The 71828-nt window shown below is 34.2% G+C and overlaps 5 protein-coding genes, 2 long non-coding RNA genes and 1 other non-coding gene across 14 annotated transcripts; 3 read left to right on the forward strand and 5 right to left on the reverse strand.

Annotated features, from left to right (window-relative positions):
• Nucleotides 1–2015: 2015 nt before the first annotated feature.
• On the reverse strand, nt 2016–2099 carry TRNAY-GUA (transfer RNA tyrosine (anticodon GUA)). Its single transcript is given in 2 exon segments — nt 2016–2051; nt 2063–2099. It is a non-coding gene; the product is annotated as a tRNA-Tyr (tRNA).
• A 2533-nt stretch (nt 2100–4632) lies between these two features.
• Nucleotides 4633–7792, reverse strand: LOC112724012 (uncharacterized). Its single transcript, XR_003163270.3, has 5 exons — nt 7133–7792; nt 6942–7001; nt 5489–5677; nt 5315–5384; nt 4633–5132 (listed from the first exon to the last, which is right to left on the reverse strand). It is a non-coding gene; the product is annotated as an uncharacterized lncRNA (long non-coding RNA).
• On the forward strand, nt 7751–12061 carry LOC112722382 (uncharacterized). 5 transcript variants are annotated; one of them, XM_025773383.3, is made up of 12 exons: nt 7751–8009; nt 8375–8458; nt 8602–8659; nt 8856–8899; nt 9068–9131; nt 9363–9474; nt 9568–9635; nt 9717–9822; nt 10117–10251; nt 10787–10856; nt 11073–11291; nt 11754–12061. In XM_025773383.3, exons 1-9 carry the CDS (start codon nt 7900–7902, stop codon nt 10134–10136), a joined length of 666 nt encoding a protein of 221 aa, XP_025629168.1. In that variant the 5' UTR covers nt 7751–7899; the 3' UTR covers nt 10137–10251; nt 10787–10856; nt 11073–11291; nt 11754–12061. The 5 variants fall into 5 exon arrangements, with proteins under 5 accessions (XP_025629168.1, XP_072063189.1, XP_025629167.1 ...); XM_072207088.1 differs by having other exon boundaries at nt 9363–9431; XM_025773382.3 differs by lacking the exon at nt 10787–10856.
• Nucleotides 12062–13921: 1860 nt separating this feature from the next.
• On the reverse strand, nt 13922–24371 carry LOC112721640 (fe(2+) transport protein 2). The gene is made up of 11 exons (XM_072207090.1): nt 24095–24371; nt 23871–23963; nt 22829–22894; nt 22240–22748; nt 22010–22098; nt 21375–21448; nt 21233–21283; nt 21029–21105; nt 16744–17324; nt 16261–16410; nt 13922–14517 (listed from the first exon to the last, which is right to left on the reverse strand). Exons 4-11 carry the CDS (start codon nt 22283–22285, stop codon nt 14212–14214), a joined length of 1374 nt encoding a protein of 457 aa, XP_072063191.1. The 5' UTR covers nt 22286–22748; nt 22829–22894; nt 23871–23963; nt 24095–24371; the 3' UTR covers nt 13922–14211.
• A 62-nt stretch (nt 24372–24433) lies between these two features.
• Nucleotides 24434–28233, forward strand: LOC112721641 (protein FAR1-RELATED SEQUENCE 5). 3 transcript variants are annotated; one of them, XM_029290233.2, is made up of 4 exons: nt 24434–24873; nt 25343–25472; nt 25601–27807; nt 27899–28233. In XM_029290233.2, the coding sequence occupies exons 3-4, from the start codon at nt 25723–25725 to the stop codon at nt 27947–27949; spliced, it is 2136 nt and encodes a 711-aa protein (XP_029146066.1). In that variant the 5' UTR covers nt 24434–24873; nt 25343–25472; nt 25601–25722; the 3' UTR covers nt 27950–28233. The 3 variants fall into 3 exon arrangements, with proteins under 3 accessions (XP_029146066.1, XP_029146068.1, XP_029146069.1); XM_029290235.2 differs by having other exon boundaries at nt 24574–24873; nt 25354–25472; XM_029290236.2 differs by having other exon boundaries at nt 24574–24868.
• A 1461-nt stretch (nt 28234–29694) lies between these two features.
• On the reverse strand, nt 29695–34127 carry LOC112721642 (uncharacterized). The gene is made up of 10 exons (XM_072206061.1): nt 33873–34127; nt 33324–33605; nt 33111–33221; nt 31552–31697; nt 31371–31455; nt 31081–31254; nt 30861–30998; nt 30566–30690; nt 30329–30403; nt 29695–30228 (listed from the first exon to the last, which is right to left on the reverse strand). Exons 1-10 carry the CDS (start codon nt 34125–34127, stop codon nt 30204–30206), a joined length of 1416 nt encoding a protein of 471 aa, XP_072062162.1. The 3' UTR covers nt 29695–30203.
• A 7719-nt stretch (nt 34128–41846) lies between these two features.
• On the reverse strand, nt 41847–44770 carry LOC112722385 (uncharacterized). Its single transcript, XR_003162648.3, has 2 exons — nt 44239–44770; nt 41847–43298 (listed from the first exon to the last, which is right to left on the reverse strand). It is a non-coding gene; the product is annotated as an uncharacterized lncRNA (long non-coding RNA).
• Nucleotides 42186–43378, forward strand: LOC140176378 (uncharacterized). Its single transcript, XM_072207091.1, has 2 exons — nt 42186–42585; nt 42676–43378. The coding sequence occupies exons 1-2, from the start codon at nt 42414–42416 to the stop codon at nt 43170–43172; spliced, it is 669 nt and encodes a 222-aa protein (XP_072063192.1). The 5' UTR covers nt 42186–42413; the 3' UTR covers nt 43173–43378.
• Nucleotides 44771–71828: the final 27058 nt, after the last annotated feature.

Here is a 71828-nt window from a genome sequence, read left to right on the forward strand (position 1 = left end):
AAGGATTTGTATATTATTGAGTTGTCTATTCAAGTTGTCTAAAATAATACAATATAAAAGGGTAATTATAAGTACTAAGGGAATTGTAATAATAAAGACGTAATCTCTTACAATAAATATTCAGATATACTAAATAATACTAATTGATCCTAATTGATCTTAATTATATTCTAACAGAGTTTGAATGGGATGTGTTCCTGAATCTAATCCTAATTTCTAAAAATTTTAGTTGGTTGCACATGTGTAATTAAACCGCTATACTTTTTCTTGTTTAAATGTCAAGTTATCATAAAAAATAGTGTATATGCAGTAGGTTTTATGACCAGCTTCTTATTCACTAAAATATGAATTGAGAAAAGGATAAATAGATCCCTAATCTTTTGTCTCACGGATATTTTCGTTCCTGATCATTGAAAAATATTTTTAAGTTCTTAATTTTCACAAAACTTGGACGGATCCGTCCCTAAAGGATGCATTTGGATGGATCAGTCCCTGACAGAGGCATATGGACGGAGGGACTGATTCGTCCAAGTTTTGTGAAGGTCAGGGACTTAAAAGTAATTTTCAATGGTCAGGGACGAAAATGTCCACGGAACAAAAGGTCAGGGACCTATTTGTCCTTTTCTCATATGAATTTTGATATAGTAATGGACTAGTTATTAATTTTCGGTCCCTGAATAATATGTAATGAGAAAGTATGAGGAGTTAATGGAATATTTATACAATGTGTACAATGGAGGTTTAGGGAGTATTAGAGATATAATCATTAGTGTTACCTTTTTCTATCAGCTAAAACTTTTGGGATGAGTGGTATTATGACATGGTATTAGAACGTTAGATTCGAAAGGTCAAGAGTTCGATCTTTGGTGAACCCCAAAATCAGTTTAAGCTTTTGGGCAGATGTTTATTATCGCTAGTACTCGGATGATTATTCTAGATAGTATGAGGGATGTTCATTTTGTAACTCAATAGCCCATTCTCTCCCTAGCGAGATCCGTATGTAATTTATTTTGAGTTAAAATTTTAAAATATAGGTGTATAAACTTATAAAATATAAAACAATTAGTATATTAGATCAAAGTATCTAAACCTTAAGAATTGCAAATTGTTTTACTCCATCAGATTTAATTGTATTATCTATTTTGCCGCCATAGCACATTTTTTTTTACAATAGTACTATAATACCAAATTAAAGATGCACATACACATGCGATATTCTTTTTAAAAATCAAAATCTATTCAAAAAGTTTAGATTTAGATCGAGAAAAAGCTCGTCTTAATCTATTTCAGACCAAAGCTTTTGAATAATGTAATAAAATGAGTAAATACATAGTAGTATATATTAAATATTTATCTCTCATGAATTGAAGATCGGTAAAGTGAACCAACTATGGAAAATTGGTTATCAACTTATGATGTATTCTTTTCATTAAAATTTTAACACATAATTAATTTTGTTAATAGAAAAAGTAGAAATTTTGAGACAGATAAAGATAATTAATAGAGTAGTATGAGAAAAGAAATAAATGGAAAAAAGCATGTATCAATATTTTGGTCCCTTTATATCATTTCTTAGGATAACAGCCAGCAACAGCTAATAATAACCAAAAGAATATCATGACAGCCTTCAAAGCTGACTAAAGGGTCATACATAGAGTATATATTTGTATTTGTATACATGTACCACTAATAAAGTATTCAAATTGTATCATCATCCCATTAATGTTTAATGATTCATCATATGAAAGCCTCCTTGATTGTCCGTGGCAAAATAAAAAGAGAGTATGTAATCTTGTTTCCTGTATGTTAGACACGTCTGCATGCATTGGTCCTCTAACTCTAAGCAACACATAAATGGCTAAACATGATTATGTAGAGAGATGAAAATTGACTTCAAAACAGTTCGAATTGGAGGAATAACTTTTCAAAACTGTGGGTGGCTGGGTGATCATGACATAACAGAATAATTATTGATTATTAGTGGTTAGAGAATGTAGAACAAAAAGGAAATCATTTCCGACCTGCCGGATTCGAACCAGCGACCTAAGGATTGCTACACCAACTACAGTCCTCCGCTCTACCAACTGAGCTAAGGTCGGATGTTGAGATTAATGTAATGTTGGATATATAATTTAGTTTTTATCCAATAGTCTTCATATGAAGGTAAAAGTTAAAAGTCGTTATGTTAATAAATTTGTTAAACATGTTAAATTATTGAGTATTTACCCATTTTGGTTCTCAAAAAATTTCAGACTAGACACTTTAATTTCCAACTAAAATTAATTATTCGATTGGTTTCTAACAATTAACTCCATCAGTCATTTAGGTCCTTTGCTCCGTCAACTCTAACGGAGGACAAAATAGTCCCTGACAATTCTAACAGGAGACAAAATGGTCCCTGACCTCCTTTGTTCGAAAACGTCTCCTAATTCCATCATATCTCACATAACACTAACAGTCTAACACTGTAACTTCAAGTTATACAATGCACACTCCGCAACTTCAATGTTCACAAGAAAAAAAATCCTCAATTTGTTCTCAACCAATTCATACTCAGAAAACTAATGACTATGTCTCTCAAGTACTAGTCGTCTTCAATGGATCCCATGAATCTAGACAGCAAGTCTGATTTGTTAAGACTCGTCGTCGTCGTCGCCATCTCCCTCCTCCTATGCCCTATGATCTCCATGACTACATTGTCTACCACTCCGATTGCTTTCTTCAGCTTCTTCTCCAAACCAATATTCAGTAATCGCTTCAGTTTCCATATGAGCAGCAACGACGACGTTGCTCATTGTACTGATAGTTTGGATACGATGTTAAAGTAGTTTGTCAACTTGGACTCTGGAAAAGAAGGAATGAAGCACTCGAAGTTCATTTTAAATGAGAATTTGCATACAATGTCGTAGAAGAATATCTTCTTATGATGTCCTAATATACAATAATCTATATTACTTGTCGGATAGTAGAGAAAGGCGTGCCCTTGGTGCAGTTATGGATCTTAGTCTTGAGGATGTGGTAGACGTTGTCAGGGTTGGAGGTGATGCTGTTATCGAGGATCTGGAAGTGGATGCTTCTGGTGGGTGAGGTACGGAAGAGGTGGGTGTACCAGTCACAGAAATTTAGGAAGTGTGTGATCCATGACATGTTGAGGTAGGTGCGACACGCGTGGCAGTTATACAATGGCTTGATCTTGAAGCTGAAGAGAAGGAAGGAAAAGATGGAAAAGAAGACTATGAAGGTGAAGAAGGAAAAGTATGAATGTTAAGGTTATACGAGATATGATGGAAATTGGAGAAGAACAATGTCATTTTTGAACAAAGGGGTTAGGGATCATTTTGTCCCATGTTAGAATTGTTAGTGATCATTTTGTCCACTGTTAGAGTTGTCAGGGACCATTTTGTCTTCCGTTAGAGTTGACGGAGCCAAGGACCTAAGTGACTGACAGAATTAATTATTAGGGACCAATCGAGTAATTAATTTTAGTTAAGGATTAAAGTGTCTTATTCAAAATTCTTTGAGGACCAAAATAGATAAATATTTTAAATTATTTATTTTTTTAACAAACAATTTCATCTAAAAACAACTGAATATGAAAAATTGCATATTTTACAAAAATTCTAAAAATCGAATCGATAATCGAACTATTTTAATTACTAGTTTACTGGTTTATTGGTCCAACCAATTTAATCGGAGTTCAATAAAAAAAGCTATTTTATAATAAAATAATAAATAAACACAAAAGAATACAAATACAAATAATCAAGTTATATTCTTATTGTATTAATTAGCATGTTAAATTATAATTTTGACTATAAATTTTATATTAGTATTGTGTTATAATTATAACCATTTGAGTAAAATTTATTAGCAGTTTTTAATTTTTAAATTTAATCTAAATTTATTAAGAATTTTAAAATTTTAGTCATTTTAAAGATATTTTTTTCTTTTAAACATAATTTATCTTGTACATATATTTATTTTAGATTATATTATAATTAATCTACATTAGTATTTAAATATATGTGTAACTTATCATAAGAATAAAAAATTAATTATTTTTGGTATGAAAATTTTAAATTAAATAGATGTTGTAGAAATAAAATGTTAATAAAAAGATAACAAAAATTAATGGATCCAAATGAATCACTACAAGATTTTTGTTTATCTGTGTCAGTTTTTTCTCTTATTTGTGGCAATTTCAAACTCCCACAAAAAAAAGTTGTGGTAGTTTCAAAAACTCTAAAATTGGAGGTGCCACGAACTTTTTTATGCAGTTTTTCACAACTTCCACAATATCATTTAGTAGAGGTTTTCTATCCCTTACATATTGCCATTTTGTGGCAATTCTTGGTTATTATTTGTGGCCAAAACCCCCACAAAAGAAATTTTCAATTTTAAAAAGAATTGCTATTCTACAGAAGTTTCAAATTTCTCCAAATCTGTCAATATTATTTTTAAAAGTTAATTTATATTATTAAACTACTGATTATTTATTATTTAAAAGAAATATTTAAGCAAGACATTAAAAATTTAGAAAAAAATTAAAATAAAAGAAATACTTTAAAACAAAATAATATAGTACACTACCATTATTTTCCAATCACATTAATTACAACAAAAGATTAAAAATAAACATAATAAAATGTAGACTTATGTCCAAAATTCTGAACAATAAATATACTTAGATAAATGTATTTGCAAACAATGTAACTAGATCTTGACTTCTAGCCATACTATTATCATCCAAAAAAAATGATAAACTAACAATGTAGTTAACAAGTCCTATTGTCCTCAGAGAAGAGAATGAAAATTATATTATATGGGAGATTAAAATTTAGGATTTAGGAAAAGTATATGGAACCAAAAGGTGATCAGCCAAAAAGTAAACAAAACCGTTTAATTAGAATCACTTTTTGAATAATATGTTTGAAAACTGCTCCTGGGATCACGGAGCACAAACCAAAACCCGATTTTTTATGGAGCCCAAACACATTTTGGCTGGTTTTTGGCTGATATGCTTTTGGTTCCTGGTTGTTGTCTAAAATTTATAGTTCAATAACTCTGCTTACTTTTAATTCAAATTCCCCAACTGAACTTGAATCACATATTGTGTTGAGCAAGAACTCCACCTACAAACATATTGAATTACAGGTCGAATTAGAAGATGGAAAACTGAATATAGACTTAAAATCAGTGGCCACATAATCATGCAAGATGCAGAAGATAAATCCAACAAAGTAGCTAAATCACCATATAAGGTCAAAAGACGAGGACCAAATAAAAAGAAGATGATTATACACAAAGTACTGACCTCATGAAACTTAGTGACAAGCTCACTCGTCACACCAGAAGAATGAATATCTTCAGAAGAATCTTCTAACCTTGTAATAGATGTTATGTATTGTCATCAATAAAAGCATGTCATGGAAGCCAAGATAAAAGTTTTTGCAAGAAGTATTTAGAAGAAACAAATGAAACAACTTACATTGGATCTCTATTGATTGAGCAGTAGATGCAGTTAAAGATTTAACTGACTGTTGCTGCATAACCAAAGTAGTGTGCTGCACTGGCTTCCTACTGATCCAACTTTTTGTACCAAATCCTTGCAAGAATCCAACTCTTCTTCCATCAAATTGCAAGTTCAATAACTTATTATTTGCGGCCCCTAAGCTACCTGTATATAAATAAATGACACAAATTATATGTGTATATTTAAATTCTAACTAGGACATTCAGTAAGACACACAGGACAAGCTTCTAGATTGCAAACCCAACATTGACGAATTGGAGACAATGTTCTTTCTCAAACGAAGATGGAAAGATACTAATGTCTAGTGGCAATTCAACAATAACCTGGTTCCTTTATAAATGAAGTTAGTAATCTGGATAGAAAGTGTTTTGAACCAAAGGCTGCTTACCCTAAAAATTAATTAAAAGACGATAATTTAAATTTTAAAGCTGAATCCAAATAAATTAGATTCTAATTATGATTGCTTCATTAGAATAACTTTCTGATTGGTCATGTTGTTTTACTAAGAAAATAAGAATGCAAACTCAATTGTGACTCCCAAAAAAATAAATTTAATATTGAGTAACGAGAAACCAATGAGCATATATAAGAAGTCAAATCAAAACCCATTTTTGTATTTGGGTTAAGGCACCCAAAGAACACATTATGCATGGATTCCTAATCCTAATCCAAATGAAGTAGTTGGGGCATGCATGCATCAAATTTCAAGACTTTAATGGGCAGCCAAGCTCCACAATCTGTGAGAGTTTAAAGAAGAACAGCAAAAGGAGCAGGCATGAAAAGTAAAGCAGAGAAGTGAAAAATAAAGTGAGGAGAAGAAAGCAGGAAGAGGACTCACATGAAGCCATTGGAAGGAATTAAGAAGAGAAAATTGATCGGAGTTAAGGATTGATTTGAAGGAAAGAAGTTACTTCTGGAAGAGGAAGTAATGTACATATATCAAAAGGACCTTGCTCTAAAAGTAATTTATGTTAAAAAAATAAAGAGACAACCTGAGTATGAATGAAATCTTTGATGGCTGAGGTTTATTATATGATGCCAAAGACCAACCATTCATGCTCAGGCAAGTCCGAAGATGCTTCTATAAGTGACTAAAAACAAAGGCCTGAAGCCGGAATATCAATTGCAAAATTAATAAATCTAATTAGCATTGAACCAACAAACTAATGTCTTAGGGATTAGACTAAACACATTCACAGGGATGAACATGTTACAACTCAGTCAATTAAACTTATTTACTTGTTAAAAAGATAACGTAAAATGGAACAAAATAAGAAAGTTCAAAATATCTACTAATGACATAAAATTAAAGATGATTAATTCACTAGTGCAGTGCTGCGCACTAACTAATTAAAAGAGCATCTTAATCGAACAAGTGACTAGTGCAACAAAAGCTTCAGTTTCTTACGTCAAACCTGCTACCAAACGTAAAGCAAACTACACCATGAATCACCATTATCTTCAGAAACTGCAATAACAAGGTTAGTTAGACAGTGCATTAACCTTGACATAAGCAAAGATGTTGTAATCAACTTATACAATAAAATAGAGAAAACAAGAGTTGGAAAAATAAAATTGAAAATGGTTCTACTTACTAACCTGAGGGTCATTGTTGTGTTTATCAAATATCAACAGCCTTTGTTTTATTCCAATGGTCTCTAATCTGTGCAACTGTGTCGCTGATGAGGGTGAGAGAGGCGACGATTGAATCACCTTAAAAGGTTTATCTTCAATATAAATTGGATAATATTTTTTCTATGTCCTGCCAAAATCTATTGTAAACTATTACCTTGTAACAATCTATATAAATCAACTAGATAGAATTTTGACTCTAATATTTAAACTAATTTTTATCATGACTACAAGTAATCAATAATCTGAATCCAAATTGAGTTTTGATTTTTCTTGGCATGATACTACAATAAAAATATTTATTTAATCACACTTTTTTAAGCTATATTTAAAAAATATAATCTATTTACGTTTTTTCGTATTATTATTTTATAAAAAAGTAAAAAATATAATTATACCATTACTTAAAAAATATCTCTTTAAATATTATAAATATAAATATTACTTATAAAGCGTAGTCTTATTTAAAATTCTTAATATCTAATTATCTATAGTTGCACTTTTTTTACCAAAGAGTACATTTTAAAGAATAACCTTTTCCTTATGTTTTGGGTGCTCTTTAAAAATGTTGCCTAATATAAAAGCACCAAATAAGACAATAAATCAGAAAGCGGAAGCACGGCAAGAAGAAGAGAGGAGAGGGGAAGGAAGGAAAGAAAGGACGACGCCGGCTAGGGCTTCGCTGTCGTCGTCGAGCGCCAGTGACAGAGAGCTCGAGGAAGAGAGAAAACGCGATGGAAGAGAGAAGAAGGGGGTGCTCCGTCGCCGCTGAAGCTCCACCGCCACTGCTAGGGGTTGCTGTGCCGCCGCGAAGGAGCTCGAAGGGAGTACTCTCTGTCACCAGGTAACCATTCTCTGTTCTGTATCCTCTCTTTCTCGCTCATTCTCTAAGTCGCTCCCACTTTTCAGTTCGAAGGTGTGTATGGTTTTGATAGTGATGATGAACTGCAATGGCTAATTGAGATAGAGAAGGTATATATTAATTTTCAATTGGTTCTGTGAATTTTTGGGAGTTTTGGGTTCTAATTTTAGGTTTTCTAATTTTCTAATTAGTTGTTGTTCTTATATTGTTCCATGTTTTTACTATCGTAATTTTGGCGTCAAGCAAAGGATAGATTAAATGGACTTTTCATCTTATTTCCCCAAATAATAAAGGGGTCTACTCTGCTCTCTAATTGATCTCATTGTAGTTGATTGGTGTCATTTCAGGCCACAAGCAGAACTAGATCGCTATTTGGAAGCTTCACAAATTAGGGAGAGAGCAGTTGACAGGATTAATAATGTTATTGGAACGTATGAATCAATTGTTTGTACCTTATATTTCTTCAGGGTTTTATTGTTAGATCATTTCTCTTGGTATATAGCTTCAATCTATTGTGCTTTATTGATTATAATCCTTTTTCTCTTTTAATTTGTGTAGTTCCCATTTCTTCCAGATACAACGATTTGAGGCTCAGAATATTTTCTAAACACCCAGATTTGTTCCCTGAAGAGGTGAGTATCATTCACTGGAAGAGATCAGACTTTTAAAGAAAGTACTGATGTTTCAGAGGAAGTGGTATTCTCTTTCTCCTTACCACTGAATCAAAATTCTTATTTCTTAATTAATTGGTGGATTCCTTATTGCGTGCAATGATGGTATTAGGGGTAGTGCTAATTTTACTACCTCCTTCTTCAAATGTCAATGCAGTTTGAGCATTTTGATGATTTCACTGTAGCTTCTTCATGGGAAAGGTTTGTTTATCTTTCGAGCCCTCTTCGTTCAAATTTGCATGAAATCTCAATTACAAGAACACTTTATAGCATTACTGTAAGAGAAATGGTTCTTTGTGTTGAAATGATGCTACTCTACTGTCATGATAACATTATTCTTTTATGTTACTTAATAAATTTATTTTGTAGGTTCATTTCTAAAATTGAGGCAATTTGTCGTCTCTGGATGGCTGATGGTCCTAATAATTTATTGGTATGCTTAGTTAATTTCATGTTTCAGGATTTGAATTTAAGAAATAACTTTCTTTTTAAATAAATTATGTTTGATTTGGATTATCTTGTGGTAAATACAGTTTGTTTAGTTGCTGCTAGTATGAATATTGAAATCTCGTGGTAAGATATTATCAGTTTAGTATACCAAGTGTGTTTTCCTATTCTTTACTGTTTTCTATTAATGGAATTTTGCTGTTTTCTTTGATTCTAGGAAAAAGGTGCAATTCCCTTGGAGAATTTCAAAAACTCATACAAGATCAAATCTGAACTGCAATATGAGGTGAAAAGTTATTGCATGGAGTACTATTTTGAAATAAAAACTGGTGCTAATTTTGACTATCTTTTTTGTTTGCAAATGTTTGGTTGGTTTTGAGGACTTGTTTTTGTTTATTTGTTTTGCCTTCTGGGTGATGCAGGCAAATCGTTTGACTGGAATTTTACTTTTCATGATCTGCAGTTATGTTTTGGTGTAAAGGAATTTTTGGTATGGTTTAACACTCTAATTTTTCATTGGAAGATTAATGTTTTCACTGAGTAACTGCTTGCTTGTCTTGTATATCGCTAGCTCATTGCTCCTCAAAGTGCAAGTGGTGTAGTTCTTGATGCACCAGAGGCTAGCAGGCTGTTGAGTGCTGTTGCAATTGCTTTGTCAAATAGTTCAAGAGACTATGGTGGGTTTCTTTTCCCTCTAATTGCTCAAGATCTCTTCACTTGTCTATCTTAAATGAAGTGATCTGACTTTTTAACTTGCTTCTAACTTTATACCCATGTCAAATGGGAAGCAGCCCAGTATTTCTTTCTACACTCCATGTGATGGAATATATCTTTCTAGCTAGAACGAGTTCTTATGGATTTTGTGCTGGAGTTGTAGATTTTCTGTTCTTGGTATTAGATTTCTTTGTTTTCTCTTTTCAAATAGGATATCATGCAAAGCTTATTTTTGTGTTTATAATGTAACTGTTTAGGATGCTGGTTTCAATCGTAATCATTCCAGTGAAGTTTCTTCTCCAGTTGCTGGGCACCTTCCAGGTTATATGGACTATCAAGTAGGAATGAGACCACAGATCTCTGTTGAGAGAAAATGGGCCCTCGGGCTTCAGGTGCAGTGTTTTACTTGGCTATTTAGTAGCATTTACACAACTGGATTTAGTGATATGCAGTTTCTATTTTGCTTGTTTTATTCAATTGATGCCATCAATAAATAATAAATTAATGATGATTTCTTGCTGTTAGAGGAAATAATAGTTTTATCAATGTCTGTGATTGTCTAACTGGTTCCAGATCTCTGGTTAGTTTAGGGAATTAGAATTGTTGATTAAACGTGTTCCTTATACAATTCATTGCTTGTTGTCTTTATCGTGTTTAGTTATGCAATGTTATCAGTTTTAAAGGTATATAAAGACAATACAAAATTTGTTTATGGTGATGATCAATCACTTTAATTCTATATATGCTCACATGACTTTAATTCAGAAAACAACTCCAATAGAGGTTGCACTGCAATTGGATATCAATGTCCCTTGTCTTGATAGAATTGCTTTTTTCGATGATATTTTTCTCTTTTTAGTATCGTTAGCTTCTCTGGGTATGATTTTTTTAATGCAAATTCTGAATCTCTTAATGCACATTGCTTAGGTTTTTCAATGCGTATATAATTTGGTTTTGCTAGATTCAGAAAGTTTTCTCGTGACATTCTAAATTATTGGTAATGTCCTAACCTACTTCAGCATTTAAGTCTTGACTATTAATTGTAGTACTACACTGAGTTATTAACCTTAATTCTATTACACTCTTCAATGTTGTTGCCGTAACTGTGCCTTTCTTTCTTTGATTTTCACATATGAATAGTATGTTAATATTGTTTAGCTTTGAAGATTGAAACTCTGAGCGATTCCTAATTTTGTTTGTATCACTGCTGCAGGCCATGCAATTGCTGCAGCTGCAATTGTCTTCCCTCCATCAATCAAAATGGAGGAGGAGGAGGAGGAGGAGCTGTTTCAGATCAGAGTGCTGTAAATGGAGGAGGAGCTGTTTCAGTTGCTCTTGTCCTCAATCAAAATGCTGCCAAGGTAGAGACGACTTCGGAAACTGCTGCGTTCTCCCAAAATCCTGCACTTGTTCTTGCCCCAGTTCTCCCAAGGTATGCCCTTGTTACCGTTGTACAAAGTTCTTTTGGAGAAGTGCTTTCTGCAGTTTCTGTTGTTAGTATTTCAAATTATATTATATTACTTGCTCAATTTGCAATTCTGATATAGTTAGAATATAAATAATTATGTTTGCTAAAATTTAGTGCTCATTTATTTTAACGCCTTTGTCAAGTTTGTCAATGTTGCTGATTAGTATCTGTCTTTTGCTTCACTCCTTATCATGCTTTCAAATTAAGGAATTAAGTTGCATAGGCTTCTATTTTATTTTCTCTATTTTCAGTTTCTATTTGGCGCAAAAGTGCATGGTGTTGCTCTGTATTTGTACAACATTTGTTTTCTGCAATTGATTTTACACTGCCTAAGTTCCAGAATTCATGACTTTGATTTAAGAACCCTTGTGTTTTGGTACAAAATGACACACTTCTTTATGCTTAGTGTCCTCTTATTGTTTTCAGATAAATAGCAATGAGTATATTTGGTCGAAGGCTAATCCTAAAGAGACAAAGGAAGAACTAATTGATAGAGGGTCTAAGTTCTTGGACTAGTATATTTCTGTTCAAGAAAACCTTTGTTGCTAATTCTTTACATTATATAAAGAGCAGTGTATTATAGATGTGCTAAGGAGTAACTCTATTTATTTTGTAAAAGCTAATTTAATTTTACTTATCTTTTTTTTTTATTTTAATGTGAGATGTATAAATATTCAAAATTATGATCATCCCAATACTTTTAGTTCATTATAAATATATTTGTTTAAGGATAATTTTTATTATTTGAAGAATATTATATAGTATTATTGTGTACTTTATTTTTATTTTATAATATTTGACTAATTTAATTAAAAATGCAAGATTATATATATAATTATATTACTAAATATTAGGTTATAGAAAAAATTATTAGAATATATATATATATATATATATATATATATATATATATATATATATATTGGGAAAAAAAAACGAGGGACCGAAGGTTACACTTATATAGAGTAGTTATGGTATACAATGTGGTTACGCTTTACAGGTGATGCAGTAGTAAGGATAAGTGTAGCTTATTCTGGTAAGCATGGAAGTTGAAAAGCGTAGTCTTTGGTACTTGAAAAGTGCATTCTATTCCCAAACACCAAAAGTGTAGCATTCTATTCCCAAACACCAAAAGTGTAGCGTTAGGTATAGAAAAGCATAGCCTTTGAGAATAGACAATGGTCGAATAGGCATCTCTCACTAAAACGTCTCCATACCTGACAAGCGTAACCTTTGTTTAAGGCATCGTTTTTTTTTTTTTTTCACTTTTAGCTACAATTTCTAAGTGTACCTGAATAGGTATTTTTCTAGTAGAATTAAAATAGTGAGCAGTAAAATCTAAGAAAGAATTTTAAATGATTTCATATAAGGTTTCTATCAAATATAAAATTATATATTATATCAAGCTAACAACAGATCTTCATATTTAGGAAGTCTGTCTCACTAGCTTGCATTACATGACATAATATCTCATAAGAACAGAGATAATTAACTATAGTGCAAACAAAATATCAAGAATTTTAAGGATAGCCCTAGTAAGTAATCTGAATTCTCATTCAAAATTGGTGAGCAAGTATTACATACTCGCATCATAATTGTATGATAGTCATGGCAGTATACCTACATTCACTGAGGCAAATTCACAAACATGTTCTACTCATGGTTCACTATATCTCAGACAAATTATACCGAATTCAAAGACTAATCCTTTTTTTTCTCACTTGACCAAAATTAACCACATAAAATTGCATACTAAATTTTTCACTCCGTGTATTATATGCCAATTTCTCTTCAAATAAGATTCAATACTTTATTGAACAAAAATTATAATTTTACTCTTAGGAACAACATAACCATGTCCTCCATATACATAAATGAATAAATTAATAAAAAGGTTTCCCTAATGAGAAGCTGCCAAATTAGCTTAAGCACCAAGATATTACCTATCACTACTAGTTAATGCATGTCATACATAGAATCAAACATAGTATAGAGATTCAATTTTTCAAGTTTGACTACTAGACGAAAATAAACAACAATAAAATGAAATAACGAAAATAGTAAAAAATAAAAATATATACTTGTCAACTTCACCAGAGGACTGTTGTTGTTTATGTCGTAGAAGAAGTTACCAAAAGAGGCGATTGTGAGAAAAGAACAACATAATGACAAGCAACGGCGGATCTGGACATTGATGCGATTTGTGATAAATGAATAGAAGAGGTGGCAAGACCAGAGGAGGCAACAGTGAACTAGACGGCGATGTGATGAATGACAACAATGGCAAGCTTACTCTACCTCTGATCTCAAACACTACACTACAATGGTTCTAGAGTTTCAGATCTCACTTTTTCTTCAATTCTAAATTTGTTTGGACAAGTTTTTGTTTAAATTAAAATTTATTTGGATTTAATTATAATAATTTAGGGTATAAACATTTGTTTGGAAGATTGGACTTGAGACTTTTAAATTTTAAGTAATAATAATTAATGGAGTTTTATATTATGCCATAAATAAAAAATGTTGGAAAAATTTTAAAAAATTTCTAAAAAAAAAATTCTATAAATAAATAGAAATATTGTAGTGATGGCATGTGAAAAAAAAAGGTAAAAAACAATCCCATTTTAAAAATTCTACTTTTTTTTTTGGTCAGTAGATTGGACAACCCCCAATCCTAAGTACCCCAATAGATTGGACAACCCCCAACCTTAGGTACATAACACACCCACACACTCCTCACACATTTACCACCTTTTTCCTCAATTGTAATCTCTAAGATTTAAACCCTAGACCTTTGAGGTGGGAAAGGGGAGATATGACATGTGAGCTAAGGCTCATTGGCTAAAAATTCTACTTTATTCTTTCTTTCGTCATTTCTTTTTGTCTATGCCCATATTGCCATGACTGACATGCCTCCTGCTCCGAGCATAACGAAAACATAAGAACAAATTTGAAGTTTCACTCTACTTTGAAGCTTTGGGCCCATAAAATCAGTGGCCAATAATTCTACTAATGCCATGTAATTGAGAAGCCCTGCAGACACAGCATTCAAAACACCTTCCACTATGAGTGAGGCTGGACTTGTCTCAGTGTATACCTTTGACAAAGCTATCCCCAATGCAATTCCAAATGGAGTTGTCACGGAAAAGAAGAATATCATAATAGACTTTATCTTCATCCCATACTCTGCCTGTTACCAAAAAAGATAATGGAAAAGAATTAGATGGATATCTATTTATATATTAAATTATTCTTAGTTACATTTTTTTTCACGTAAAGCTGAATATCACTTGTGAGTAAATCATAATTTGATCTCAAATAATTTAATATTTGACAAAATAATCTTTAAAAGAAAGAAATAAAATTGAGCTTGGAAAAATTGTCTCAATTTGATAAACTACAGTATTTTTTTATAATGGGCAAACAATTTATACATTTGAATTTTTTTTGTTATAACATGTAGAAATTGTTACAAAAAAACTTACCTAACATTCAATATATAGAGTATTTTCTTAGTATTTATGTTTTTACCAAAATGATTTCAAAAAGAATTTACTTAAAATAAAATTATTAAATTTAAAACCTAGAAGATCTATTTTCTAAGCATACATTTCGACCTCTAGAGTTTTTTTTAGTATGCTTTTTTATTCTGAGTATATTTTGCAAATTAAGATTATTTTTGGAGAATCAAAATGTTATTTCATTCGTTTAAAAGTCATTTTGTTAAAAAATAAAAATTTTCAGAATCCAAAATGGTAGTTCACTCTTATCATAATTATTATCTCAATAAATGTTACACTTTTAGATATTTTTCCTTTATTATTCTTTATTCTTTGAATACCATAAAAACTGACAACAGTATAACCCGACTGTTAAATGACTAGGATTAAGTGCATGTTTAGGCGCCATTATTTTGTTAAAAAAAGATATTTTTTCAATAAAAAAAGATCTTTTTTTATTTTTTAACGTGTTTGGCAAATTTCTAGTAGTAAAAGTAAAAGCACTAGTAAAATCAAAAAAAGATCTTTTTTGAGAAGCTGTAATTTACATCTTTTTTTAAAAAATCTTTTTTCCTTAAAAAAAGATATTTTTCATGTAATAAATAAACAAAAAAGTACTTTTATATTGTTATACCCAAACATAATTGATTGATAAAAAGACCTTTTTACATGAGATATCCAAACATAAAATTACTTTTACTTCTCCATAAGATCTTTTAAAAAAAGATAACTCGAAAAAAGATCTTTTTTAAAAAGCTCACCCAAACAAGCCCTAAGCCATTCAAATATAAGCATCAATATATTTTACCACTTTTAACATATTAATTAAATCATTTTTAGTGTTTTATATTTACTTTTAGAGAACTGTAAAAAATAAAATATGTAACAATAAAAAAATTTTGTTTTCATTATTCTCAATTTTTCACTTTTAAAATTGTAAAACTAGAAAATACAATAAATGAAAATAGAGAGACAAAAAAAGATATCATTCTTACAAAATAAACAAACATTGGTGGCAATATTTAATATCTTTTTTTTTAATTATACATTTACACAAAGACATGATTGAACTAAGTTATTAAGAAAAGAAATATTGGTAAATATTAAAATTAATGGAATACGTGAAAAAATATTAATATAATTTTGTTAAATATGTTCAATTTTTTGTAACCTTAAAATTCTCTAATTATTTTCTTAGTTTATGTATAAATTTAAAAAATAGAAAATTATTTTAGAAAAAAAATGAGTTATTATTATTATTATTATTATTATTATTATTATTATTATTATTATTATTATTATTATTGTCGTCGTTAGGAGAATGACTAGGAACTAACTTTTCTAACTATTTCATTAGTTCATTATTAGTAGTAAGAAAATAATTTTTTTAACATAAGAAAATATAATATATATCGGTGATCAGCAAATTAAACCTGAAGTATGCAGCCTCCTAAACCCATTCCCTCAAAGAATTGATGGAAGCAAAGTGCTATAATGAGAGGCCTAATTGTGCATGGATTATCTGAAGCTCCCATCCCTAAACCAATCACCACTGAGTGCACCACAATCCCTAGCTCCAACACCTGCATACATTTTATATACACACAATTACATCTCACAATTCATACACCAAACAATAAATAATAAACATAACCCACAAGCTCGAAATTCACCACCAACAACAATAATAAAACGAAGATTAGTAGTGCTACATGCATATAACAAAAACATGATAATATAACAAAAAATATTACTTGTCACTTATAAACAAAATATGATGTTGTTTTATTATTGTTATCACGTTTATAATATTTTTGAAAATTTATTTATCATTCATATTTATCGGGGTTCTTTTTTTGTTAATGGTATAAGCTTTCTACTACTATTTTGGTAGTTTACCAACTAAGATAACTAACCTGAGCGATAACACGATAGCGTAGCAACTGTTCTGCACTGACAACTTTCATGTTTCCATTTCCGTGTTCAATCACATCACCGTGAGTGTGACTGTGACTAAGCAATTCCAATTCTTTATTCACTTTATTGCAGCAACCACCATCAACTTCAATGTTCTTCTCGGGAAGATCACTAGTAGTAGTAGAAGAAGCAGCAGGGATTCTCTTCTTAAAGAAACTGTTGGAGAAAGAGTCCACCATGAGGGTGAAAACAGCGGAAAACATAGCGATAAATGTAGTGAATGGGAACTTGTGCCACGGATTTTCCGGCAAGCAGTCCGACATGAGGTCATTGAATGAGTCCGGCAATACGTGCATGTAACCGGTGGCGAGGATGACACCGGAGGAAAATGACTTCACTAACGCAAAAAGGTCACGGTCTGGGTGAATCGCCGGCACAACGCGTGAGAGCATCGGCAGCGTTACGCCGATCATGCTCATCGCTAGAATTGCAAGTATTGCTATTATCTTATACTTGAGCGCCTCACTCCGGTTGTGACATGCTCCTTGGTGGTTCGAGGAGCATTTCTCCGCCGAGGCAACTGGGCAAGTTGTGATTGCAAGGAAGGAAATAATAATAATAATCTTGTAGAGGAGGTTTGAATTCATTGGTGTAGTAGCCATGATTGTAAGTGAGAGAATGAGGGTTAGAAATTATGAGTTGTTATGCCTGTTAATATAGTGCTTTGGTTTGGCGAAACTTTAGATTGACCAATTTGTGAATCTAGGTTTAAAAAATGGGAATTACTCTAATATAGTGTATCTGTTGTCGTCTGTTTGAGACTTTGAGGGGGTATTTTGACCAAATTTTTAGGAGTGAGGTTGATGAACTGCGGCGTGTGAATAATAATCCCGTTACTTTCTTCACCTTTTTTTGAAGGGAAAAAGCAGTTAGCTTCTTTAGAGCTTCAATCTTTTGTTCAACTAATTTTCTTCTCTACAATCGCGCAGAATTGATTTTGTTCATAAAACCACGTTTACAATAAGCAATAATTTCTAGCTTCTCCGTTGGACTAACGTGCTTTTAGCCACTACCTTTAACATTTATTTTTCTTTTACCAACTTTATCCTTTATACATGTTATTGCATTATTTATAAAATTCTTATTATTTCTCTCTATATGAATTCTTTTTTTATTATTTATTATTTATATTTTTTATTAATTTTTTTATTTGACATTATATATTTTTATAGTTATAATTTTTGTGTATTATATTTATTATTATCTTTTTATAATAGAATTTATTGATCCCATTAGGTAAAATAAATTAAACAAAAAAATTAACTATAAATAATAATAATAGTTAAAAATTATAACGTACTAAAAAAGAGTATTAAAAATATACTATATAAAAAACATAAGAAAAAAGTATAAAAAAGAAAATTAAACATGTATAAAAAAAATATTATAATTTAATGTCATGTCCTTTTAAGTAATTATCTATCTAAAAGTGATTTTAACTAATATTATCCAAATAATATTTATTTTATCAAAATTAATTTTAGTAAAGAATTTGCCAAACACAAATCATGTTGACACAAACTTACTTCTACCCAAAATCAATTCTATAAAATCATTTTTATTCAAACTCTAATTTGACAAACTACAATCCAAACACATACGGGGTAGTGACGTGGCAATCCACTTGAAACAATATTAGTAATAGAAAATGCTAATTGTACAACAAAATTCAATCTTTGGTAAGCCTTTAATGTTATTTAATTATTTTTTAATTAAAATATATTCCCATTTTTTAAATACACATTAATAATTAAAATCAATTTAAATTTTAAAAACTAAAATTTCTCTAACTTCTTACTCACTTCAGAGTTAGTTATTGTTTCCTTCTTCTACGTTCCTATTATCACCAACAACAAGATACCCAAAACTAACATTACTCACTTCAGAGTCCGTTATTATTTCCTTCTTTTACGTTCCTATTATCACCAACAACCAGATACCCAAAACTAACATTCATCACGCCACCCTTAGCCAGTCCAGTTAGCCTAAAACTCGTAATCCACTTTTCGGAGCTCTTCTCCTCCTCAAGCTTCTCCGGCATAAAAGGAAGCAGCCTCGTGAGGTCGACGCGGTGAAAGTCTCTTCAAGTCCATTCAAAGACAAAGTTGCTCCATTTCTCCCAGTAAATATACTACTTTAAATTTATATTTTATTATTATTATTATTCTTTATCCCATTGTTTATGTGATTATCTATTTTATATTTTTCTTTAATTATTTTATCCGTATGTTAAGAAATATCATGATCAACATCTTTAATTATGTTTAAAAATAAACATAATAATCTATTTTATTTAATTGGAACTAGATTGATCTTATTTGATTTTAATAATAGACTTGGTATAAATAAAATAATTCATACTTAATTAGTTTGATTAAAAATGCACAAAAAATTAAAAGTTTAAGTAAGAAGATGTAGATTGTATGTTCATAAAAATTTGTTTTTTTTTTCAAATGAAAACACATCTAAACGTACGATGTTATATATAAATTATTTTTGAAACACATCCAAAATCATAAATTCTAACATTTAAATATAAACGCTAAAAATACAATTAATCTTTTGATATTTGATTTGATAAAATGCATCTAATATTTATTATTTTATTATTAGTTGAATTTTTTCTACTTATTTGAACATTAACGTTTTAAAAATTATTAAAATCAATAATTAAGTCAAATTTTTAGATGTTATGAATAAAAATATATCTAACATGTATTATCGTAGTATTAGTTGAAATTTTTATTATTTATTTGAGCATTAGTATTTATTCATTTTAATTTTTTAATATATTTATAATTAAATATATTAAATTTGAAACAGAAATTTAAGATTTAAATTTTAAATGTCAGTTTTATTTAGTTTGTATTTTAAATGTGTATTTAATTTTAAAAAGACATTAAATCTATTCATAATTTTTAGATGTGTTTGTTTTATTTTTTTTATAAATTATTGTAATAAAAGACTGAATATTGTACCATTTTTAAATGATACCTAGTTGAATTAAATTAATATCTCTTGTACGGAGAATTGGATTGTGAAATATAAGGTAGTGTTGGTGGGTATGTGTATGTGCTCTTTTTTTTTTTTTTGGCTATCTTGATTTATTTTTAATAGTTTTTAAGGAAAGTAGAATAGGGTGTGCAAAATATCAAAGGTATATACAAAAACTGATTGCGACGTGATGATAATAATAATTTTTAGGTAAATTATAAAAAATGTATTCAGAATAATTTTGTTTTTGATAAAAATGTATTCGAATTTTATTATCTACAAAAATATTTTTAAATTCTAAAATATATATTTAAAAGTTAATTAAAATATCTATTTTGAATTGTTATTGTCTCGTCACAAAATTATAATAGAAACAAAAATTAATAATTTAAAAAAATAAAAAAGACATAATACCTCTTTATAGTTAAGTTTAAAAAAAAAGTAAAATATATTCTAATTATTTTAAAAGGATAGAAATATTTTTTTAGGATTAGAGTGGTTTGATTTTTAAAAAATAAAAAATTCATATTTAAATTTGAAAAAGATAAAATTATCCCTTGAAGATTTAGTTTAAAATTTTAAAATATCCATTTAAAATTTATTACTAAAATCATTTACTGTTTGAGTACATTAAATTAAATTCTTAATTTATTTATAATTATAATGTTATTTGTATAAGGGTGACATAGTCTCGTGTTAATGTGAAATTACTAATTACTCTATAGTACTTACCATAGATATGAGAACCATATCATACAATAGGATATGCCGGTTGTCGCGTATATCCAATCTAAGAAATTTTCAATTTCCAGATTTCTTTCTCAATTCCGCCGTATTTTGTCCTCTTTCATAGTCTCTCGGCTCTCACCCTCAACACTCATCCCAGAAAACTCTTATTAGCTTACAAATAGAGAGTTTCTAAGGTGGAAAATGTTTATTCAGGAGCTCTAAGTTCTATAGTATATTTTTATTAAAAATGCTGGTTGTCTAAAGTCTTTTAATAATTAAATTTAATCAAGTTGTTTAAAAATAAAAATTCGTGTTACTTTCTCTTTTTCTTAACGATCGCCCATTTCTTCTTCTTCTTCTTGATGTTATTGTTAATGTTGTCCTTAAGAAAAGGATTAAGTGATAACATAAGATCAGCATATAGTATATGAAACTCAGCAATTTGAATAATCATCTTCGTTAACACAGGAACACAATGGAAAATGAAGGTGAAATACTTACCGAATGTTCCCAAGTAAAGATCTTTGTTTCCGGCAACTCGACCAATTCTTGCTTGCCACCTCCCTTGTTGGTGATGCCTGCAGGATTAATCGGAAACAAGCATAAGATATAAGACCAAAGTACACGAGAAAAGATGAGTACATGTATTATTCTCTACAATGATATCGAATGAAAGATGATGTTGAGTCATTTGAAATTCCATACCTTGTCACACCTCTGTATATGGAAGCTCCCCTGGAAAAGCCACTACTTTTCCTGCAAAAAAGATAGTCACGTATTTCAGTACCCACATATAAGTATAGTTATAATATAGTGTTTCAAATTTAACAGGCCAATGCAGAAAAACCTTCTCAGTGATGCAATGAATTCTTGCTTTGTTACGTGTTTCATCTCCTCCAGTCCCTTTGGGTAATTGGAAACCTATGGAATAAGAGGTAGAAATAATTAATAAGCAAATGTTGCAACTTGCCAGTTCAAGTTACCAAGTAAACCCCGAATTATTATTTATTGAAGATATATTATTTGCACTCATGCATAGAACTGACGTACATAAAATAGTTGCATAAAATATTTCTATATATTTTTGTATATATAATTAGTCCCTTGGCCAAGCCGCCTCTTCTTTCTTTTTATTTTAATTACTTTTGTTGTTTTACATTCACAAATTGACCAGAAAATCCTAAATGCACTTTTCATGGCACCTTAGCCTACCAATGCAAGTAAAGCATATTCCTTTGACAACAGCCAATTACCTAGATCCACTTTAGCAAAAAGATTGAGCATGCGATGCATATGTATATGCTCATACGTACTCAGATAAATGAATATGAATTAAACATTATAAATTTAATAGAATAGCTAAATCTTTAGTCCCATCTCAACAAGCAAGGTTCCTTTCAGCTATAAACGTAGGATCATTTCATGCACACAAAGCAACTAAGAAAGGATGAAAAGCATAATACACACGGAAGTGACCCTTACCGGGAAGTTGGCGGTAGCAGTGGGACCCCAATACTTTAAAGCTGCCAAATCATAAGCTCTCGCAGCCTTTTCTTCTTTGTCATATTCACCTGATGATAACCATGACAATAATTTATTAATAAGTTTCAGAAAAAGACTACCATATCTTAAAACAATGTATATAGTATATAACTGTGCAAAAGCTTAATATAAGTTGAACGAGTAGAATTTTGAGAGGAAGCTTTTCATACCCAAATACTGTAGTGGCAGCCAAAGATGCACCAAGTCACGTTTCATATGCAAGGAAATAAGCCAAGAATATCAAAATATTAGATTATGTCATAGTCAAAATTATCTGCAAAAATCTCGAGTTCAAACGCTTGAAACGCTTTCTTGGCTTAATAAATTTTCTATTTTTATAACACAAAAATACTTTGTATACACAAGTGAAACTCAACTATTCTAAATGTTCCACTAATTAATATTAATGGTTTATCACAAAAATGATAAGAGCAAAAGCAACAACCTTGGTTAACAACACATCTGGATTTGCATATGGAGATGGATAAGAAACTCCACATAGGAGTAAAAGAAGTCTAGAGGGCACAAGAGAAAACGGAGTCCAAGATCTTCAAGGCCTCCTGACTGTTCATATATATCAAGGTCACAACACCATAAAAGGGGAGCAAATAGATGCCTCAATCCCTCTATGCACTGCAACATGACATCTCTCCAAGTTGTAAATCAAAATACTCCATAACTGTTCCAAAAAGAAATCAATTAGATATTTAATTTAGTTCTTTCCTAATGAAATCATTGGTGGGTGTAGGACCAGCTAACCTTTTAACCATTTCCAACTTCAGCTAATCAATCCAAACGCCAAGATATCTTAATTTGGAGGAACCACTGGGAACAATATATTCCAATTTCAGAATTACAAGAAAAAAAACCTATAGAGAAAATAATTAAAGACAAAACACCCAAAAAAAAAGATCTGTGCTCTAACTTGGATTAAAACATAATTTCAAATTGTAGTTACATCACTCTCAAGGATTGAAAATTACGTATTACTTTCTTCCAACCACATGCAATCAATCACATTTTGCACTGCAAGGGGAGTTTTCTCAAATCCACACTTGTACATACATACATACATACATATTAAAGTCAGGAATTACAGCACAAAACAGATGAAAACTTAAGTTTAGCACTAATACTATAGTGAAGAGAAAAGAAAGAAGACCAGCAACATGTGTAGAATAATAAATAACTTTCAAACCCTACAATAGAACTCATGCATGCAACTAAATAAAGCTTTAGGTTAGATTGTCAGATACCAAAAGCCTGCAAAAATTAAGCTAGTTTTCAATAGAAAATCCAAAACTAAAGTAGAACCATTCATCTTCTAAACCTGCACCAGCCTCAAACTCCTTAAAACCTTCCAAACGTTTGTAGAAGGCCCCTAGATTCCACTTAGTGAATCCTAATTGCAATCAAAACTCATAACTAACACTTACTACAACAAACAGAGAACCTGAAACTTGAGGCCTGAAAGAAACTTAATCCTTGGACTAAAGTAGCTCAACCAATAAATTAAGTACTATTAATATCTAACACAAATTCACAAAGCCACAAACCAAAAAAGCACTCTCATCCAGCCAAGCGCCACTGATCTATGAAATTGACTTTTCCAATGAGTTACTATGTGATTCGGATACATCTACTGTTACGGTGCAGTGAAGATAAGAACGAAACACTAAACCAAATAAAACCCAAAAACTGGAAACTCTGAACAATTAAATCAAACCATCAATACCAATCAACAAAAATTAAACAAAATCAAAACCCTAATCATGAAAGCTTAAAATATGAAAAAATTAACCTGCTGATAGTTGATGTAGAAAAACTAGCAGAACAGAACAGGCAAAGCACTAGCAGTTCACCACCACCTAGCAGCAGCTGAGCACTACCACAGCTGCACCAGAACAGAACCAAATATCAGAATAGAACAAAAAACAGTTTAGAAAAATCAGAAAAAATGAAGAACCAAGAAAATCAAATTTTACAAATAATCAGATCAAGAAAAAATTTGATCAAATAATTTACCACAGCGCTGCGAACGCTGAACGTGGCTGACAGTTGGCGCTGACGGGTGGCAAGGAGGAGGGTTGAGAGAGGGAAACGGAGGTGCGACGAGTGAGGGAGAGGGAGACGGCGGCGCGACGACTTCAGAGAGGGAGACGGCAACCCGACGGGTGTTGAACCATGGAGGGACACGGAAGTAGTGCCGACGCAGGGAGCACCGATTTAGGTGCAACTTTGTCCTTGCTGTTAGTGTTTTGTTCTGATTTTGATTAGGTGTAACTTTATTCTTTTTTTTTTTTAATAAGAAAATGAGTAATTATATATATATATATATATAGGAAAATTATCAGGTATGCCATTGTCCTTTTTGGAATAGCGATGTTCCTAGCGCAGTATCGCTAACGGGTAAGAGTGTTTTTTTTGTCGTTATGTAAACACTGAAATTACAATAACATCCTCGTTTTTTATTTAGGAAATTACGTGCAGGGTCAGCTGAATTCGAATGAGAAAAGAGCAATAGCCAAGTTAGTAACAGACTCAGCTGGATTAGGATGAGGAGAGAGTAATAACCAAGTTGGTGTTGGGATCGAATGCGCTAATTCGCAAAATTGGGGCTTCCGGTGGTGTCAGAAATGGAAGACGGTGAAGGGTTAAGGGTCGGTAGCAATGCCAACGGAGGGTGTGACGAGCAGCGTTAGGGGATGTTGGATACGGTGGACCATCAATTTAAGAAGGAAATTTCACTTGGATGCAGCGAGACCAAAGTGGGCAAAGTTAGACGGAGAAATACTACAAGTAAGGTTAGTAATAAAGATACATTAGATGTAGATGATATTTATGATGAAGTATATACATGTTTAATAGTTTGCTTGCAATTGAGAATGGTGTATTGTGAGGCATTGATGGTGGTTTATTGAGTATTGGATTGTAGGGGAGGTGGGTAATGCTGCTAATGCATTCAAAAGTATGAATGAGCGAACTGCAGTAATGTTGGGAGTGTACTCACAACATGGTCATTAAGAATTGAAATTTGGGAAGGGTTTGAGTATGAGATTATAAGTGAGACAGCAATATGGTTATTTGTTGCATGTTAAGAGTATGTTGAGTTAATGTGAACGAACGTGAAATTAAAATTACTGGTTTAATGATAGTGTTTGAGGTGTATGGTTGTGAATTGTTCTTATTTCAGTCATGTTGAAATTGGAATTGATGAGATATCTCTGAAAACAATAATTTCAAGACCTGCTTGGTTTGACCCATTGAGATTAGGTGGTGTGCAGGGCAGACAAAGTGATTCGCAATGAAAGAGGTTCTTAGGTCCTGTATGGAAGGCGCATTTGCGGATGAGGCGGTATTGGATGGAGTGAGTGAAAGGGTGGGGGACGCTGCCTTTGAAGAGGTATGTGGTAGCGAGTTTTGGTTAAAAGATGTACTTTACAATGCTGCAACCCAATGTGAATATGCAAATAGCTTCATTCATTAAGTTTGGCAATGTGGACTCAATACATGAATTAATTGTGTTTTCAGGAAATAGTACAAGACATGGGAATGGAAGATGAAGAGGTTGAGGTAGGTGGAGGACAGCAAAGTGTTGAGAATGGAATGAACGCGGCTGAAGTTGTGACAGTAACGGCTGATATTTTTTGCAAATGGAGTTCAACAATCCTAAGGAAGCTGCTCGTATATATGAAGAGTACAGCCGGGTGAAGGGTTTTGCTGTTCGACAAGGTAAGAAGATAAAAAACAAGAGAGGAGAATTTGTGTGGATTACGTATTTGTGCAATAGAGAAGGTTTTCGGAACAAGAAATGGTTAGAAAAGCAGGATCGCAAAAGAGAGCACAAGGTTGTCACCCGTTGTGGGTGTCCTGCCAAGATGCGGATAAAGCCAAGAATTGGCACGGGAAAGTGGTTTGTGGCACGTTTTGTGAATGACCATAACCATGATCTCTTGCCTCAAAAGTTTGTGGAGTACTTGCCTGCGCATAGGAGGATTTCGGATGTTGACATAGCGCACATGGATAGCCTGCGGCAAGTGGGAATTTCAATCCCGAAAATATACGAGTCAATAGCAGCACAAGCTGGGGGTTTCAACCGTTTATCATTCACCAAGCGAGACATGTACAACGAGGTTAGGCGACAACGGTCCTTGCAGAATGGTGATGTCAATGCAGCACTAAGGTTCTTGGAGGTGGCTTCTAGGAGAGATGAGAAGATGTATTGGAGGTACGAGGTAGGGGTTGGTCAACACATGTGTGACTTATTCTGGAGTGACGGTCGTAGTCAGGAGGATTTCAAATTATTCGGTGATGTTCTTGCCTTTGATGCTACCTACGGACGAAACAAATACAATCTTCCAGTCGTTGTTTTCTCTGGGGTTAACAATCACAACCAGACATGTGTTTTTGCAACCGCAATGGTATCAAGTGAAACACAATCTTCGTATGTATGGGTTCTAAGAAAATTTCTTGAATGTATGGATGGCAGAGCTCCGAAGGCCATAATAACTGACGGGGATAGATCAATGCGACTAGCTATCCATGAGGTCTTTCCCGATGCTCATCATAGGCTTTGCGCATGGCACCTATTGAAAAATGCTATTTCCAATGTATGTATGCCGAGGTTCACATCCTTGTTTAGGCACTGCATGCTAGCAGACATAGAGGTGGAGGAGTTTGAGTTGCAGTGGGAAGCGATGGTGAGTGAGTGTGGCGTGAAGGATCATAAGTGGGTGAAGGATTTATACTCGAAGAAATTGTTGTGGGCCACAGCTTACATACGTGGAAGGTTCTTTGCTGGCATTAGGACGACTTCCCGATGCGAATCATTGCATGCGAAGCTTGGGCGGTTTGTGGAGAGCAGGTACGGGATTCTTGAATTCATAACAAATTTCCAGCAGTGTGTGGAATTCCTCAGAGACAACGAAGATGAGCTAGAGTTTCGATCATCATATGGGACCCCTGTAATCCAAACAGAGTTTCCCGAGCTGGAAAAATCAGGTGCAATGAATTTCACACGTGAGATTTTTGCAAGATACCGGGAGTCGTTGAAGAGGTGTGTGCGTGTTACAGTGTTAGGGTGCATAGAATCGGAAGGCACATGTACATACGTGACTCAGAAATATAGGAGGCCAGAGAAGAGGTGGAGCGTGACTCACCATGGAATGTCCGACACTTTTGTATGCACTTGCTTAAGGATGGAATCTTTCAGACTTCCTTGCGTCCACATACTTGCAGTGCTTGTCCGATTAGACATTGGGTCCCTCCCGAAGAGCCTGGTGCTGCAACGATGGTCGAAGGCAGCCAAGGTTGAAATGTCTGGGGTTAATCAAGTCGACAACACGGAGGCGTTTTATCGTAGCCGTGTTGGTGCGTTCTTGCAACATTGCAAAAGGTTCGCTCGGGTTGCTTGTCAGAGTGAAGAGAACTTCAAGGTGTACACAGAGAAAGTGGTAAAGGACACACTGAGGCTAGAAATGATAAATGGGGACGCTGGTGCTGGTGCAGGGAGTCCTCATGCGGCGCAGGGGGTTAGAGACCCAATTGGCGTTCGCACAAAGGGGACCGGGCGTGCTAATGAGCTGGTTGGTTCAAGGGCTGTCAAGCGGAGGAAGTGCAGCACATGCGGTTGCCTAGGTCATAGACGTACTCGATGTCCCAACGGGCCACGAGTAACAACTTCATATACAGAGCAGAACACCATGCCAAGTCAGCGTATGCCTAATAGAGACCTAACGGTGATGATGGCATAAGCATAAAATTCTTTAAGCATGTCAGTTCGTTTAGAGGGGACGGTCGATGTTAAGCCATGATTTTAATCTGTTGCAGGTGTCATATGCTGGCAATGAAAGCAACACTTGTCGAAGGAGGGTAGGCTAAATTTGGACACAAAAGAAGGATTTATGGTAAAGAAGAGATGGTGTGAAGGAATTGGGAGGTGTGTGTTGGCAACAGGTAAAGAAGTTTCCAAACTGAATTGAATATGTTAAATGTTTCTAAAGAGATGATACCCGCAGTGGCAATTAATTTTATGTGAAGACTTTTCTTGTTAATCTAAATGAGGTTATTAAAAACGATATGAGGTGACCATGGTAATTACCATCACCTTTACCCATAGAACAGGGTGTTTCATTTGCAAGTATGTTTAACAAGATTATACCAAATCAACTTGTGTTATGTAACAATAAACAGTTTTGATTATGAAAGCAATCCACCTGGATCTGAGAGCAACCCCCAAGGGTGATTTTAGAGTCAAGTCATCGCATGAGTACAGCAAGCACATGAGAGTACCCATTAATAAATCTCAGAAAGATTTCTCCATGAGAGTACGCATTAGAATAATTGGGTCACTGTATTTCTCAATTACTATAACCTGAAATTTACCTTATCCAAATGTATCTTAATTGACACTTAGCAGGAGTATATACAAGATACCCCATGCAGCTTAGGTTGAGTTACGCAACTGGTGCAAACAATTAATAAGCATCAGTTTTAAAATCTTCTTTATAAAAAGTGTATAAAATTTACACTTCAAAATTTTGAGGCTGAATTTTAGAATTTTAATTCTCAATTTTGAATCTTAAATTAAAAATTTAAAATTGAAAATTTTCATTCCACTTTCGCCACTTTGGATGACTAACAAAATTCAATTTAAAAATAATTTTTAGAAACCACTTTTGATGTTTTATAAACGAAAACAAATAGGTTTTTTATATACCTACATCTTTATCATTTTAACGCGTTCAAATATGTAATTCATGATTTGAATCTACTAATAATAAAAAGTAAGAAATACTAAGATTTAAAGGCTTTTTAATGGAATAAGATATTAGCATAATATTTTTTGTTTTTTATGTTTAATTTTAAATTTTAAATTTGAGATTTTTGGTGTGTTTAAAAAATATTTTGCGTTAAGTTGTTAGGGTTTTACGACAATAATAAAATTCGAGAAGCAGTCTATGGGAATGAGAGAATGATGAAGTAACTATTTGGTGTGTAGCTAGGAAATGAGAAAACTTTTAGTAATTAATAGTTACGTTAAAGTTTGTTACCAACATGTCTATCTCCGACAAAGGAACGTGGTTTAACTAAGACTTAATTAAATAATTGTATCAGATTTAAAAGGACGATAGAAGACTTAATGTTCATACATTACTACCATTTCTCTTTTCATTATACAAATCTGTGTTGCGTTGTTTTTTTTCATTGCCCATCCAAGTACCTGAACCTTTGCTTTTAACTCAACTCTCATTCTCCTAAAACTCCTTTATGTTGGATATCACTTGTTCAATTATCTACATTAATCATCTTTCCGACCATTCTAATTAGAATTGGAATAAATGAATATTGTTTGAATGTAAAATAAGTTAGACATGTACGTTAACCGCCTCATTCCGTATTCGATAAATGCGGCAACGCACAAATATAATCGGCAGGATAGTTGGGAGATTCAATTCTCCTCCGTAGCTCAAGTCGAGTGACAGAATTACACCTAAAACCAATAAGCAAGAAATTAATTTATGAGGTCACGAGGTGATTTTGAGAGGATGATATCTCCAACTCAGTTGAAAATCTTCATATTGTTAGTAACTATTTAAGTTGCCTATGCAAATAAGAAAATAAGATACGACGCAACATTTCATTACTTATTCACATAATTAGACCGTTCACAGGGATTCAGGGTCACACAACTAAAAAAAGGCCAATCACCCTAGATGAGACTGGACTTGTTTTAGTTGCTACTCGAGTAGCTGATCCCCTAGATTCAACTTAACAAAGTTTATAAGTCAGACAGTTGATGTCCAGTACACTATTGACATAAACACAGGATATAGGTTCTAGCATGTCCTAAACCTTGCCCAAAACACATAATAAGGTGGTGCAAAAGGGCCTTGAATGCACAGCCAAAAGGAGCAACAACTTAGTGTCATCATCTTCTGCTCAAACGACCTAAATAGACTTACTGCCATAAATACTTAACAGGACTTCTTCCGAGAAAAGCATAACTGACAACAAACAGATATCTGGTCTGATTAGTTGAAGGAAATGACGTCCAACCAATTGATTTGCGAGCGCACATCTATAGATCCTCCTTCCTCGTTCCCAACGGACTGAATTATCTTGATTGCTGCCTTCATCCTAACAGTATCGGCATCAACCTGCATGGAGTCCAAACATAAACCTTGTTACGTTCCTAACAACAATAACTCCTTTCTGGTACAACAGAAGGCAACAATCTGCAAAGTATGACCATCATACCAAAGGATTGAATATCCTCGGACTGAATCCGCCTTCGTGCAGGAGCCAATAAAGACACCAAACTGCAATGTCCACCTTGCAACCAGAATACCAACCGGAGACAACTGAATAATTCATTGGCAACAACTCGGGTATACATAAAATTTAGCCAGAAAACACACATGTGGAAGCAAAGTGTAGGCATCCAACATCAGTAATGTCTGGGTGAGTTGGTGTTTAATTGGATAAGTTACATACCTGTCAACATCGGTCGGAAGACCTGCTGGGTAGTGGAAGTTGCCCCAATTTGCAGGATTTGGGTTCCCATGCCTAAAGTTGACCAGGTTCCGATTCAACATGAACAACTTCCCCAACATGCGACACTGCATTCACGATTTTTTTTAAATTGGGTCATCAAGCATGTTGTCCATGTCAATGTTTGCACCGTTCAACAAGAACGCAAATAAATGTGAATCACAATAGATTAAAATCAGATCCAACCTGCGTGTATATATATATATATATCATAGTTTACGGTTACAACTATACTCACAATGCGAGTCATGTTGGCCTCTCTTCTAATAATGCTGTCGGGGGTTTTGTTGACGTCAAATGCATACACCCTTGATTCCTTAACATCAAGCATTATCAGGTACCACACATCTGCTGGCTCCCAGATGGGCACAAAAACCTACAATGCAGACAACATTAGGAGTCTACAGATCTCAACACTAGACCTCAGTGCTTAATTATTACAAAGACACATAACTCACATAGTGGAGATTATTTGTTTCTGGCATCCAAGGCAGTGTATACGCAGCCTGTAGCCGATCCATAGTAGCACCGCTGAGGACCTCGTCTGCTAAGTTAGACGGAAAGTACCATATATGGGGTGCCATCAGCTTTGAAGCAACCATGGACCCAATCATTGAGGCAGTGTTGATAAGCTGAATGTGGAAACATGTAATTGATTAGCCGTGCATAATTTCTACTATATGAAAATTTTTGTAACCTGTTAACCTATCGGAGTCACAAGACAAAGTCAAATCAAGGATTCACTTACATTAGTGTGAGGTGTCCATGGAGGCACCAACGACATGAAAACACCCCGGGGAATGCTGAACCCTCCATACCGGAACAGAACCTCCCTGTAAATCATGCAACACAGCGTTAGTGACATTTCGTTCATAGAAATGCAATTCGTGATATTGAAATCAAACTACGGCGACAAATTGCATCCCCACTTATTTAGGGTTCGCCTTCGCCCACATAGGCACCGTAAATGATGGGTGATAACTGGACATGAATATTGAATCCCTGGCCTGATGTTCACGTTGAAGGAGTTGAAGCTTCTGATGTTGTAACGTGTTGGACCTTTTTGGGTGATAATCTTATTTTTATAACATTTAAGATTTAACTGACTTTGGGCCCACACAAACTTGGCTTTGACTTGCATTTTGGCATTTCTGGGCCTTGTATCATTATTGTTTGGACAGCAAACAAATGTCTATTCGTTCAACATGTGTGTTATTTTGGGTCCTATTTGGTGTGCTTTTCCTAATCAACACTTGAATGGGCATGTGCATAAACTAATATGTATGTGGAAAAAAAATAAGATGAACTTTTTTTAACTACCGTGACCGAAGAATCATAAGTTATTCTAACCATTGACACAAACGTGGTATATACAGCTTTCATGGTGTAGCAGCGAACAATTTATATTAAAAGGTTTGATTATTAGGGATTATAATATCTTAAGTTTAAAGGTTGTTAACTTGAGGATGAAAGATTTAACATTTAAAGGTATACATATGATTTACTAACGTTTTCATATCTAAATTATATAATTTTCTTAGTATTAGAGTTAATGTACAATTTTTTATTGTTCTCGTGGATAAAAACCTTTTCTTTTATTTTTGATTGTTCTCATAGCACCATCAAAATATATGCAACATATTCTAATTAAAGATATAAACAAGTCGTTGTGTGGTTAGCGTTTGCAGTAGTTAGATTAATTATACAAATTTTAAGAATTGTATTTAACTACAAACATTAAAATTATTTTGGTTACCCCAAATAAATAGTTGAAAATATGGAGGGTATGTTATTCTCCAAGTTATTAATAAACTAACTTGTAAGTAATCGAATTTTATTTGTAATATTATTAGTTCATGGTTACCACTTTTTATGACGTTAAATTTATTTTCCTTACCTTTTAAGTGTTTTAGTATAAAATTCTTGGGTTACAGGTTACACCGTCTATTTTCTCACTCTATACATAAGGTCTTATAATTTAAAAAATAACGGGATCATTTTATTGTTAGCATATGAGGTAATTAAGCTAGTTATTTAAATCCTAAAATTTACCAACTAAGATAGACTGTACATAGTTTTTTTTTAAAAGAATTGTTAAAGCCTTAAAATTGTGTAAATATAGTATAGATTTTCCAAAACATTCATGATGGTTGACTTTTCTCGTTCATTATTATTTTTTATATTTCTTTGTCGTGAAAGTGTTTACTTATTTTAATTGTTAATTATTTTGTAAAAAGCATAAATGAATAACACATCAAAATTTTATTAAAAGTAATATATGTTGATGTAATAAAAAAATAATTTAATAATAATATAAGGTAAAAAATTAATGTTACTAAAGGATAAAGTTAGAGTTCATTTTCTAAATTAAAAAAAAACAAATATTATAAAATAAAATTTAAAATCATGGTTTTCTGTCAACATTGTTAAGACACACAACAAACACATAAAAAAAAAAGATAATTTCAAGGAGTGATCTTTCACTTACGCCAAAGGGCGCTTCTTCCCAAAGACATATGCAGCTAATTTGGTTTGCTAATTTGGTTTGCTCCATGGTCAGCTCCATTTCGGGAGTTGGCCTGAATGCCATCTCGTAAGCCTGTTTTCATAGTTTCAGCATTGTTTGGTCATCATAAATCAATCTACATAACCATGCATGCAGTTATTAACACCGGATCAGGGACTATAATTTGAAACCCACCATTGGAACACAGTTGCTGTTGTTTTCAATGCGATTGCGCCTAATTGCGGGAACAGTTTCGGTTGCCTCATGAGATAGGGGACTCGTTTGACGTACAGCGTGAAATGCAGAGGCCATCATTCGCTTCAGCGTCGACGGAGGAGTTGCATCAGTGGCAGTAACCTCGATTCGCTCCAGCTTCGGCAGCTTACAGGGCCCAGTAGGCTGGGGGCTTGATGCATACAATCCGGCGACGCAGGTTGTTGACTCAAACTGTGTCCACACCGGCAGACCACGGAGGTCCTGTTGGGCACAACGACAGTGGTGAACAAATCACCTTAATGGATTTAGGAGGAACAAAAATACTCCAACCATGGTGGCTTGGAGCAAGTCATATAAGTTGCGTACCTTGTCTTGGGTTGCTCCGACGGTCGTAGGTGCTTTGCTTGGGTTGGTCCCGAAGTGTCTTTGGGGTCCAGATCCCCACTTCAGGAGGGTGTTTTGCGGTGGCACAAGCAACGTCGCACCGATGGAGATGTGTGGAGTTGATCAAGACTCGTCGATGAGTACGTCGTTGTCATATCCAGGCGAGTTGGGTACAATGAGATCAAACAGGCTACCTTCGGTATCTGCCGCAACCACGGTTCCCTTGCCTTTCTCAGATGGTGTTCTAAGGTGAGTAAAAAATTTGCCCTCATCGCCAATAGGCTTCTTCGCTGGGCCCCTTTTGTCAGCAGGTGGAGCCATAGGAGCGACCTTACTGTCGGAGGAGTGGATGTCATGCTTCCATTCTTTGAGGCTGCTGCCGAGGGGCCTCGGAATCATCACAATCTTATGCTTATCATGATTTTGCTAACTGAGTTGGAGCATTTGGAGTAGCATTCCCTCTGCAACAGACGACCGCTTGGCCAGAATTTCTACCTTGGCTTCAACAACAGCAAGCCTCGCCTCGACTTTCTGCAAAATACGAGTCACCGCCACCACGAGCCTAATAAGTGCTTGAAAAAGATATTACATTTTTCAATTCGAAAATGAACGGACCGCTTCGGCCAGGTCCTGTTAATAAAGGAGAACATGGTCTTCTGCAAGGCAGATTAACCTTAACCATCCATAAAAACATAACCAGTTCGACGTGAACAATGACAACATGGCGAAGGAAAACGATATAAGCACGTTTGTTTTACCCCTGCTCAATGTTCTCATCACCATTGGATATACTACATGGTGTAATATACCATCATGGGCAACCAAAGTTCCACTATGCTTAACACAACTCCTTCACAAACGGAACGAAAATAACTAGAGATTACCTCAGCTATCCCCATGAGGCGTTGAAGTAACCCATTTTTACCATCATCGTTGTCTTCTGCCTCCTGTTTCCGTGACATCTCTTCCGGGATGGGCTGCGTTCACAAGAGTATAAATTTTTCAACGACAACATGATTTACAGTGAACGAAACGTGGATAACATATGCTTCCGCTACTCACCACATCCATTGTTAACTCCAGGTTCATTGCACAGCTGCTGGGGTCGTTGCCAGGAGTGTCGACCGGTTGTTTGTTATTACTTGGCTCATCCCTGCGAACAGTGAATACGAAAAAACTATTATTAGAGCTGACGTACATAAACAACGCGGAAGAGGTTAAGCTTTCTTACCCTTCTATGCATGGCTCATCGTGAGAGTCGGTGAGGAACGACTCGAAAGTTGACATTTTTGTTCCCTTAACGCTTCGTGCAGCGGCTAAATTTTTTGTGATGACTGAACCAGGAACGAAGAGACTATTCGAGACCCACCGTTTATGGGGATAGACAGCAGGCCATTAAGGACATTCCCAGCCTTTAGATGCATCCGATGATGATTGGCTCAACAACTTTGATCACCTCTCAGATTGGCCAGATGCCTTTTGCATCCTTTCCCACCAAGAGTTGGTAGTACACTGCAGGTTCTGACACAGAGGTAGTTCTTCACCGCCTCGGGAACTTGTTATCCTTGTGCACGTGTGTATCACGAGCATGTATACCTTAATTAGCAATCATCGGCATCCCTTTTTTGTTCCTGCCTTCCATAGGCACTAGATCCCTCCAAGCCAGGATTTGTTTTCTACTATGAGTAAGGTGTTGCCCATATTTAAAAGAATGTAATCCTATGGCACTCTTTTGATACGATTCATGAGCACATGCATTGGGTAACAACGATCATGCACCGCTTGAAATTTATACTAATGTGCATACCTCAACCATCTTCTCAATATTTTGTTTTATAGTGAGATAGTAGATCTAACGAATTTGAGACATTATGAACTTCAGTGGATTAGCACAAAATTATTAAAAGAAATTTACCAACATTAATGTAACAGAGTTAAAATTTAAGACATATAATGAATTGAATTATATTATTTTTATTAAAATTAGATCGGACAAATCCGCCTATCATAAAAGTTAATAAATTAAATTTTGAATTGGTATAAATTCATATTTTTTATAAAAATTACTACAATATTTCTATTTTATATATAAAAAAAAGTTAATTAAAATTAAAAATAAAGTCGTAAATAATTAAAATTTATGGTTTAACATAATATTAAATAAAAGAGTACCAAGAGTACTAAAAAATTAAAAGTTATATAATATAATAAAGTATATTTTGATATACTTTTCATAAATTGTTTTTGCTTTTCGTACAGAAATATACTTTGCCAATAAAAAAGAGAAGCCGAATCAGGTTAAATAAGTAAGAAAATATTACTTAGCAAAGCAAATGTTACAATAATTATATGACGAAGTGGAAAAAAATTAATTTAATCAATCCAAATTTTTATTTAAAATAGATAAATGAAGATCACCAAGAAATAAAAATAAATTACATATAATAAAGAATAATTTTTGGTGGTGTAAATGAATAAATTAAATTATTATATATAGTTATGACTTGAGACCTCATTATAATTTAGTTTAATATTAATGATAAAAATTTATTTTCAATAGCTCGAAGTTATATTTTAGAACGCAAGTAAAGCACAATTCATATTTTTTTTTTGTTTTATGAATAATAACCAACATTTCTTACATATTCGGTTTAAGTCTTTCTACATTTCGCGAGTTAAAAAATTTCTCTATAAACCTAGAATTTGCGATGAAAGTATAACAATCATAATTAATTAAAAAATTCAAATAAAAGATAAATAGGTGAGTAGAAATTAATTCGGGACTAAAAATTTGTCAATTGTGCTTGTTGAGTTTGAAAAACTTTAAAGAATGATGATGATCAGACATTGTAAAAAAAAATTAAATTGCAAAATTATTAAGTTGTTAACTTCATAGTATTAATTAATAATTTTGTTGCGTCGAGAAAACACTCTTGCGCCAACAATTTAACAAGCCCAATGAGATAATAATATTCAACGTTGTGCAAAAAATCATGGGGAGTGGGAATTAACTCATTTTAATTTCATTCATTGATTCTATTGAAAGCTTTTCTCTTCTCCGTCTCTTCTCTCACTAGTTTTCAGTCACTAACATAAGAAAAGAATATGGAAGAAAGAACAAGCTATCATAGGAAGAAAGAACAGAGGCTAGAAGAAGCAAGTGGCCAAGGTGATAATGGCCCTTGCATAGAGAAGATGTACAGTTGGCGTGGCTGAGATCTTTACCACAAATGGTAAGGTGTGGTGAAGACACTTCAAGAGCACCAAGCCTAAAAATGTTGGAAGATCCAATTCGGTCAGAGAAGAAGATCCCTAGGATATGGGTCGTCTTTACTTTTTGTTCATGCATCATAGAAGGTAGCTACGTGGAGGAAGAACAGAAGTGGAGCAGATGGACCTGTCAAGGATCAAGTGTTCATCAAGGGTCAGAAATCCTTCTTGGGGACAAAGTCAAGATGAAAGGCTCAGATTGATAAAGCTATATGAGAAGAGATGAGATAAAGGTAATTGCATGTTGGTTTTTGCGTTTGGTTTCGTGTCTTCTATCTCTGTCCGAACCGGTTTGATGCTGAAGAAGAAGAAATTGGCTGGGTTAAACCGTTTCAACCTTGGAAGCTTCCCCTTCTATGGTAAGGGTGAACGGCGAAGGCTTGAGACATGGAGAAAAGAAGAGTAAGCACAGAGTTCTCATAGTTACCTAAGCTTACAGGAGTTCTTCTCCTGCGATGTGTTTCGTTTTGTTGTCTCTTTAGTTTTGTCTGTCTTGAGTCTCATGGTGAAAATGGCAAACAACTGTAAGGTTTGTAAGAAAATGCAAGTGAGCGGAAAAATTCATAGACTACAAAATTAAAGAAAAAGCCATAGATGTCCTAGAGGTCCTACGTACATCTGTGTTGTGTATCATGATTCTGTGGGAATCCCCTTGCAAGTTCGGTTAGCACTTAGCAGTTAAAAGCTTCGTAGGTGAGCAAGTGAGGTTCAGGATTGGGGATAGATTATAGACTTGTCCCGGATAGAAAGGGTAGTTCCGACGGAGAATTGGTGTTTGTAATCAAGGATGATTATAGTGAAATTCCATCGTTGTTGTGATGGAGACTGGATGTAACTTGCATTGCACTTGCCACCAGAACCAGGATACTTCTTGGTGTTATTCTCTCTTTCTCTTCTACTCCACTTCTGTTTATGTTGTATAGGAGACAAAATTGAAAAATATCTTCTGACTGGTTACGAGACAAATCGAAAATGCCTCTTGACTAGTTACGAGTTCAAAGGAGGAAAAATCTCCTGAGGTAATTTCAAAGGCCAGAAAGTTACACTGAGCAAATAGGGGTTATGATTCAACCCCTCCTTCTCTTAGGCACTGATTATCATAAGTGCTGAAAATGCTAAATTTGTATCTTATTATATAATCAATTTTCTTACTCACTTCAATTTTGTTATCCCTTTTTATCCAAAAAAGTATATAATGTTACACTTATTGCTGCTAAAAATGAACCTCTTCAAATACACGCTGTAACGTATAATGTAAGAATAATTGCATAAAGAATATCTAGAATTTCATATTAATATTTAAAATTTTAAATGACGATAATACAAAGAGTTTAGATCTACTAAATAGATTCTAGATCTCAATTTCAATAATTGTCCTTTGCACATCGTATTTAAAATTGAATTTAAAATTGTAGTTTATATCTGTTTTCTTCTCTTAATATATATTATTTTTGACAGAAATATAGGAAAGAAAATCAACTAGACCAGAAAAATATTCTACCGAAAAACTATAATCAGGAGATCTATAATTAGAGACAAAGATAATAAAGACATTAGTAAGAATAAAGAATAAAGAATAAAAAATGATGTTCATATTGACGAATATTACAAAAGAAGTAAGCTCATATTAACGTGGATAATCCTAAAGAATGATGTTACCTTAGGCTTCTAGCCACTGTCTTTGGCCAGCGTTTTTTACTTCATTTGTTATTTTATTTAACTGATCAAATATTTAAAAAAATAAAAAACAATTGAAGAGAACTAAAAGGCAAGATCAGTAGTAACTACGAAAATCAAAATAGATATGAGAAATATAGACTATTATACCATAGAATCAACATCAGTACATTTCATCATCAAATAAACAAAATTAACACAAAATAAAATTATACGAAACCAAAAAAAAAAAGAAAAGAAAAAAGAGTTAAAATATCAAAGTGATAAAAAGATTATTTTTACAATTATATTACGTGATGTTTGTATACATGTATAGAAGATTATAAAACAATGAACTTTTAACTAAATTAATTTGTATTTATTAAATTCAAATAATTGATACACATAATATTGAATTGTATGATACTGAAATATGTAATCAAATCAATTAGTTGATATAACTAATCTATTGTAATGAATTTTATTTCTTGATTTAGAAGAAAGAAATCTGGAAACACTCTCAGAAATATGCGACGTCATCTTTATGAGTAATTGTAAAAATTCAATTTGTATATAATGGAATAGATTGCTTGCAAGCATGATTAAAAATGTTTTTTCCCAAGAATACGTCACAGTTTTACCTGTGATACAGATTTTTGCAAGTATAATTAAAAAAATCAGATATAATAACTCTTAAGACTTAGTCATCTTTGGTTAAGTATATATTTTTTTGGAAATTTATTTGGTAACATATAATAAAACATTTAAAAAATTATTAAAAAAACATACTTAGGAAAAAAGCACCAAAATTTAGGAATTAAAAAATGAGTTAATAAATTTTGAGTTATACTCGTAAAAAATCACATCAAAATATAATCTCTAGCAAATTTTTTTAAGATACGTATTTATTGTTTGAAATATATATCGCATTTTCAAATTATATACAGAAAATTTTGTCGACAGTTAAATTCGGATGTATTTTTTGTCAACTTACTTATAGTTTGTGGGTTTTTTTTTGTTAATCCGCTTTAATAAAAAGAAATCCTATTTTATATATAGGTAATTAAGTGTCATGGAGATAGTAATTTTATTCGTTATCAATAAATGAATAACATTTGATATTATAAATTATAAAAAGGAAAAGATACCCATTTCAGGCTGTTTTGTTTTAAAACAAATTAAAGTTTGTTTTTTAATTATGGATATATTTACAAATATTTTAGAAATTAATTTTTTATTGCTGATCAATTAACCCAAGGAATAACTTAAGCATAGTTAAGTAATATTCTACTTTAACTCAATAACAACAAATAGTCTTCCCATACTCAATTAAGAAGTTGTAGGTTCGAGTCTCCTATCTTTGATAAAAAAAAATTCAATAGTCGGCTATGGCCTTTAATTTCTCGGCCCAACCAACTAATAGAAAGTGTTCCCGCTCCAAGATCTCCCCAAATTTAAAGCAGGAAGACATGCATTGGAAAAGTGCGTCTCAGCGTACTATTCTATCTATCTGGTGTCAGACATAAGCTCTGCGCTGCTTAGATAGCTCACTGCGACACTCCTTTCCCAATCAAGATTTGACCTGTCATCTACTAATCACATCCATAGCCACCCTAATGTGAACCATGGTTGCCGCACCATATACCGCTAACCAGTACTTAGCCCAAATGTTCTAAACAATTAACCTAGGTTACTAGACTTCTAGCATTATTCTATTCCAGTTATTTTGCACTTTCCATAAACTTATTGAGAAGTCCGATCACTTCGGATATGGGCATGCTTCACCATGTCCACATGCATATACCTTAACGTTTAGTAAAAAAGTACGTTGTTCATATACACGTATCCCGGATACAAAATCTAAGTAGAAATTTCGAAGCGTATGTCTTTCATATATCCCAGCCAATACACGTATCCAATTATTTTACGCTTGAAGTGTAATTTTCGTACGGTGTCAAAGAGAGAACAATGAAATTGTATGTTTAACTTAAATATGTTGTTTAAACGCTGCTTTACGATTTCTGCACGTACACTTGTGCGGTAACAAAATTAACATAAAGTCAAAATATTTTAATTTGTATGATATGGTTGGTGAATCATTGTTTTGTTGTATGAAATGGTAGGTGAAAATAGACAATAAATATTAAATATGTGTCATGTAACTTTGGTTTGGGTATAAGAGTAGAAGGATTATTAGAAAATTTAGCAAACTACATAAACACAACAGCATATGTCAAATCATAGAAATAAAACTGAGCTTGCATACTCCACACAACCCTAAAGACAAATTTATTAATAAATTAGAGTTTTAAAAAATATAACAAAATATCCCTTTCATGAACGGTTATACACTAATAAAAATTGTTATAATCTTTGTAAACGATGTTATTGCTCCTTAGGGAAGAAATTAATATTTTTTTATTCTTTATTTTTTTCTATATTAACAAGGAAGAAAACGTAATACTCGACTAAATAAAATATGTTAAATGTTTAATTAGGTCATTATTTTTTTAAATCGTAAAAATAAAAAACTTTATTCACCAATCATTGTGAAGAATGATACCCAACCACTTTATACTTGCCCTCTAAAGCTATATGTGGGAAATTTAGCTAGGTTTAATCCACAACTTCCTCTCACTAATTCCATTTGGCTCTATTTTACAAAATTCGCTATAGAGTAGTGAAAAGTTTATTAACATAATTTCAATAATTAAATAATTTTAATTGCATTTAAATTCATTTGGATACCTTACCCTTTATCTTAGCCTTGTTAAACATCTTAATTTTTAGCCTTGGATTACTAATTTATTGCTTAACCTTTGACTTTATTGCCAAAACTAATCAGTATTTTCGGTTCCTTATTTATATTGAAATTTAGAGTTGTATTAAATATGAAAACAAATTATTTGGTCAAAATTTATGCACAATTTTCAAGTCATGTTTAATTAGTATAACAACGTAAAATATAATTAACTAATTTCGTAATTATAATTTGTTCTAGGCATTTATTAAATTTTAAATATTTAAAAAATGCGCTAGATATATTACTCTTAATATATTCGTAATTATAATTTGCAAACATGCAATCTATGTATTGCTTTTGCTCCCAGATCATCTACAATAAAACATTCGAATCCTGATTAAATATTTATCTACATTTTTATATGGCATGACTAAATGATACCGAGAAAATAAAAAAGGTTAAAAATTCCAATCTACTTCATTATTTCATTCCATAATTCAAAGTTGACGTGTTTCTATTTGCTTCCACACACCCATCACCCATTCAATTGCAAGTTTACATGATTTCATTAGCTCCCAACCCCCATCCCATCCCCCTTAGCTGGTCCTTCAAGCAAACTCACATCAATTGCAATGGTTGGGTCCACCGCATTTTACAGAATCCGATTCTCTTTTATAATTCCATCACAGCTCACTTGATGACAACTGCGACCTTTACCTCTCCTGCTAAGATTCCTCCCTTACATTCCCACTCCTTTAAAATCCCACAACTGGAAAAACCTTAAAGCCTATATATAATCTCATTCCTTCCATTCGATCCACCCCGAATTATATCTAATAACATTCGAAAACAAAATATCATGCAGGCAACTCCAGTTCACACTCATTATTGTGTTTTCGTGGGATGGGTTCCTGGGGTCTACACTTCCATGGACGACGTTGGGCTTCAAATACAAGACTTTGACGATACTCGCTGGATGGCCTACAGCACACAGGAGGAGGACGAGGAGGCATATCATGCTTTCGTTGGCGTGTGGTGACCCACAAAACGGAAGAAGACTGGTACTGAATAGAAAAGTTTGGGCACCAATGCAGCCACCCTCAGTACGCGCTAAGGAGCGACTAGCTATCCATGCATTACGCACTCGATTCCTGCAGCTACTGCACCTGAATAATGATAACCAACCCAGTAAGTATGCTATCACTCATCCCTCAACTTCCGTCTGCAGCAACATAACTCATTACTATTTTCTCTCTGCTAATTTCTGCTTACGTGCAGCCCACCATCTTGTTCCACCTAAGCCAAAGCGCTGGGAAGTTATTTCCGTCCGCATGACAAAGATGCTGAAGAAGGCCTGCACCAGACTAAACATAACGGAACCTATCTATCGTTCAATGATGAATAACACACACCATGGTCGCCGACTTCACCGTCACCTAGTCGCGGTCGTCCCTCCTGGGAGCTCCGAGGCAATTGTTTCTGAAGGCCGATTCGCATACGATGCCGCAGTTAGCAAGGAAGACTGTGCTCGCCTCTGCATTCGCCACCTATGCCGGGCTGTGGATGGTTACGTATACGATTACAACTTTGATCTTGTACTTCGGTGGAAAGAAAGATACCTTGATCTGGCTCGTGAGTTGGGAGCTACCCAGGCCAGATTAGAGGAAGTCGAACGTTACAAGGATGCGTTACGCAATGCCCTTTATAATTCCGGCAGAACCGCTCATTCCTCACAGGAAGCAACACATCCCCTGGACGAAGATCCTACTGTGTAGGTAGCATTACTGGTGGGGTTCGGGTTCTTCTACAAGTCGTGATTTCCTGTCATAACTGGTTCATTGCCAATCCATTCTATTTTCATTTTTCTCTTCGTACTACTTGTTGTAACAGACTCGTGAACGCTGTACAAATTATCAGTGATGTTATCAACTGAACGTAATGTCCTGTATTTATTAAATCTTTTCATCAAATTTTGGCTGCATTCTCACCAGTGTGTTAATAATTATTGAAGGGGACATGCAAGGTATGGATGTGGAAGAAAACTCATATGTTTAGAAGAATACTCACCCATCCAGAGAAACTGGTGAAATCTACCATTTCCAAAATCGTAAATTATGGAAATTTACATCTTATTCCATAATTCTAGCTACAATAGCACTTATCGAAATTTACAAAACTTTAAATCTCCCAAAATGCTAATTTCAATCCACAATCTAAGTTTTTTTGCTGTCACAGTCAACATTAGTCACCTTTGATTTCAACGAATTGTCACAGTAAGATGTTTTTATACAATGTCTTAACAAAGTTCAATATTTTTTGCCATTAACAATAGGGATAACAAATACTACAAGAATAAAAAAAATCCGTTTGCCAGAACGTATAGTGTAGATTTTTCAAATACGAATTCTCACTTGAATACTCAGCAACAATGCAACAAAGCTAGTTGCAGAGAATTCAATGATCACAAATCTCTGATTTCGGAATTCAGATTCAGAATATAAAATTGCAGATTTAGATTCTACAACAGCAAAAGCTTCAAAATCAGCATGGAATTTAGATATCACAGCAAAAGTTCACATCAAAGGAGAAGAAGGAGCCTCATCAAATTTCCATTTCAAATTCCTACCTCAACAATAACAAGAGGATTCAACAAAAAGTGCAGATCAGGCAGAAATTCAAATCTCAAACCCAGAAATTCAGATCTATCCGTCAGCTCCACTTTTTTACAGCAAATACAGAACAAGCCTAAATTCCAATCAACATTACAGGGTTTCGCAATTCGGGACAAGACAACACAAGCAATTCACCAAGTAGAAGATTCAGAGGCAAATTTGGAATTACCTATCGCGATTGGGATTGACGGTGTCGAGGTGGATGTACGAGCAGTGGACGACACCAATTTGGGCAACGGTAATGGGACTCGAAGCGGCGTGGTCGCGATGGAGAGGGTGAAGTTCACGGATTCAGCACCGACAGCGGTGAGGGTACCGCGACCACCACCACAACCACCACATCTGAACTCTCACGCGGTGCCCACGATGCTACAACGCTAAACAGAGGAGGCGGCACCGACGAGGAAGAAGCAACAGATTAGCGATGCTTGAAGCGAGGCCTTCCTAGACGAACGCCGTCGCGGCTGCAACTCGGTCATGGTGTGTTTCTCCGATTGTGGCCAAGCCACCACCACTAATGGCGGCAGTGCTCCATTGGGAGCGTGAGAATGGGATCACACCAGACAAAATGCAGGATCAGAACAACTCCCAAAAATTTGTGCCCACAAATATTTTTATCTAATTTGTACTCACAACAATTTTTTTCATGCCGCTATGTTTTTGTTATCCCAACAAAAATTACTCCATTGTAACATTTCCATAAAAAAAACAAAAAAATTCCTATGATAAGTCCATTTTATTGAGCCCATAGCCCAAGTGAATGTCAGCTCGACTCAATTTTCTAATCCCCACTAAAACAATCACTTCAACTTGGCTGACTTGTCACAGCTATGACCACAAAGCTGGCGTTCAACTTTTTGAACCATGCACAATGATACTACCGGTTTCCAGAGTATCATGGGCCTCTTTTTCTGCTTCTTCACAATACATTTTTTACACTGCATCAACACCGTCACCTTTATCTATATTAAATCTACACGGATCAATTTATTGGAATTGAAATATTCCATATCCGTACGGTGGTATACCTGATAACCTTCCATATATATATATATATATATATATATATATATATATATGTATTTTGTAGGTTTTGTTAATGCATCTATATCACAAAGACCAAGTTGACAATATTAATAATAACAATCCCGCTACGTTACCAACAGCGTTTCTGCCAACTTCTGCCAACTCTTGTTTATAACTGTGTTTAACGGAAGTGTCTTTGTGGATGTGTCTAACAAAAATGTCTTTTTTATGCCTGTGTCTAATGGAAGTGTCTTTATATATATATATATATATATATATATATATATATATATATATATATATATATATATTTTCTGGATGTGTCTCCTTATACATGTGTTTAAAATATAATAATTAATTATTGTTGGCAATAAGTTGGCAGATAGTATATTGGTACCCTATACTTTTCCTAATAATAATTTATGGATGATGATTATTTTTTTTATTAATGTTTTGTGTTATAAAAACTATAAATTTAAGTTCTATGTTTAAGAAGTACAAAATTTTAGACTAATGTATAATATTGTGTGTTATTTGTATGTAGTTTAAATATTTGGTGTTATTAGACAATATTAATATTGATTGTGGATTTGTGGTTATGCTTTAATTTTGAAAAATGATTGGTTCTTATTATATTTTTTAAGTGAATTTTACCATGTGAATTGTGAAATAATGGTTGGAGAAAGGGAGATTTTCACATACTAAAAGCTCGATTTTCGTTCGATTTTTACCTGGTCCGAAGATGTGTAAGTTTTATCGGGTTTAGAGCCGGGTTAAGGTCTATAAAATAGGCTCGGTATATATTTCGGGTTGGGTCTGGGATAGGACAAATCCAGTGTAGCCCGACCCATGTACACCTCCAAACAAAACCTTGTTGCAACACTTTAAAAGCGTACATGTTTCTCTCTACGGTCACACTTTTTAAGCGTGGCTAAATCTCAACTCAATTGCCATCCTAATAAAAGCGTGGCCATAAACCCCTTTCACCACACTTTTTAAGCGTAGCAAGAAAAAACATGGCCGAATTTGTAATCAATCACCGCACCCATAAAAGTGTGGCCGTTGACCACTTTTGGCCATGCTTTTAAAGTGTGGCAAGAAAAACGTGGTCATATACCTTTTTTCTTGTAATGTTGGTACACAAGTTTTAGTATACAGCAAACAAAATTTTTAAGGACCACATGCCCAAAACATTGACATCTAACCAATAAAATACGCATAACACATAAATTTGTGTAAACAGCACAAAGATCTTGTTACATAATAAATTAATAATATACAAATTTTCATGCGCATGATAGAAAGATTTGGAGGACTACATATCTAGAATATTGACTTATCAAACTAATAAAATAAATTCGTATATAGCAAAAATTTGTATTGTTTATAAAGATTTGTGTGCTATATACAAAAATATGTGTGCGATGCGTAAAAATATTTATGCTACATTGATAAATTTGTGTTATGCGCAAGATTTTGTGTGTTATATTTCAAAAATCTATATTACATCAATAAGTTTGTGCTTTTTAACAAACATTTATATGTTGCAGAAAACGCAAAAAAAAAAAAAAAAAGAGGAAGATAAGAAGAGCGCTGTAACTGAAACTCAAAAAGACGCCATAAAAGAGACGACAAATTCACTACTGTTGTTGCCGTCCTACGTGTCTACGTGGAAGGATACTAAAAATATATATTAAAAATATATAAAATGATAGAGGTAATATATATATATATATATATATATATATATATATATATATATATATATATATATATGATTAGTTTGGTAGTTTATTTTTTATGGGTATATATATATTAAAAATAGAGTAATTACCCAAATCAGTCCCCGAGGATTTTAGAATCGGACATTTTAGTCCCCAAAGAAAATTAATACACGGATCAGTCCCCAAGGTTTTACTCCGGCAGACAAATCAATCCCCAGTTTATTTTCCGGCAGAGTAATTACCCAGATCAGTCCCAAAGATTTTAAAAACGGACATTTTAGTCCCCAAGAAAAATTAATGTACAAATCAATTCCCAACTTTTCTCTATGTTAGACATAATAGTCCCCCGTCCAAAATTAAAATAAAATAAAATAATTATTATTATTAATTGTACAATAATATTGCATTATATTTTTTGTATTTTTTAGACAAAAATAATGATAAATTTATTCATTAAATTCTTATATATATATATATATATATATAGTCACTCAATAATAATAATAATAATAATAATAATAATAATAATAATAATAATAATAATAATAAAGATTATTTTACAAGAAATTCAAAATTAAAATCATTTGATATTTTTGTATTTAATATAATCAAAAGATGTCCTATGTAAAAAAAATTATATATGTTTATATTAAAAAATATGTATTAAAACAAAATATTTTAATTTAAATTTATATTAAATACATATTTTTTAAAATAGTACATCTTTTGATTATATTAAATACAAAAATATCAAATAATTTTAACCTTGATTTTTTTATAAAATAATCTCTAATAATTTTATTTATTATTATTATTATTATTATTATTAATTACATAATAATATTATACCATGATTTTTTGTATTTTCTAGATAAAAATAATGATAAATTTATTTATTAGATTCTTATATATATATATAGTCACTCAATAATAATAATAATAATAATAATAATAATAATAATAATAATAATAATAATAATAATAATAATAATAATAAATAAAATTATTAGAGATTATTTTATAAGAAATTTAAGGTTAAAACCATTTAATATTTTTGTATTTAATATAATCAAAAGATGTACTATTTTAAAAATATGTTTGTATTAAAAAATATATATTTAATATAAATTCAAATTAAAATACTTTGTTTTAATACATATTTTTAATATAAACATATATAATTTTTTTTTACATAGGACATCTTTTGATTATATTAAATATAAAAATATCAAATGATTTTAATTTTGAATTTCTTGTAAAATAATATCTAATAATTTTATTATTATTATTATTATTATTATTATTATTGAGTGACTATATATATATATATATATATATATATATATATTATAAGAATTTAATGAATAAATTTATCATTATTTTTGTCTAAAAAATACAAAAAATATAGTACAATATTATTGTACAATTAATAATAATAATTATTTTATTTTATTTTATTTTTGGACGGGGGACTATTATGTCTAACATAGAGAAAAGTTGGGGATTGATTTGTACATTAGTTTTTCTTGGGGACTAAAATGTCCGTTTTTAAAATCTTTGGGGACTGATCTGGGTAATTACTCTGCCGGAAAATGAATTGGGAATTGATTTGTCTGCCGGAGTAAAACCTTGGGGACTGATCTGTGTATTAATTTTCCTTGGGGACTAAAATGTCCGATTCTAAAATTCTCGGGGACTGATTTGGGTAATTACTCTTAAAAATATGAAACAAGATACGTGTAATTATATACGAGTAATTAATTTAGTCAATACTGCAGTAATTAATTTAGCCAATATTATAGTAGATTCAGTACACAGCTTACTAACAATTAGTTTCGTTGAGTTTAGATTTTGGATTTTTTAATTAAATTTTGAATGTTCTTATATTTAAAAATTTTAAATATTTTTTAATGTTAAATATGGACTATCATATTAATTGTGTAATTTTAGTTTTCAAAAAACTTTTTATATAAAAATATATAATTAATTTAATGATTAATATTTTTCCCCTTAAATAAACTTTTTAAGGCATAAAACACTATGTTAACTAACATATTCATTCTTAATAAATGTTTGTAGATAAATGGTACAATCATAACACAGAAACAACAAAATAATATGAGTGATGTCTTTATCTATATTTTAATTGTCTCCAACTTTTTGCATGTATAGAATATTTGCAACTTAAAATTTAAAATAAAAAATATTTTTATCTATATATTTGTTCTGATTTGTCTTTGACCCCAACAGATGTCCTATTGTCATATGGTATAAATAAAAAAATAATATATATAGGATAAATTATATTTTTTTAAAACTTTTTAAAAAATTTTAAAAATTTTTAAATTTTATTTTATTTTAATTTTGTCTTTAAAATTTTCGATTTAAATCAAATATATTCTTAACCGTTAAACTTTCAGAAAATATAGAACCAATCCAATAATAATGCATAACAACTATATTTAATTTGCACGTGTTAAAGTTAAAGATTGTTATTATGAAATTGTTACTAAATTGATTTTAAATTTTTTGAAAAATTAACCACAAGAAAATATATTTGATGCAAATTAAAAATTTTTGAGACAAAATTAAAATAAAATAAAACTTATGAATATTTTTTAATTTTTTAACAAATTTCAAAAAAAAAAATTATACTTTACCAATTACTATAATCATATAAAAGATATATTTTTTGTTTTCTCTTATTTGTATAAATAGCAGTAGTTGCTCTCAATTAGGTATATTATTGTACTTAACATACAAATATATTTGAATAAATTTTTTATATATTAATTTTTTAATAAACTTAAACAATAAAAGATATATTTATAATCATCAAAACAAAAGATGTATATATGCGAATGAGTTATAGCTCAAATGGCATAGTCTCTCCATACTCATCCAAGAGGTCGCAGATTCGAATCTCTCTATCTTTGGTAAAAAAAAAAGATGTATATATATTTTAAAAAAGAGAGAGTTCATGGTTTACCCTGAATTTTCCTTTTGGCAGGCTGGTCTTCTACCAGGTGTTCTGAATATAGTTTCTGGATTTGGCCCAATTGTTGGTGCAGCTCTTGCAAGTCACATGGACGTTGACAAGGTACTAGCATGCTTCATTTTCTCATACGTTAATTTGTTAAGCTATTGAGTTAACAAGGTTGAAGATTTGTTTGTTTTAACATTCCTAATAAGCCAGTCATAAATCATAGACAATAATGTTAAAGCACGTATTTATTACTTGTTGCAGCTAGCATTTACTGGATCAACAGACACTGGAAAAATTGTGCTTGAATTGGCTGCAAGAAGCAATCTGAAGCTTATGACATTGGAGCTGGGAGGCAAATCAGCTTTCATTGTGTGTCATGATGCTGATGTTGACCACGCTGTTGAACAAGCAACCTTTGCTCTCTTCTTTAATAAGATACGTATAAATATATAGGTGAATTCTAATATGTCTATGTAATATAATCTTGATTTGTAGGGACAATGTTTCTGTGCTGGGTCTCAAACCTTTGTACATGAATGTATCTATGATGAGTTCTTAGAGAAGTCAAAGAAAACGTGCTTTGAGACGCGTTGTTGGTGATCCATTCAAGAAGGGTATTGAAGAAGGCCCTCAGGTGCTGCATGCTCTCTATTCTAATCCATTCACTCCTCGGTTTTTAGAATAAATGACTTTGATGCATGTAATTAACTGAGTGAAATTCAAATCTCAGATTGACACAGAACAATTTGAGAAAGTGCTTAAGTACATAAGATTTGGAACTGAAAGCAATGCTACCCTTGAATGTGAGGGTCAGCGATTGGGCTCAAAAGGCTTCTTCATCGAGCCAACTGTTTTCTCCAATGATAAGGTATTCTTTTGTTTCATTTTGTATTGGCACAAGTGGCTTGCACATTAAGACTCATAACCTAAATATGCTAACAACTCTGCTAGGGATACAATAAAGAATCTTGACAATGTGTACAATAGACTGGTTATTTAGCCTAATAAGGATAAAAAATGAAAACCACCCCACAAATTATCATAATTCCAAAAATCCCCATTGAATTACTTTATCAAAACAACCATCCAAACCCTAATTGCAAACAAATTTCACCCAAATTCTTCTTCTTCTTTAGCCGGCACCACCCCCCACCCAGCCCAAATTCTTCACTAACCATCCTACCTCAGCAGCATTGGAGACACACCTGACCATCCAACACCGGCGACCGCAGTGCACCCCCTTCTAGCGCGCGTCTGTCCCCGTCGCTGACAGCCAACAGCTTAGACGGTGCCTGCTTCCGGTCGCGGGTCTCTTGTGTTATCCGTAGAACGCCTTCTTCGTCGTCCCAGTCATGCATCGCTGCTGCCTAGGTCACCGCTCTCTCGCGTGCCGGCACTTATCATGAGGTCCGTGTCCTGCGTCTGTCGCCCTAGCCTCCCAGTCCGTAGAAGCCGTGACCGCTGAACAGGTTGCCCTCCTTGCTGCTACGGCAGCCATGACCAGCCATACTTGCTACCAAAGGTTAATTGATTAATATGGTTAGTTGATGATAATAGTTTTACTTATAACTAGATGTTCATGCTATGAATCTTGCTGAGTTAGTTAGTTGTTCATAATTAAGAACTCCATGGTTGGAATTTGAATGTATTGGAACATATCGAACAAGTTATTGCTGTTGATGGTTGCATTGGATTTAATTAAGAACACCATATTGATTGTTATTTGTTTTGGATTGTGAGTTTATTGAACACTTGAGCACATTTAGTTGCACACATTTTAATGCTTGTATTCTTAATTTGCTTAGTGGTGGTTGGAACTTTTTATACTTGTTGACTAAGGGTTTAGCTGATAACATGATGTTTATGCAATAGATTTGGTTGAGTTACTTTTTATACGCTCCTTGCTTTGGCCAAAGAAGAATAAGTTGAGTTATCGGTTAAAAAGCATTTTAATTTTGTAAGGATCACACTTTTTCTTGTTCTCACTTTGGTCGAATAAGTTTTTATTGGAATCTTTCCGATTTTACCTACCTAGTTTGACGGATTTAACAGTATCATTGATCATGTTTTTTAAGTATGAATGTCATGCTGTTCTATTGCTCGCTACATGCTCGTTTGGTAATCAGATTATGATTTTCGGATTGAGGAAAACCCAATGATTATTGGTTCTTAATAGTCTACCAACTAACCAGAATTATGGGTAAGGAGGTCGGAACACCGTTCACAGCACCAAGCACAAGAACCCTGGTACAAATGGCTGAAGGGTTACCCATGAAGAGGGCTGACAAAGGGAGGAAAAAAATAGACGGATAAATTTGAATAGTACAATTTACTTTGCCACATTTTATTTTCTTGAATATAGGGATTTTTCTTTTGTAAGACGCAGGGGGATGTTTTGCTAGTCACAATTACGTATATGCTCTGTTCTTTTTGTAAAACTCCGTGATTCTGTTGCAATTTCTGATAAGTTTGAGAGTCCCAATTCCAACAAAATAACCATCCACGTAGCATGTAAAATAACCATCCGGCTACATAGAGAACTGAACATCCCGCATTTATTAACTGTTTATACTTAAACCGAATCTAATAAAATAACTATCCAATTACTAATTAAAACAACCATCTGCACACCTAGTGAATTGAGCATTTAGTATATTTAACATGTGATTACTTAAATAACCATCCACGTATGAATAAAAAGAACCATTTGCCAACATAGTAAAATGAACATCTAGAATATTCATCATTGACCACAACTTATAACACTTTTGGGTTAAACTTCTCCTTAATCACATATTCATCATACTAACGACATATGTTTTATAATTGAAAAAATTTACACTTTGTGATAAATTTACATTATGGAATATAACATAATTAAATAGGATTTAGCAATGTAATAACATGTCTGTTATAACTTAATCACTTATATCTAACTGCAACAACCCCAAGCATATTTGAATTCAGTGAATGGTAAACTAAATCCATTCAACAATATGACCACATTCCATCTCATCAGTTTCTAACTCAGTCACGTCCGTCACACCCACAACCTGCAATTGAACACAATAAAAAAAAATCAACCAAAGGAATTAAGTGACATATGGTACTATGTCATAAATATCAACAATATGAACCACCAAGAAAATGACTAACTTAAACCGGATTAAGCGTGTTAGTAAAATTTCAGTTTATAATAGGCACCGTGCTCATAATATTTTTTAACAAATTCTTCTAATCAGGCAAAATTATATTAAATTCAATCCAAATCAAATAAACATCTAAATTAAAATAAAATAACTATCGGCCTACCTAGTAAAATGAACATCTGGCCTATTTTAGTTTTTCTTTTAATTTTTTTGTTTACATTAACACAACAGGGTAATAAATTGTATTACAAATAATATACCCAAAAACCATCCACTTCAAAATGGAAAGAACCATTTGCAATTATAGTAAAACAAACATCCGATTTAGTTTAAATGGCTTAAAGGAAAATACAATTTAGTATTTGTTTCACAAACCTAAATGTCACATAACCCTATTATTTATGTCATTGTCTCAACCGACATAAAAGGAAGGAGGCAGTCAGGATGATATGAGTATTTAGCATGAATCAACATCAATAACATAGTGCAAAATATCTCATAAGAAAATGTTGAATAAATAAGATTAGGCAAAAAAAGAGTAGCCAAAGATAGTTAGCAATAAATACAACAGGCACACTTTACACATGTACATGAATACACTAAAAACAACAACCAATATGTTTATGTTCTCAACTTCTCATGTTCTCTTGGAGAAAAAAGTAGATAACAGAAAGCTGATATAAGCTTTACATAAAATTAAATTGAACTAACCTTCGCATAATTACTTGGAACTTTTGACCTTAAATTCCTCAGCTGCAATTTTAACACCTGTTTTGTCCAGGGAGGTAGGTTTAAGCGCATTCTTAGAGTTAAGAGCCTTCCTAATCTTAACAGCAGTCCAAGCAGCACTCAAAGCATGACCAACAGCACCAAACCCTTCTTTTGTCCCTAAGAAGAGGATGGAGCAAACTAGAGAGTATGCACAAGAGCCTGTGCAGCCGCTTTAGTATGAGATCCCTGAGATGCCTCAAGGGATGTACTTTTCTCCTCAAAATTATTGGGATCAATGGCAGACTTCTCTTGGAGAATTGAGCACTAACATGGAGCAATTGAGGATAGAGTATCAAGAGCATTCCACCACCCTCAATGAAATAAGAGAAGATCAAAGAGCCATAAGAGAAGAACAAAGGGCTATGAGGGAAGAACAGCAAAGGCAAAGGAGTGACATAGAAGAGATCAAGCATCACATTGGATCCTCAAGGAGGAGCACTAGCCGCTACCATTAAAGGTGGACTCGTTCTCTTTTACTCATTTCCTTTTATTATTTTTCTATTTTCTACTACGTTGTCTTGTCTGTTCTCTTGTTCTTATTGCATGATCATTTGCATTTATGCCTTAAAGATGTAAAATGTCCATATATCTCTCACCTTGCTTAAAGGAAAATTTTATTTGAAAAAAAATTAGAGATGCATGAATTTCAAGTTTAAAATAAGAATAGTTTAATTATGTTGATGTGGTGCCATTGCTTTTGTTTTCTGATTGTTTTCTGAATGTATGAATGAACAGTGCATATTTGAAGTTGAGATTCTAGAATGTTGGCTCTTGAAAGAATAAGGAAAAAGGAAAATTATTATTGATAATCTGAAAAATTCAAAAATTGATTTTAGAAGCAAGAAAAAGCAGCAAAAAGAAAAAGAAAAAGCATGTTGCAAAAGAAAAAAAATGAATGAATACGAAAAAAGATAAATAAATAAAAAGCAAAAAAATCCATTACTGCCAAAAAATGCAGGAAAAGGAGGGCAGATTGAAAAAGCTAGTAACCCTTTAAGCCAAAAGGCAAGGGTAAAAGGATCCAAGACTTTGAGCATTAATGGATAGGAGGGCCTAAAGGAATAAAATCCTGGCCTAAGTGGCTCAACTAAGCTATCCCTAACCATGTGTTTGTGGCGTGAAGGTGTCAAGTGAAAAGCTTGAGACTGAGCAGTTAAAGTCGTGATCCAAAGCAAAAAGAGTGTGCTTAAAAACTTTGGACACCTCTATCTGGGGACTCTAGCAAAGCTGAGTCACAATCTGAAAAGTTTCACCCAGTTAAAGTGTCTATGGCATTATTGTATCCGGTAGTAATACCGGAAAAACAAGGTGCTTAGGGTCATGACCAAGACTCTGAAAGTTGTATTCAAGAATAAAAAAGAGCTTAACTAGGAGAGTCAATAATATCATCTGGATTCTACCCTATCCGAACGGGTTGAACCGGGTTGGGTACCCGCAGGTAGGGTATGAATTGCCAGCCCTACTAAAGATACCAACCATTTTGAGTTTCAATGGATAGTGAGATGCCAAACCTATTCAGAAGCAAAAAGCTACTAAGTCCCGCTCATCTAATTGTAACTAAGCTTTATTGGAAACTTAGACATTTATTGTATCTTAATTTTATTTTTATCCTACTGTGTTTTTAGTTTCTTGGGGACAAGCAACAGTTTAAGTTTGGTGTTGTGATGAGCGGATATTTTATACGCTTTTTGGGATCATTTTCATATAGTTTTTAGTATGTTTTGTTTAGTTTTTATTAAGTTTTTATAGGTTTTAGTGTTAAATTCACATTTTTGGATTCTACTATGAGTTTTTGTGTTTTTGTACAATTTCAGGTATTTTCTGGCTGAAATTGAGGAGCTGGAGCAAAAGTCTGATTCAGAGACAGAGAAAGCACTACAGATGCTGTCTGGATCTGACCTCCTTGCACTCGGAAGAGCTTTTCTGGAGTTACAGAAGTCCAAATGGAGTGTTCTTAATGGCTATGGAAAGCTGACTTCTAGAGCTTTCCAGCAATATTTAATAGTCTATACTTTGCTTCGGATTAGAAGGCCCAAAACTGGCGTCCAACGCCAGCTTCCTGCCCCTTCCAAGCGTCCAGTGCCCAAAGAGCAGAGACCAGCGTCCAAACGCCCAAATAGGACCTCCTAGCCATCGTTCAACATTCTAGGAGCCTCATAGCATGTGGATCTCATCAAAGCTCAGCCCAAACACTCACCAAGTGGGCCTCGGAAGTGGATTTTTGCACTAAAAAGACTATTTTACCCTTACTATTCATCTGTTTAATATTTAAAGTGTATTTTACATTCTCCATAAGGAGGATGCACACTATACACATTTTTACCATTGTATTTTATATTAGTATAAGTTTCTGAACCTCCTAGATTAAGGGGAGGAGCCCTGCTGAGTCCTATGAATTAATAAAAGTATTACTGTTTCTTCTTCGATCCATGTTTGATTAATTCTAAGATGTATATTCGTACTTCAACATGGTGGATAGGATGATCAGTGATAATCAGCTCTGTTCATCATATTAAGACAAACGTGCCTGACAAACACCCGCGTCTACTTGGGTTCATGTGAATACTTCAGTGGAAAGCACGCACTACCAGCTTGAATCATACATCTCTCAGACGGCTAATCCACAACTTCATTGGGGACTTCTCGAGACATCAGTTCAACCGATTTACGAGGAGATTAGGGTCTCTGTGGTAGAGGCTAGAACCCAATGATGCAGCATTCTCTGATCCGGAAGATCCGACCTTGTTTGTGGCGTTTTGAGTAGGATCATTCAGGAGAATGAACTGTACGCGCTTCACCCTCAAGCAGAGATGGATCCACACTAACCCTGTGGTTTAGATCTGGAGGAGTATTGACGACCTCTCAATAAAGGCGTTAATCAATTACAGTCTGCCATTGAAGAGATCACTCACAAGCAAAGAAGACAGTAATACCAGAGTTAATTCAGAAAGACAAAGCAACTCCAATCCTTAACCCTATTCCTATTACTGATTCCATACCAACTTATAATGTATTTTCTACCCTTTTTGCTTTATTAGTTACATGTCTTCACAGTTTCATGATCTCACAACCAACAACCTTCTGATCTACTTAACTAAGACCTGCAAGATAACCATAGCTTTCTTCAAACTACAATCCTCGTGGGATCGACTCTGGGAGAAAAGGACAAATAGGTCCTTGACTTTTTGCTCTATGGACATTTTCATCCCTGACCATTGAAAAATACTTTTAAGTCTCTGACCTTCACAAAACTTGGACGGATCAGTCCCTGACGGAGGCATTTGGACGGAGGGACTGATCCGTCCAAGTTTTGTGAAGGTCAGGGACTTAAAAGTATTTTTCAATGGTTAGGGACAAAAATGTCTACGGGACAAAAGGTCAGGGACCTATTTGTCCTTTTCTCCGACTCTGGCTCACTCAGGTATTACTTGGACGACCCAGTACACTTGCTGGTACAACAGTATGAATGTGTGGGGATTTGTGCTACCAATAATCTAATGAGCATGCAAATTAAAAATTTAATACAAACAATACAATCATCTCACAAACAACATAATTGTTCCATAGCACGTAGACCTCATAGCTAGCGTTCAATGCTCTAGGAGCCTCATAGCACGTGGATCTCATCAAAGCTCAGCCCAAACACTCACCAAGTGGGCCTCAGAAGTGGATTTTAGCACTAAAAAGACTGTTTTACCCTTACTATTCATCTGTTTAATATTTAAAGTGTATTTTACATTCTCCATAGGGAGGACGCATACCATACATGTTTTCACCATTGTATTTTATATCAGTATGAGTTTCTGAATCTCCTAGGTTAAGGGGAGGAGCCCTGCTGAGTCCTATGAATTAATAAAAGTATTACTATTTCTTCTTCGATCCGTGTTTGATTAATTCTAAGATGTATATTCGTACTTCAACGTGGTAGATAGGATGATCAGTGACAATCAGCTCTGTTCATCACATTAAGACGAACGTGCCTGACAAACACCCACATCTACTTGGGTTCGTGTGAATACTTCAGTGGAAAGCACACACTACCAGCTTGAATCATACATCTCTCAGACGGCTAATCCACAACTTCGTTAGGGACTTCTCGAGACATCAGTTCAACCGATTTACGGGGAGATTAGGGTCTCTGTGGTAGAGGCTAGAACCTAATGATGCAGCATTCTTTGATCTGGAAGATCCGACCTTGTTTGTGGCGTTTTGAGTAGGATCATTCAGGAGAATGAGCTGTACGCACTTAATGATTGGAATTTTGATGGTTTAGAATTCACAAATGGATTCTCGTTGCAAGTATAGTTTCTAAACCAAACAATAATCCTTTCATACAAAAATTTTGTTTGTCACAAGTACAAACCCCTAAAATTGTAAACCGAAGTATTTAAACTTCAGGTCGTTCTCCCTAGGAATTACAATAAAGTATTCTTGTTATTGGTTGAGGTATGTTTTGGGGTTTTGGGAATAAGGAACAAGAAATATAAATAGCAATGAAAATAAACTAACAACTAACAAAGCTCTTGACAAGGTATGAGAACTAGAAGTCCTATCCTAGCTATCCTCATCAATTGTGATGAGAATTGTCCATTGCTACCACTTAGTTAACCTCTAACCATGGAGAAAAGTCAAGTGGATGAATTAACTTGATTTCACAAGTCCTAGCCAACTCCTAAGGAAAGACTAGCTTTAATGGTATCCAAGTCAATTAGCAATCTCTAATTATCAATCAACAAAAGAGTTTGATAACTCAAGTGTCACTAATTACTCTACCTAGGCCAAGAGGAACAAAATATAACTAATAACTAGAAGAAGCATTTCATCAAACACATAGAAGACAATAAAAGTAAACATGAATTGCAAGAATTAAAGAGATCTAACTAGAATAGCAAGAGATCAATAATAGAAAAGGAAAACAATTATGAAACAACAAAGAACTTACCAATTGCATTGAAGAAGAAATATAGATCTACAAAAGAAAGTTCATAAACTACAACTAACAATACAAAGGAATTACAAGAGAAGAAGAATTCTACAACTACAAGAGAACAACTAAGGAAGGAAAAGGAAAATTAGAAGAGAGAAGAAGAACTAGATCTAGATCTAAACATAATCCTAATTCTAGAGAGAAGAGAGCTTATCTCTCTAGGAACTAACTCTTACTAAAAATAACTAAAAACTAAACTATGGCTAAAGATGTTGATTCCCCTTCAATCCCTGGGTTAAATAGCATAAAAAATGAGTTGGATTGGGCCCACAAGGCTTCTAAAATTGCTGGCCACGAGTTGCATTAAGTGAATCATGTGCAACCATCGGTGCATACGCATACAGTACGCGTATGTGTCTGTATAAGTACGGCAACTATGGAAAATCTTATACCATTTCGAAGCCCCGAATGTTAGCTTTTCAACGCAACTAAAACCGCATTATTTGGACCTCTGTAGCTCAAGTTATGATCGATTAAGTGAAAAGAGGTCAGACTTGACAGCTTTTTCGATTCCTTCATTTCTTCATGAGTTCTCCATTTCTACAAGCTTTTTCTTCATTCCCTCAATCCAATCTTTGGCTCCTAAATTTGAAATCACTTAACAAAAATATCAAGGCATCTAATGGAATCAAGGTGAATTAAAATTAGCTATTTTAAGACCTAAAAAAGCACGTTTTCACTCTTAAGCACATTTAAAGGAGATTTTGCAAAACCATGCTATTTTATTGGATACATGGGAGAAAAGTTGACAAAACCCTCTAAATTCAACACAAGATAAACCCTAAATATGGGGTTTATCAACCTCCCCACACTTATACCATAGCATGTCCTCATGCTAAACCAAGAAGGATAAGAGAAGGGGTATGAACATTTATTTAATGTAAGGAAACTATATAAACTTATCTACATGCATGCAACTAAATGCCAAATGATTCTACCTACTTGGTTAAAAATAAATCAATCCTCCAAGACATACATGCACAAGTAGGGCCAAGATCATATAACAATTCATAGATCCTACCAATTCAAATATAAAAATGAAGTTCAAATAGACTTCCAAGAAGAACGCTCATTAAAGCCGGGAATCACGGAATTGAGCATCAAACCTTCACCGGAAGTGTTTGCACTCTAGTCGCTCAAGTGTATAGGGTCGATTCTCTCAATTCTCTCCTATTCATGCTTTCCAAGATTTGTTTTTCATCTAACAATCAACAATTATTCAATGCACACATACATTCATCATGAGGTCTTTTTATAGGTTGGAATGGGGTTAGGGTCAAAGTAGGGATGCATATTTGGTCAAGTGGACTTGAAATTTGAATCTTTGATTACCTTAAACTTCCCACCTAACCTATATAGCAACCTATACAATTCCATACAATCCTAACTACCCATCCTTCACTTTTTCACATACTCATGCATTTTTTCTTGATCACAACACATATGCATTGATTTTATCAAGCTTCACTTGGGGCATTTTGTACCCTTTTTATTACTTTTCTTTTCTTTCTATTTTTTTCTTTTTCTTTTGATATCTACATATTTTTTTATTTCTTTTTATTTTCCCATCATTTTTTTCTTTTTGCAATAAAGTATATACAAAAGTATTAATGCATATGGTTTTACATTTAATTAACACATGAGCATGTACCCAATTCCCAATATTTTTAATAACAATACAACATACACCTTTTCCCGACCAATGTCCCAAGTTTTCTCACACTTGAATGATACACACTCACACTAGCCTAAGCTAATCAAAGATCCAAATTGAGGACATTTATTGTTTTTCACTTTAAGGCTTGTAATGTGCTAAATTAAAGAACAAAGTGGGTTAATCGTAGGCTCAAAGTTGGCTAACAAAGGTTGATAAAAGGTAGGCTATTTGGGTAAGTGAGCTAATGAAACAATGGCCTCAATCATATAAGTGCATGAATACAAGGAATAATGGACATAAAGAATCAAACAAATAAGTGGTTATAAGATGTAACCACGCCATTATGCTCAAAACTCACAAGCTTGTGTTCTTAGCTCAAAAAACATGTTCCAAAATAAATTCTTTCAAGCAAGTTCAACAAAAATTTTTCAAATTGGTAGGGTGCCCTAAGACAGTTTTCTTGGAAAAGAAATCATTACCCTAACCAAGTAGTCCTAATAAGAAAGAAGTGGTAAAAATATGTACAAATTCTAACTATCATACAACCTATCATGCAATGCAATAACTAATCTAACAAAGAAAAATAAGAATTGGTGTTGGACAAGAAAATTGTTACCCATGGAGATCAGTCGGACGACCTCCCCACACTTGAAGATTGCACCGTCCTCGGTGCATGCAAAGAAGAGCAAGGTGGACGGGGTGCTACAACTGATGAGCTCTTTCAAAAGATTGTGCAGATGACTTGTTTGTTGCCCCTATTTAAAAGCTTTTCCTTTCTCCCTTCTTGGTGGCCAGCCTAAAAGGAAAGAAAAAGAAAGAGAATGAAGCCTACAACAAAGATAGCAAAGCAAATAGAACATAGGCGGGGGCTAATGCCGAATAAGAGTAAGGTTCTCCCTACATGGTAGCTACAACATGTGGGTGAGAAAACAATATAAGCTAAGGCATATCATTAAGCTTGATGCAAAAGTAAAGTCAAAGCATGAAGAGCATATTGAGCATCAAGATCAAATAAGAAAGAGTGGGTCATGAAAGACGATATGAGGTCATATCAATGCATAAAGACATAAGTGTCATAAAAGATTGAGCACTGATTTTAGAAGTTTCATCACCCAATAATATCAAACAAGTCATGAGGCACCAAAATAACCAAGAAATTCTCAACAATTGAGTAAGAGGATGCAACACCATTATTAAAATGAAAAACTTAGAAAATAAAATGAAAACAAGCTATAAAAACAAAATTAAAATGCAAAGAATAGAAGTATACGAATGCGATAAACAAAAGAAAATGGAAGAGGAGGAGAAAAAAACTCTTTTTTTTACCGGCGCGGACGCGTCATGCACGCCCACGCGTCGATGTGCAGATTGGCCGAAGGGCACGTACGCGCCAGGTGCGCACACGCGTGGGTGGGATTATGCGCAGGGCACAGTGTCAGCCCAAGGTTGGCCCAACTCTTTGGAAAATGTACCAGGAAGGCAGGTAGCGCTATCGGCGCGCGCGCGTACAGCCTGCGTATGCGTGCATTGCGCATTTAGCTTTATGGACGCGTACGCGCCAGGTGCGCGTACGCGTGGGTTGGTTTATGCCTTAGGCCCAATGTTCGCACAGTGCAGGCCTAACTCTCAGGTTTTTGGCTGGGGGTGGAATTTTTGCATCCACGTGTACGCGCCATGTACGCGTACGCGTGGATAGTTGAAAATGCTTGGGTTACGCGTACGCGTGGGTTGGTGTTCTATTTTTCAAAATTTTTCCAAGTTCTTGCACCAAACCAAGCATTCCAAACCTCCAAACAGCTACCAAAACACCCTAAAACCTTATTTAACATACCAAGCTACAAAATAACTCAACAAACAAAACAAAACATGAAATCAAACCTATTCTACCAATATTTACAAAAGAGAAAAATGAAAAGAATTTACCATGGTGGGGTGTCTCCTACCTAACACTTTTGTTTATTGTCCTTAAGTTGGACTTATGGGGAGCTCCTCTCAAGGTGGCTTGTGCTTGAAGCTATCTTTGAACATCCACCAATACTTGGTCCTCCATTATGCTCCAAGATTCCTTAGTTGTTGCACCAAGTGTTGATGGAGTTCTCCACAAGCTTGGGGCTCCCAAAATTGATTCTCATGTATTCCCGGATCACATATCTTGTTTCCACACCCATCCTTGAATTGATCATCATTGGTCCATCCGGGTGGCAAGTAAGGTGAATTCTCAATAAAGTGATCTACAATCCTCCTAGACCCATCTAGTTGAGCACTACTCCAACCTTTGTATTTCATGTTTGATGTCTCAACCCTAATGAGCCTTGATTTGCAATGCCAACCACAAAACCTTTTTCGCTTATGCTTCATCCCACAAAGTTTCCTAAGTTGGCAATCCATTTCAAGCAAGCCATATTCAAGTGGGATAATAAAGCTAATAGAAATGAATTTCACCCACTCAAATGAAGGTGTAGATGGCAACCTAGGCAAAGAAGCGTCTGAGGATCTTGACAAAGCGTATTCAATTCCCATCCCCTTTTTTCTAAGGGCTTCCACCTTTTCACAAGATTCTTCAAATATAATCCTTTGGTCATCAATTTTATCTAAGCCTTTTCCTTTACTCAAATCATAAATGGGAGGGTGAGAGAAATTTACCTTCACATTGCTTTCTACCTCATTGGGAGAAGGTTCTTCATGCTCAAAGGATTCTTCGCCACTAAGACTTGATGCTTGATCCTCATCACCAAGGGAACTCAATCCTTGCTTTATCCCATCCAATTCTTCATATGGAATATACCTTGGAGTTTGTGCACATTCCTCCTCAACATCAACTTCAATCTTGTTGGAGGGGTTTTCATCAATTCTAGATTCCCAAGGTAGTTCCGCATCTCCTAAGTCTTCAACCACTTCTTTCTTTTCTTCAACAATTGTGGCTTCCTCCAATTGTTCCAATACAAAGCAACTTCCCTCATTCTCCACCAATCTCTCCTTCATGTTATGCTCTTCATTTGTTTCTCTACATGTAGCCATGGGAGTTCCTTAAGTGTTTAAGCATTGGGATGCTAACCGGTTTACCACCTCGTCCAAGGCGGCCGTGAATTGTTCCACATCCCTTTTTATCTCCTCTTTTCCTTGAACAAGAACATCAAGGATGTCATCCATTGGAGGTTGGGGTGGATGGAAGGGTTCATAGTAGGAAGGTGGTTCCTCTTGGTAGAGTTGTGGTGGTTCAATACTTTTCACTCTTTCCACTTGTTGCACAACACGCTCCATGGTTGCTTGAAGTTGATCCAATGTTTCCTTAAGACGATTCCTTGACTCTTGTTCCTCTTGGATAATATGATTAGGATCATACGGCTCTTGGATCAATGGACATGAGTATTTTTTCATGGGAGGTTGTGGTAGGAAGTAGAATTCATCTTGGTCATAATAAGGAGGGGGTGGCTCTTGAAAATATTGATGTTGGGATGGTGGTGGCTCATATGGCTCATATGGTTGTTGGAATCGTGGATATGGATTAGGGTCATATGAAGGTGGTTGGTAAGAAGGGGCTTGTGAGTATGGTTGAGGGTTATGTTGAGGATATAGCTCATAGGCATATGATGGTGGTTCTTGAAAGTCACAAGGAGATTCACCATAGCCATTAGATTGATATACATCATAGAATGGCTCTTGTTCATAGTGTATTAGTGGAGGTTGTTGCCATGAAGATTGATCATATGCATATGGCTCCTCCCACCTTTGATTATCCCATCCTTGATACACATCTTCATTGTAGCCCTCATTTCCTACAACATAGTTAGAACCAAACTCATAGCCAAGGTGAGAATTCATAATGGAAAGAGAAAATAAGAAACAAAAGCTAATAATAAAGAATGAAACAAAGTCCTAAACTAGCAAAGACTAACAAGCAATCCAAAAATCAAGCTATTCACAACATTCACATATATACAATAACCAATAACATAACACCATTGCAATCCCCGACAACGACGCCATTTTAATGATTGGAATTTTGATGGTTTAGAATTCACAAATGGATTCTCGTTGCAAGTATAGTTTCTAAACCAAACAATAATCCTTTCATACAAAAATTTTGTTTGTCACAAGTACAAACCCCTAAAATTGTAAACCGAAGTATTTAAACCTCGGGTCGTTCTCCCTACAAATTACAATAAAGTGTTCTTGTTATTGGTTGAGGAATGTTTTGGGGTTTTGGGAATAAGGAACAAGAAATATATATGGAAATGAAAATAAACTAACAACTAACAAAGCTCTTGACAAGGTATGAGAACTAGAAGTCCTATCCTAGCTATCCTCCTCAATTGTGATGAGAATTGTCCATTGCTACCACTTAGTTAACCTCTAACCATGGAGGAAAGTCAAGTGGATGAATTAACTTGATTCCACAAGTCCTAGCCAACTCCTAAGGAAAGACTAGCTTTAGTGGTATCCAAGTCAATTAGCAATCTCTAATTAACAAAAGAGTTTGATAACTCAAGTGTCACTAATTACTCTACCTAGGCCAAGAGGAACAAAATCTAACTAATGACTAGAAGAAGCATTTCATCAAACACATAGAAGACAATAAAAATAAACAACATGAATTGCAAGAATTAAAGAGAGATCTAACTAGAATAGCAAGAGATCAACAATAGAAAAGAAAAACAATTATGAAACAACAAAGAACTTACCAATTGCATTGAAAAAGAAATGTAGATCTACAAAAGAAAGTTCATAAACTACAACTAACAATACAAAGAAATTACAAGAGAAGAAGAATTCTACAACTACAAGAGAACAATTAAGGAAGGAAAAGCAAAATTAGAAGAGAGAAAAAGAACTAGATCTAGATCTAAACATAATCCTAATTCTAGAGAGAAGAGAGCTTCTCTCTCTAGGAACTAACTCTCACTAAAACTAACTAAAAACTAAACTATGACTAAAGATGTTAATTCCTCTTCAATCCTTGGGTTAAATAGCATCAGAAATGAGTTGGATTGGGTCCACAAGGCTTCTAAAATCGCTGGCCACGAGTTGCATTAAGTGAATCATGTGCAACCATCGGCGCGTATACGTACAGTGCGCATATGCATCCGTATACGCGTGGCAACTAATGCAAATATTATACCATTTCGAAGCCCCAGATGTTAACTTTCCAACGCAATTGGAACCACGTCATTTAGACCTTTGTAGCTGAAGTTATGATCAATTAAGTGCGAAGAGGTCAGGCTTGACAGCTTTTGCGATTCCTTCATTTCTTCATGAGTTCTCCATTTCTACAAGCTTTTTCTTCATTCTCTCAATCCAATCTTTACCTTCTAAATCTGAAATCACTTAACAAACATATCAAGGCATCTAATGGAATCAAGGTGAATTAAAATTAGCTATTTTAAGACCTAAAAAAGCACGTTTTCACTCTTAAGCACAATTAAAGGAGAATTTACAAAACCATGCTATTTCATTGGATACTGACGGAGCACAGAAGTTGGTGAATTAAAAATTATTAAAATAGTTACGTTGTAAGTATAGTTCTTAACTCACCGAAAATCTGCCTATCAATTTAGAAATATGTCACAAAGAATTTAAAGTAAAAATTACTGGGAGTTTGAGTCCCAGGTCGTCTCCCACGAGTTGCAAAAAAGTGTGCTATTTTATTAATAAGATGTTTCTAAAGAAATTGAGTTAAGTAGATGGAAAATTAAATTGAGAAAATTAAATAATATGAGTAAAAGCCTTGAGTGGGAGTTGATTAGTTGGAATCTCTATTATTGATGGAATGATTTCAAGATTAATTGATAATTAATGGTTGTTCTGTTTAGTTATCCTTTACTAGGTAAAGGAAAGTCAAACGAGTTGGAATGCTAGATCTGTTCACGAGTTGCAACCCACTTAGTTCAAAGGGATTGGTGTTAGTGACTAGATAACATTCCAACATTTAACCCAATTACAAATTTTCTTTCAATCCTTCCAACTCAAGAGTTCCTTTCAATCAACTCCCCATCAAGTGAGGGAACTACTCGCTCATTGTAAATAATAAATCCATAACACATGAAAGGGAATTAAAAGAAGACATGATTATTGGAAATTAAAATGAATTAAAATAAAAGAAATAACCCTTGTATTAAATAATCATAAAAGTATTCAATTGACAAAATTGAGCAAAGCAAAAAACATGGAATAATAAAACCAAGTTAAGAGAACGAACTAGAATGACGAAGTCTTGATGAAGTACTAACTCTTCTCAATGTTCCAATGCTAAGACCAATTGAAAATTAAATCCTAAAAACTAATGAAAAAAAACCTAGAGGAGGAGTAAAACTCGATCTAAAACTAAAAACTGTGTAGAATGAATGTTGTCCTTTGTTTCTGCATGTTCTCTGGCTCTAGTCTGCTGTTCCGGGCCAAAAACTGGGTCGAAATAAGGTCCAAAATCGCCCCGGTGAGTTCTGCAGATTATGCAGATCGCACATGTCACGCGATAGCGTCACCCATGCGGACGCGTCTTTCGCGCTTTTCCTTGCCACGCGTTCGCGTCGTCCATGCTACCGCGTCGCTTTAGCTCTTCCAATCCGCGTGGCCGCGTGAGCCATGCGGCCGCGTCACTGTGATTTGCTCTACTTCGTGCGGTCGCGTGAGCCATGCGACCGCGTCACTTCTCGCTGGTTATCTCCTCAAATTCTTGTATTCCTTCCATTTCTGCCAGCTTCCTTTCCAATCTCCAACTCATTCATGCCCTGTAAAGTCTGAAACACTCAACACAAAGATCACGGCATCGAATGGAATAAAGGAGAATTAAAAATACATAATTAAAGTCTCTAGGAAGCAGTTTTCAAACATGTAATAAATTCAGGAAGGAATTATAATTGCATGATAATTTAATGAATAAGTGGGTAAGGATCATGATAAAACCACACAATTAAACACAATATAAACCATAAAATAGTGGTTTATCAACCTCCCCACACTTAAACATTAGCATGTGCTCATGCTTAATTGAAGGAGATAAAGTAGATAAGTATGAACATGTAGAAACTCATGAAATGCAATGCAATCCTATGTATATAAATAAATGTAACTATATGATTCTTGTCCACTTGATCAAAAGTAAATAAGCTCTTCAAAACAATTACAAATCAAATTCCACTAATTCTCTCATTATACAGTGAAACAGATAAAAATGCAAGAGGATAGCCTATGAAAGCAGGGAACATGGAAATTCAAGCATTGAACCCTCACTAATAATGTATGTACGCTCTAATCTCTAGTGTATAGGGCAATCACTCTATCCTTCTCTAATCATGCTCTCTAACTTTTGTTCTTCTCCTAACCAATCAACAACAGTTAATATACCAATGCAAACATCATGAGGTCTTTTCAAGGTTGTAATGGGGCCAAGGTGAGGATGTGGATATACATTTGGTTAAGTGAGCTGATAAATTAAATCTTCAATTAACCCAAACTCCAGCCCAACTTGTATATTTTTAATGTAATCTCAGAATTCATACCTAACTACCCAGAATTCCCTTTTTCAATCCATACTCATGTATCAACTTTTTATTTTGATTTTATCATATGTGCATTGATCTTTTGAATTCTTAATTCATCATTGGGGTAATTTTATCCCCTTATATATATATATATATATATATATATATATATATATATATATATAATAAAATTTTTTTTTTGACATTAAAAATAAATATAGCTTATCAATGCACATAGATTTTTAATTCTCATAGTTTCACATGAGTAGGTATCCAAACTCCCATTAAATTCTCATGACACATTCCCTTAACAACTTTTGTTCCCACAATTTTCCATACTTAACTAGCACACACAATTCTATCTTAAGCTAACCAAAGACTCAATTTGGGATATACAATTGTTTTTCAGCTTAAGGTTGGTAATGTGGTAAAATATAGAACAAATGGGATTTAAAGGCTCAAAGTGGTTAACAAAGGTAATTAAAAAGGGTAGGCTTAATTTGGATAAGTGAATTTAAACAATTAATGGCCTCAATCATGTGCAAGCATGCAAATATAATAAATATTGGACATATAAGATAAAACAAAATATAGATTACAATCATAGAGAGGTAAGCACACAAGAATGAAATAATTATGGTTAAATAATGTAACCATACATAAAGGCTCAAATCTTTCACAGGTTGTGTGTTCTTTAGTTCAAACATCATGTTCCAAATACAACTCAAGCAAATTTATCATAAAAATTTTGAAAAATTAGTGAAATTTTATTCCAAAGATAGAGTTTTAGAAGAAACTTATTGTCTTTTCAATCAAGTAGAACATGCATGCAACTATCCTAACCTATGCAATTTATTCTATTCTATAAAAGAAAGAAAATCTAACTAAAATATCCTAATTATTGGTGCTAGAGAAGAGAAATTACCTCCGGAAGACAGGTACTGACCGACCTCCCCACACTTAAGTCTTTGCACCATCCGCGGTGCCATCTGTCAGGAACAGGGGTGGGCTGGTAGCAGTATCTCCACAATCGGGACCGTCATGGCTCCCTGTGCTGGTAAAAGAAGTAGATTCCGGGGTGTCTGAGTCTCTGCAATCTCCTCTAAGTAGCTCCCTGAGGTGTTTGAATCTTCGGTTGTTACGGCGCTCTCTTAACTTAGCTTTGTGTTCTTGCCGATCCAACTTTTTGATTATCTGCTGGAGCAATTCATCAGTTGTAGGTGCTTGTGGTATTGAAGAAGGATTATCTTCAACTGGAGCAGTAGGAAGACTTGTAGTGGCTACTGGAAGTCTGAGGTATTTCCCGTTAGGGACATACTGATCATCCCGTGGAAGCACGGCTTTGGTGTCCCCAGCCCTGTAGGAGACTCCGGCTGCTGAGACAAGATCTGAGACCAAGGCGGGGAAAGGTAAGTTGCCCGCAATTTGTACGTGTCCCATAGCATTCCGGATATGTCTTGAGAGATTCAAAGGTTGGTCTGTAAGGATGCACCAGAGTAGAACAGCCATGTCCGCAGTGAAGGAGGACTCATGAGTGCTCAGGAAGACGCAATGGGACATGATCTGTGCCCATACGCGAGCCTCTAAGATAAGTGCCGAAGCCAAGATTCCCTTAGGGCGGGTACGGTGGTATCCGTAGATCCAACGGCTGCCAGGTAAGGCGATAACTCCGAAAACGGAGTCCCAGTCAAATTGGTACCTTTGGCGCTTAAGTGCGGCTTCTTGGAAGGCGTCCATTCCTTCTGCAATAGGGGGAAGACTCAGAGCTTGTTGAATGGCGTCTTCGATAATGGGGACTTGCTTCTGCCGGACATAAACAGACTGCAGGGTTGGCATGTAGAAGTTAGAGTAGAACTCAACTACCCAAGAAAGATTGACCTGCCTTGGCTGTCTCCGTAGGAAATCCCATTGTCTTCGTTCAATTTGCGGCTCAACAAAGGTAGCAATATTGGACGGGAGGATAAGAAGGTATTCATTGTTATAGTTCCTTTCTGCCAGGATAGGGAACATCTGCTCACAGTAGCGATTGGAAAATCGCACAGTGTCCTTTGCTGGAAAGGCTTTCTCCTTTTCATCAACCTTTATTATCCTCTTAACTCTTTTTGTTGAGGGCTTGACTGCGGTTGAAGACGGCTCTGCCACTAATACTCTTTTAGTTCCTCTTCTTGCTGGGGGTTTAGGAGTTGCTTTCTCCCTTCCTTTCTTGGTGGCCATCCTAAAAAAGGGAGGAGAAAGTAAATTAAATTCAAATAGATATATAACAAGGAAGAGAACGGAAGAGTGGTGATGGATGCACATTAGGATGTAATTGATATTAACACATGCTCTCGAGTACATGTGAAAAGCCAGAAATAAAAAATAGCCAGTGCATCGAAAGATAAGTGGATGCAAGGTGTTTATTGGCATGCCGGAAAAGGGCATGAGTAGCATAGACCAAGCATTACTTGTAATAAATTACCATGTTTGTATTGACAATTAAATTCAATTAATACAATAGTAAAGAGAATTTATGAAAAAGCAAGCATTAAATAGTAGAGACTATAAGAGAGAAGTGCCTAATGCCATAGGGGCTTTTTCACAAACACATAGCATGCATGGTGAATAAGGTAAAGAAAGTATTAAAGTTAACATGCAAGCAACTCTTTAAAGAAAATAATATATAATTGCCAAACAATATGCAAATATCCACAAGCATATAATGAGGAAAAATGACTCAAATAAATTTCTAACACCATGTAAAAAGGAAAAGAAGAAGAAAGAAAATAGGAATAATGAAAAGAAGAAGAAAAGAAAAAAAATAACATATAAAATAATAATAATGATAGAAAAGAAAAGAAGGAAGAAGAAAATAGAACCTTGGGAATGGAGGTGAGAGAGAGAGAGAGTGATAGGTGAGATAGAAGGAAGAAGGGAGAAGGAAGAAATAAGGAGGGAAAAGAAAAATTAGGATTTGGAGGAGAGAAAGATAAGATATGTGGCAATTTTAGGTTGAGCTGTGCGGCGCATGCGACGCAGCCGCGTGGGGCACGCGTTCGCATGGATGCGCTTCAAGTATGGTGACGCGATCGCGTCGGTCACGCGGTCGCGTGACCCATGTTATGCTTCTGGCGCGAGTGCAGCCTCACGCCAGCACAACTCTCTGTTCAAATTAATTTATTTTCCAAAATTGGAGTGGCGCGATTGCGTGGGTCACGCGATTGCGTGGGTCACGCGATTGCGTGAGTGTGCTTCAGAAAATGGATGACGCGGCCACGTCGGCGACGCGGTCGCGTGAGAAGGATTGTGCTTCCAGCACCAATCCAGCACCACTCTCGCACAATATTTCATTGTGCACCCTTTTTACGTCGAAAACTCAGGGCACGCGGCCACGTGTGGAACGCGGTCGCGTGGGAGGCCATTATCCCCCTGAGACGCGGACGCGTCAGCGACGCGGTTGCGTGGGTTGATTGGTGCCATTGGCACGCCTCCAGCCATGCTCCAGCGTGACTCTTTGTTCATTTTTATTTTTCTTTACTCTCCCTGCGACGCGGACGCGTCGCTGATGCGATCGCGTCGCGTAGCGAAATTTTTTTTTTTTGAAAAATAGAAACATGTAAATGCAGATGCACGAAAGTACTAATAAAGAGAAGAGTTATTGAATAGGATAAACTAAAAATAAAGAAAAGAACGATCATACCATGGTGGGTTGTCTCCCACCTAGCACTTTGCTTTAACGTCCGTAAGTTGGACGCTCCACTAGCTCAATCTTCTGCTATGTGGGGATCTTCCAAGAGGAAGATCTCAAGCTCCTTGTTTCTCTGCATCTTCTCGCCATGGTATAGCTTCAGGCTTTGTCCATTAACTTTAATAAGTTCAGAGCTTGAAGGATGGCTTAGGTGATAAACTCCGTACGGTTCGGCCTTCTCTACTCTATATGGACCTTCCCATCGTGATCTCAACTTACCTGGCATGAGCCTTAGTCGAGATTTGTAAAGGAGGACG

This window comes from Arachis hypogaea, chromosome 11 (genome assembly GCF_003086295.3).
Source record: "Arachis hypogaea cultivar Tifrunner chromosome 11, arahy.Tifrunner.gnm2.J5K5, whole genome shotgun sequence".
NCBI classification, from domain to species: domain Eukaryota; kingdom Viridiplantae; phylum Streptophyta; class Magnoliopsida; order Fabales; family Fabaceae; genus Arachis; species Arachis hypogaea.

Bases quoted from the DNA above. Each gene is read 5' to 3' on its own strand.
- LOC112721641 (XM_029290233.2), top strand. From the start codon at position 25,723: ATGGAGTTCAACAATCCTAAGGAAGCTGCTCGTATATATGAAGAGTAC. The intron at 27,808-27,898 runs GTGATGATGGCA...AATCTGTTGCAG, and splicing joins TGCCTAATAGAGACCTAACG to GTGTCATATGCTGGCAATGA.
- LOC140176378 (XM_072207091.1), top strand. From the start codon at position 42,414: ATGCTTTCGTTGGCGTGTGGTGACCCACAAAACGGAAGAAGACTGGTA. The intron at 42,586-42,675 runs GTAAGTATGCTA...GCTTACGTGCAG, and splicing joins GAATAATGATAACCAACCCA to CCCACCATCTTGTTCCACCT.
- LOC112722382 (XM_025773383.3), top strand. From the start codon at position 7,900: ATGGAAGAGAGAAGAAGGGGGTGCTCCGTCGCCGCTGAAGCTCCACCG. The intron at 8,660-8,855 runs GTGAGTATCATT...ATGTCAATGCAG, and splicing joins CAGATTTGTTCCCTGAAGAG to TTTGAGCATTTTGATGATTT. The intron at 9,823-10,116 runs GTGGGTTTCTTT...GTAACTGTTTAG, and splicing joins AAATAGTTCAAGAGACTATG to GATGCTGGTTTCAATCGTAA.
- LOC112721642 (XM_072206061.1), bottom strand. From the start codon at position 34,127: ATGATTCCGAGGCCCCTCGGCAGCAGCCTCAAAGAATGGAAGCATGAC. The intron at 31,255-31,370 runs GTAAGTGAATCC...TTCCACATTCAG, and splicing joins CATGGACACCTCACACTAAT to CTTATCAACACTGCCTCAAT. The intron at 30,404-30,565 runs GTATGTAACTTA...TCTGGTTGCAAG, and splicing joins CTTCCGACCGATGTTGACAG to GTGGACATTGCAGTTTGGTG.
- LOC112721640 (XM_072207090.1), bottom strand. From the start codon at position 22,285: ATGAAACGTGACTTGGTGCATCTTTGGCTGCCACTACAGTATTTGG. The intron at 17,325-21,028 runs GTAAGTATTTCA...CAACTTGCCCAG, and splicing joins TCTTTACTTGGGAACATTCG to TTGCCTCGGCGGAGAAATGC. The intron at 16,411-16,743 runs GTTAGTTATCTT...AAATGTATGCAG, and splicing joins GCTATCGTGTTATCGCTCAG to GTGTTGGAGCTAGGGATTGT.